The following is a 71,690-nucleotide window of genomic DNA, read 5'->3' on the forward strand; positions in this document are numbered from 1 at the left end:
TTCGGCGTGCTCTATTATTTATACAATTTTACGGTCCCTGCAAAGTCTGAATAATCGGTCGGCGACTGTAGTGACAAACTCTACATGGCATCTGTACAAAAAATGCACTAAATTAGTTCAATAATCAATGTTCTTGTATAGAGGTGAAGCATACATCTGGCCGTGCACAACAAATGCAACACACTTGTGACTTACGCACTGAATGTCTACGATTCGGTAATGGAACTCAGTATCCAGCATGTGCATGCGTGCAAACGTAGGGCTAAACTTGACTACTCTGGCTTTCACATTCCGCAGGAAAAAATACACGGTCCTTTCACAGTCGCAGCTTGACATACACACACCACACATGACTAGCACACATTCAATGATGCCAAATGAGCCATCATCAAGATAAACAACAGAGTTTATACGACTGCACTTATCCAAGGAGTGGGCAATGTACCTTGTTCCCTGAATCAGCACTTTCTTGTACTTCATAACTGTACATGTGGACATGCCCATGCTCCTGATGCAGTCCACCTCCACAGACACAAGCTTTCGCGACCCAGTACCAATGGTGACTGCACCGACATGATTTTGAACATTAAACAGTCTCTTGTAACCTCGAGTGAGGCTTTCGAAAACTTGAAAAATTTCTGGTTTGCCAACGAAAGCACTATGCGAGTTCGCTAAGGAAGGCAAGAACTGACAAAGCAGTAGCTTTCTGCAGATTTGCTGGGGCACATATTGGGTTCCATGGAAACTCTTTTTTATAATACCGTTCATGTTTTCAAATGGAAATGAAGAAAAGCCCCACAATGGACCCCACTGTCGCACGCTGTCACACAGATGTAAAATCAAGTGCATGTTGTATGTCATTTGAGCAATTCCATACAGGTTCTGGTACTCTTTAACGAACAGTAAAACCTCAGCTTCAATAGTGGCGAGTCTATCAAGTGCCACTACATCAGCCAGGAGTGCATGCATTATGCTACTAAGCCTACACCAGTTTCGAAAGTATTGTGCAGGCAGCAGGCCATTCAGAACAAATGGAGAGTAGTATAGAAGCCACGCCCTCCATTCTGTGGCTTTCCAGAACTTACGCTGGCACAGTGAACGTGGCAGGCGCGAGAACTCGTAGGGCGGGGTTACATTCTTTAGACGAGCATCGATCACCGACAGCTTTTTTCCCAGGTGAAAGCTCTTACGCGAGTGGGCACCTTTGAACCAAAGGTTCGTGGTGGCCCTAACCACACCCAGACAGACTGCATGCATGTAGTCGACCACGGTGTTGTTGGTAATGCTAAAATATAGCATTAGCGACAACACCGTGGTCCCAAGCACACCATGTGACAGTGACTTTGCATCTCTCTCAAAGTCCTCATCCGTTCTCTTTCTGACCTTCCTCACCTCATACGCACGAGCATGGCCTCTTCCTTGCGGAATGACATGGCCTGGGTGGAAGCACCAAGGACACCCATACTCCCCATTAAATTGGGTCTGGTTGTGTAACATACACCTTGCCACAGTATCAACAGTGCACGGACCGGGATAGGCCTTGGTCAAATGGCTAACACCATCGCTGTCGACCCAACTAAATCCATTGGTGCTAAGGTCATTCATTTCTTGAACAAATGGCACCAAGAAGCACTGCATGTTTGGCTTGTTTGGCCCAAACCACAAACCTGCCAGGAGAATGTTGTTCATTCTTTCTTTAAACGGGAGTTCATTTACCATCAACTCTAGTGGCCATACACTATAAGCTGAGGATTTAAAAATTGGCACCCCGTCAGTGTTCCATGTCAGCGTGACATCATCAGGGCCCAGCGGCAGCTGATTATAAGCAGGGCTCTGAGTGATGTCACTGACGTCAAACATCAGGCCGGGCTTCTCAGGCAAGGGGCCTTTGTTGGCAAGGAGGTTGCAGAGCTCAGCCTTCCAGTCTAAGCTCAGAAAGTATGAGCCTCCACGCAACAGGACCTTTGCTGAGTGCTCGGCACCACACACACAATCTAGCTTATCGGTTTCTCCGACTCCAATGTAGCTAGTACATGTAGGGCAATAGAAGTGAGTCGTGAGGGGCTGCTCTTGTTTTGTGAAGTATTTTTCAAAGAGATACTTTGTCGCAGGTAGTTGGCTGCCTTCTGGAAGATGGTACTGTAGCAGTTTCAAGAGGCTCTCCGTTGCCTCTTTGGAGCCATGGTGTCGCAAGACGTGAGCCATGAGCAAAAGGAGGCTCTCCTCGTGGGTCACCAGAGCCCCAGGAAACAAGGGCTGCATCTGGGGGAACAAAATGCCTTCTGCATTACACAGTGTTCTGAAATCAATCATGTTGCACTATGCAAAAAACAAACCTACATTTTTTACAAAATATTAGCCTCTAATATTCAAAAACCGATGTATTTTGTTTCATCTGTAGCCTCCCAAAATATGTATATAAGAAAACATGGAATAATATAAAATTAAAAGTTCCTCAGCATTAGGTTATGCATCGACTTAAAAGTCAAAGCTTAACAATAGTTACCAAGAAACTGCAATCCTAGGGTGTCTAAAGCAGCTCCGGGCAGTCCCTTTATTCTTTTAGCTCCCATTCTCGCCAAACCGATAAAACAATTGTTAGGAAATACACACCGAATCACTTCAATATTTATTCAAATTTTACAAGGGTTCATTCAGTTTTTCACTCAGTTTTACTTGGTTTTGAAGCAAGACCTACTCTGTTTTGAGCGGGTCTAGACTTCAAAATTTTGTCTTCACCATGTTCCACTATTAGTCAAAAGCTCACTACAATAAAATATCTTTTAATTAATGCAACAAAATTATGTTTGCTCTCGTGCAATGTCAGAAGTGTTGCTTCAAGCATCCACGATGCTCCATGAATGGACTTCATTGGTCATGTTGAGGAATGCTATGAATTCAAGCTTCGACTGTGCTCAACAAACACTCTGAGGCAACGCCTGTTGCACCATGGTAGCCCGAGCTCTAGCTGAGGCTACACAATTGCAAAGACAGATGTCGAAGCGCATGCACTTTCTATACACCAACTCATGTTTACAAACAAACCGGAGCACCCCTAGAGGACGCCACCGGCGCCGCGCATGGACGGTGGACGGTGGGCAAGAAGCCCGCCGTTGCCCATAAACAAACCGTTGAGTTGCGTTGTTTTCGGCGTAGGTGGGGAGTCCCTGTGCTTTTTTTCGCGTTAGAATTGTTGATTCTACGTCCTCCTAACAATGTCCGACTACTTGAGCGGCTTCAGCAAAATTAACGAGGCAAAACGTTGCGTGAATAATGTGACTTGCGGCGATTCATTTCACGCGGACGCCGCAGAATGGGCGCTAAAGCCTGACTCGCAGAATGAGATTCTGCTCGCCATTTTCAGTCGCGACGTCGCTCGGGCTGCAAAAGCCTGGACCGTAGCTGAGATGGTGGACGTCGATACTGAAAACCGCAAGTAGAATCGGGCATTACAAATTGGTGATGGCCACTGGTAACAATGATCAACATCTTCTTGTATCTACTGTTTATACTTTGCCTACTTACCCCAACCAACCTTTAAGAGTGTTTTGAGGCCTGCACTTAGTTGTTATTGCAATTACCAAGTCAACATTTGGTTTACGGGCCGCTGTCGTTTGAATGAGCAGACGACAAAAAGCAGACAAGCTTGAAAGAGCAGACGACAGTTCGAACGCTTGCGCAATGGAGTGCGGGCAAGAAGCACCGTGTCCCGCGTCAACAAACCATTGGAATGTCACGTTGTCGGCGTCTGTGCGAGTCTGCATACTCTGTTTCGCGTTGGAATTGTCTATTCTACGTCCTAATAGCAATGTCTTACCACTTTAATCGCCTGAGCGAAATTATCAAGGCTCATTACACCGCCAAACTTTGTGTAAATCATTTGTTTTGCGGCGATTCATTTGCATGAACGCCGCAGAATGAGCGCCAAAACCATGATGAGATTCTTCTAGATATTTTCGGTCGCGACGTCGCTCGTGCTGCAAAAGTGTAGAAGGTAGCGGCGATGATCGAAGTCGATACTGAAATTCGGAAGTGAGAACAGACCAAGCGTAACAAGTCGGTGATGGCCACTGGTACCAATGATCAACATCTTGTATCTACTCTTTACACCGGGCCTACTTAAGTCTTTTTGAGGCCTGCAATTACTTCTTATTGCAATCACCGGGTCAAAGTTTGGTCTACAGGCCGTTTTTGTTTGAACGAGCAGACGACAAAAAGCAAGCTCGAAAGAGCAGACAAAAGTTTGAACGATCACGCTGCCGTGTGAATTTAAAGACGCATTAAACCCGCGGGTGGCCCGGACAACTTGGCGGTTTTCTCTCATTCATGTTGGAACAAAACAAATACATCTGGCGACCACAAAGTGTGGCCCGCACAGGCAATCGTAGTTCGACAGCGTCTGGCTCACCCTTTTCACGGCTACTATCCACGTACTCGGACGAACGGAGCGGGCAGAAACACATGAAAACTCATTTTCAAACCATTCTAGACTTTTTTGGTACAGCCCCCGTCGCAGCATTTTGATGAGAACGCAGGTTTTTTTGTCTGGTTTGTGCGAAAAGAACACAAGAATGCATGTCTCGCACGGCGACTTCTGTCCACTGTAATAGACCGGAAGTGCAACCGACGCGCCACCACAGCGGCGTGACGTAGGAGAGTTGAGTTTGTGTATACAACAGCTGCGTTTGATTTACTTGCACCTTCTGCACCAGTGCAGAAAAGTGTAGGGCAGTGTAGGTTGTATCTCAATACACATACCGGAAGTGGACTGCCCCACACTTTTCTGGACCGGTGCAGGAGGTGCAAGTAAAACGAACGCAGCTACAGTTCACTCTCAAGGGGGCATGCTGATCTTTAACTTCCTTATTTTTCATGTATCATGCTGGCATATAATATAATGGTGTATTTCTCAGTGGTGACCTCAAATATGCAATTAGTTTTCAGATGACTTTACTAGATCCTGAGTTATCAATAAATTTGTAATTTTAATTAGGTCCTCCTGACGGGTTGTTAGCGTAAAATTCTTCAGAATATATCAGACATTTTTCAAGAATTGCATTCACCAAGACATGTTTTGTGCAGTGATGCTATTTTAAGCCTGATGTAATGAAAATTACATTGGTAAAAAAACATTTGCAATCAAGTTGCACAAAATGGGAGGCTATATGTTTTTGAGACTAATTAATTAAAATTATTGTATGACATATAAAGCAATGAAAATAGCATCACCGCACAAAGCATGTCTTGGTGAATGCAATTCTACAAAAAAATCTGATATATTCTGAAGAATTTTACGCTAACGACCCGTAAGAAGGACCTTGTTAAAATTAAAATTTATTGATAACTCAGGATCTAGTAAGGCTACCTGAAAACTAATTGCGTATTTGAAATCATCACTGAGATATACAACAGTATACTAAACTTCAACACAATAGAAAGAAAATAAAAAAAATGAAGTTAAAAACCAGCCATTAAAGGGGCGATGCAACGACATTAAATTCGAAAGAAGTTGCAGTTTTAAATATTTACATTGTTCATCTCACCGAAAGGAACGGAGAAACCGCATCATTCTTTGGAAATATCGCGATTCCGTTGCGTAATAGCAAAGAAAGGAATGGGAATATTTTGCGATTCGCAGCTGTGTGGTGGCGGCCACGGGAACTAAGGCACGACGCACAATGGGTATGATGCAACAGGTTGGCAAGATGTGCCATTTAGTGCCCAATCTAATGCCCTATTTGATAAATATTGTCTTTTCAACATGAGTAAACACGTCAAAAACCTCAAGTCATTGAGAAAGTTGTCCTATATTCAGCTTTAGTGGCGCCATGTTCTCTTTTGCAAAGCAGTTCGTGCTTTTAAAGCGGTGGCCTTACAGGTGAAACTTTGTAGGGACTTCGGTGTTAGTGCTTGTTGTTGTTGACGTCATCGTCTTTGTCGTCGCACTAGAGATGGGTAAAGCTGTCTTTTCTCTCGTCAATGCGGGCACGACCGAACACGCAGAAGGAAAAGATGAAGAGAGAGATCTGAGAATTAGCGTGAGGATAAGCCGGCCGAGGTTTTGTTGCTTTTTGAAACTTGTTCTCCAGTGTTTTAAAAGATTGTTCAATTTAGAATGAAAAGAAAGCTAATGCAATTGTCTGGCTGTACAAGCAGAGCATAACAGTCCTAACTTCACCTTTTACTGGGCACTTGTGGCAGTTGTAGATGGCATTCGCAATGCCAATAACTAAGCCCTTTTTTCCTAATCTCTTCTCGGCTGCGTCCTCAGGTACACGACGGCAACATTTGGCCCACGTTGCATGAACATGACACAGCTACCGCTTTCACTTCTTTGCAAATTGAGGGCGAAAAGGCGTGCATAGGGCTCTGCTTGCATAGTCGAAGTATTGCGTTCATTTTCATCTCACTTTAACAAAATCAATGCCTTAAAACGCTCCGAACCAGCCTTCACGCATCGACTATCACTGCAGTGGAACGGGCTTCTGGTGGGTGCTAGCATAGGTATATTGTTTAGGAGACATAACAGTACCCAGGATAAAGGAAATAAAAAAAATGAACATCTTACTAGTTTTGTGATGTGGAGTAACAGTTCATACATACAACACACTTTATGTTACAGACTAAATAGCAAAAAAGAAACATACCATTGGGTCTTGTTGGGGTGAATCCCCGCACGTTGGACCTGAAACAGCAGGTTGTGGAGGTTGTCTCGTAGGAGTGTTCTGCTCAAAGGTGACAGGACCAGCTTTTAATGCAGGATTTGCAGTGCCTCCCAAATCATCTCCTTGCCATCCTGCAAGGCTCGTGGAGGCTGGCAACAGGGCAGGCTCAGGACTTGCTGTTGGTTCAGGGGCTTCAGCAAGCATCTCGGCATTAGCTGACCTGTAAATAAATTGACCATTTTCACTATCAATGGTGAAGCTATCAGTAACTTGCATAGTGGCCGACGTAAACGAGAGCTGCAAGCACTTTTAGGGCATTGTAAAGGCACCTACTCATGTTTACACAAACTGAAGCACCCATAGCGCAGTCGCGCAGGTGCGACAGGTTGTTGACAGAAGTATGGCATCCTATTTCAGCAAACCATCATGATGTGCTATAGCTGACATCAAAATGAGCCGTGAAGTGAAGTGAAGTGGTCAAAGCGATATGAACAAGGCTCATTAAACAATAAAAATATGGGTGGTATGGCAAACGGAGGCTCGCACAGCATGGGTGGCACAGAGCAAGTGCTAGTGAGTCAGTAATGGCCATGAGATAGAGTGGGCAATGCCATGTCACCTTGCATCTGCTGTTTAAATTTTGCCGATTTATATCCACCCACAAGCTCACAAGTCTTTGAAGGCCTGCAGTTAATGTGTTTTGCAACCAGGGTTTGAATGTGAAGATGCTCAGAACATAGAGTGTTCCAAATCAGCTACTGGTGTTCGTATGCTCATGATAAAATATCCAAAATATTTTTCACTACAACCAGTAGGTCTGCATGAATTAAGTGAATTAAGTGAAGAGCTTTGGACAGAGGGGGTCCTAGTCTGACAATTACCACTTCATTTTTGTGGCCTTTCCTCACATTTTCCTAAAAAACAGGGATACAGGATACACTTTTGTAGGATGTAGTTTTGTCACCTCATAGTTCTTATGGTGCACCCCTAGTCTACTAAACTCTGTGGCATTTTGACTAGAATGCAAGTTTCTAATAGTCTTGTCAAAACAGAAAGCTAATGCCTAGCCTTCCCAATTTTTTTTACTTAACATAAATTGAAGGTGCCCAAAACACTACCACTGAGGCACAATGTAGAAGAGTATGTTGGTATATGTCGGATGGTAACTATGTGATAAGAAAACTGCCACAAAAAGTCAAATACACCAAATGCATCAGCAGCAAGTGGAGGCTACGACCACTTTGTTTCCTTGCTTCAATCCCAATATTATAATTCAGCTTGTAGGAAAAAAATTTTACGATGAAACAATCATGCTTAGGTTACATGATTGTGCCATTTGGAAGTCATAAAATGCAAAATGAAGTAATAAAAAAATATACTGTCAAGACCGGTTATAACTAAGTCAACAGGAATCAGAACTCGCTTCACTATATCGGCTTCTTCGTTATATCTGAACTCATACAAATAACATGAAAAACAAAAAGGGAACACGGGCTGTCACTGGCACATGTTTATCGAGCCTGCAGAAAGCGGTCGAGGCTTCCCTGCACGCATCCTCTGCTAGATAGGAGCTGCTTTTCGCCAACTACGAGAAGCTACGATTGAAAAAAGATCCTGCTACGTACGAACGGTGTTGACCGCTGCGACGGCCACCTCGGAGGACGCCGGCGGTGGACAGAATTTTTTTGTTTATGTGCACTCCGTCGAGGATGGCACGCTTTTGATTCACAGAGGTTGCCTTCGTTTTTACCGTCAAGGTGCCGGCAGTGCCGTGACTCTCCATCGTTGAGTCGCCATGGTTCACAAAATCGGTACTTGAGCGAAGTAGAGTTTCACGCAAGAGCAACCTCACCGACTAGACGCAGACACGGATCACGAAGCAAACAAAGAAGCGCACACGGCGCCGAGTTCGCACTCAAGCTTGTCTGTTGTCAGTATAGAGAGCCTAGATTTAAGAGATGAGGCAACTGCTCGATCGAGGTCACGTGGTTTGTGGGGCCCATTTGCAAAAAGAGCTGCAGCATACAAGCAGTCAAAACTCAAAAGCGTTCACCTTCTGCAAACGTGTCCGCCTCTGCTGCCACATGACAATCAAATGCAGGCGTACTTACTGCTCCCTCTCTTAAATCTAGGCTCTCTCCGTCATCTCTGCCGGTACGTTGTCGCTAGCGCTGCGCCTCTATCGGCATGTCACGACGGCTTCTCCGCGTGCGATGCAGTTAAGCAGCTTCCCAAGCAAGGAGCGGGGAGCAGACGACGTTGCAATGACTGCCGCCGGTGGCCTTTCCAGCATCTTCAGCAGCCTGTTCTGGGTGGCTTCTTGACCGTGGCAGTAAAGTGCAGCGGTCCGAGACTTAGTAAACTCAGAATTTTTTTTTTTTTTTTAAATTATCACAAAATTTTTTTTTGCTATATCCACGGGAGCCGCTCAACTTCCTTCGCTAAAAACAGACAAAAATGCATTGAAAAAGTGCAAACGGGAATGGGAAATCGTGATCACTTCGCTGTAGCCACTCTTTTGTTATTATTGACTTTGTTATAACCGGTCTCGATAATATACCCAAGGGCAGTTGAAGCTAGAACAAACCTACAAGGCAACTATCTCGTCTCAGAGAGTAGGTGCAACCATAAAATGCTCTGCGGCTATGGGGAAAGAGGGGGGAAGGGGTAGGTTAGCAGCAAAATGAAGTTCAAGTAATGTGAAAATGTTGTCTGACTGATGGTAATCTGGATCCCTCTCTCTGCTTCCGAGTGTTGACAAGAAACTACAGCCGTCATGGTTGGCCCTCACTTTCTAATAATGACATGTATACCGAATGGTTTTGTGACAAGCTGATTTGTAACTCGCACTTAGGCCGCCTGGCCCCCTTTTTCTTTTCTCCCTCTTCACGGAAATCTGTCACTTGGCACGTGGCGCTATAGTCCGTTGCAACTAAAGAAGGAAGGGTAAGGAAAAGGAAAGTAGGGGAGCGGGAAGCAGACAGAAGGCTAAAGAGAGAAAGGTTTCACCCTCTCTTCTCCAGCGCTCCATCTGCTTTCTCCTCTCTGGCTATCCTTACCCTCATCCTACCTTCTTGAGTTGAAACAGACTATAGACGATCCTGTACAGTTGTGTGGTATGGGCTACACAAGCTTGTACAATTGCTAGTACCCTAGCCTTATGTTAACACATAGCCTTACAAGGTCGCATAAGAGGTTTTTCTCATGCCGCAGGGAGCTGAGCGCAGGGGCCGAGTGAGCATCATTTATTCATAAGCCCTCACACGTTTCTAATGAACAAATAATTAACTGGTGAGGCACACAGCTGCACAAGATGTGCGGACAAGGACTCCACCAGTGCACCCAAACAGGCTCAGAAAGCGTTCGGTGGTGGCTTAGAGGGCTGTTGCACTGCCCCTTAAGCGGCTTGTCGCTCTCAGCTCTGTATGGCATGACACTTCCTGGGAAAACAATACCAACTCTGTTTCTCCTAAGCTTCAGGGAGTCACCACGAGGTGTGCTAAGTGGCACTGATGCATTTGTCGTCTTTGGAGGCAGTGAGTATATCTGCGCAAGTGTACCTGCCAGCCCGTAGGTACTTACAAAACGAGGCAGGTATACTTCCCGACACTGAGGTTGACAAAACAAGTGTCGATAAAATGTGGGCCGCTTAACCCTATATTGACCGCGCCATAGGCTATCGACTTCTGGTGATCGATGGCTGCCGAGCGCCGTCAAGAAATTAAACTTAGTGCGGAGAATTAATTATGTTACACAATCCTGTGGATGGCCGAAGAACTCAAGTTTCGGTTTCAACGTACACTTAAGCTTTATCACAAGCTGGTAGGCTGTCGAAGATAGTAATAGGAAAGGTGCTGTCACTTGTCTAACATGGCCAACTGCTTGCATCAGTCTTCGTAACAAAGATGGCATTATTTACAGTATTCAACTGTATTATGGCATATGTTTTAGGCCAAGACCTTTGGGGATACTTTGAATAATGTTATAAGTGTTGCTAACTGATGGTTGTTGGTAAGCATCCCTATAATTTCTAAGGCTGTCCGAGACGGCGTGGACGCTTTACGTTCCCAACAAGGTGCACAAAAAATCCAAATATGAGGGAACTGTAATCGAGGCCATGACAAACCAAGGTAGAACACAAGGAAAGCATTCTGCTAGAAATGTGAGGTTGAGGCGTACTACCTGTGTTCCACCAATGTAAGCATTCCTTCGTTGAAAAGCACACGATTTACAGAAGCTAACTGTCTGACGAACCGAAAATAGACAATGTCAGTTAGAGTGCATAGAGTACACTACCTTTCAGACGTAACAGTCGTGGGTGTGGGGCACATTTTCTATATTCTGAATTTTTCTTATTTGTTGTTTAATTTGACATAGCTGTAGAAATTTCGGCGTTTATATGCCTTCTGAACATAAAACTGTGCTTTCAAAATTTGCAAATCTTTTTTTTAAACATTATATTAACCTGTCTTTTTAAAAAAAATCTAATTGGCTACGTTTTCATGTGTCATATTGCTCCATACACAACTTAGTTAGCTAAATAAAAGCTTTTGCACGGATCCTTTAAATATTGCTACTTTTCCCATGATCAGGAAAGAGCTAAACGTGTGTCAGAGAAAAGCTGATGTTCCAATTAAATGTTTCTCAATAAAATGCTACGGCCCCATTTTTTAATGTGAAACATTTTTTGGCTCTACATTTGGTTTTCAGTGAAGTCGCGTCGTAACCTCGCAACAGCTGACTGGTTGACAAAAGCCATGTGGTTGTAGCCATGGAGCCATGGAAACGGCTCAAACTAGACCCTTCACTAAAGGGGGAGCAAGGCCAAAAAGTGATCTTCCTCCCAAGTACTGATTGTGCCCGATGCTGCTTGGCTTCGGTGATCAGACGAGAACTAGCGTTTTTAGCATGGTATGGCAAAGGATAATGAGAGCAGGACTGAAGGAAAATGCAATGATTAAAACTTAAGCTTGCTTCAGACGGGGCAATTTCTCCCAGCAACTCGACGTTGCAACACCAGCAACACGGGCCGCCCACGCTCACACGCAGCAACCAATTGCAATGATTTGCAATCATCATCACTAAATTTTACTTTTCGTTCACTAGTCAAACACACAGTTGCACCCTATAAACACGTTTCTATACCTTTAATGCCATTGAGAATAGTAGCTCATCTTTCTGAAATGGTTTATTCTCAAAAACGGTTGACTCCAAACACTAACGAAGTCTTTACTTGTCATCACCACCGGTATAGACTTTCACGCAAAAATACTGCATCCCTGATTGGCTGCTCTCGCTTCAAACTTCTCCAAGTTCTCCGAGTCGCTCGTCCATTTCAAGCCAGACGCAATCTGAGGAATTCGTGTTGCACCAGGGAAAGCTAGGGAACTCGCCAGCAACACCGAAATTGCTGGGAAAGTTGCCCAGTATGTGTCCTCTTTTTTGCTCTGTTTTTTTCTTGTGCACTTTTTACTTTATCATGAACCGGTACCAACTAGCTCAGCTTTCAATCCTGATGCTTAGAAATGACCCTATCCCAAAATTACACCCTCTTTAAGCAAATCTAGAAACCCTGCACAGTAATGTGTGTGAAAGACACCATCAAGGTGGCAAAGCTATTGTATAATGCTGCCTACACCCTCATGTGGGGAAGTACAAGCTCCGCCGCAGGGATGGGCAGCTACCAAAGAGGTGCGGCAAGGCTAATGTATCATTGAGTTGCCTTCTTTTGTACAATTTTGAACAAGAAAAAGTGAACTATATTTAAGCGATCGGCTTTCCATTTTTAGCGTCTTTTGCAGACAGAGCTGTGCAGCATTTCCAACTCTGCTTGAAGAGGGAGTAATTTCGGGATGTGTCTATAAGGACACCTGACTGGCAGTTGTGGCAATATGTTTCACATAACTGCCCAACAATTGCCTACAATTTTCCATACATTTTTCCCTGTGGCTGTGACACCATGTCTTTGCATATATGTACAGATAGAAAATAATTACCTGGCCGAGTCATTCAGCACCAGATGCTGCTGTTTGTAGCGATGTGCTGAACGCCTGGGGACACTACCAGTGTCAGATTGGAGGTACATCTTGTACGCCCCCGCCTGGTCCATCTAAAACAAAAATCAGGGTTATTTGCACATAATGAATGCACACAAGAATCATACATATGAAAGACCAGCCCACACGCTCAAAAACATTAGCTGCGTTCGATTTACTTACACCTCCTGCACAGGTGCAGAAAAGTGTAGGGCGGTGTACTTCCGGCCACATCTGAATACAGATGCCGGAAGTAGACTGAATACACATGCCGGAAGTAGACTGCCCTACACTTTTCTGCAGCGGTGCAGGAGGTATAGGTCAATCGAACGCAGCTAACGCTTCAAGAGCAATGCGATATGCACTATGTAGTGCAGCTCCACCAGAAGTTGCTATATGCACGACAGCACGGAGAGCTCATGCCATTTGGGTCACCCTTTTCGGATATCATGTGTCCTCTTGCCCGCATTCACACCGCTCCGCGGCGACAGCCTGCGGCTGCTCATTACAAAACTATAAACCCACTTGGCCCCCCTCGAACACGCCGCTTGGAGGCGTCCAGCTGACAACCGAAGTTCCGCTTTGGTGCCTGGAACGCGTCTCCGACTGGAGTGTTTACCCCGCCCAAAAAAACTGGTCCCTCCATTTTCGCCTAGTGACATCATAGAAGTGTCATGCTGCCGCCAGTCGCGATCCTGGTGGCGTCCCAATAGCTCTGGCGTATGTGGCAGACGCCTGTTCTGCAGGTCGCACTCCAGGGTGGCAATCCATGGAAGCGCCAGCAGCCAGAAGTTGGGACACCGCGACGACAGCGACACTCGCGTTCGCTCATGCTTTTTGCCAGCATTTCTTCAGCCAACCGCCAGGATCACGACCTCCGACAGCATGACACTCCGGGTCCTGTGACGTTATTTGTTGCCACTTTGGGACCACTTTTGATGTATGGGCAGCACAGGACGCTGAACACACCAGTCAGAGACGCGCTCCAGGCACCATAGTACCACTGTCCCCCACTGCACCTCCGGAAAGGGAGTCCCATACCATTTAGTTCAGCAAAGTTTCGTCGACAATGTTCTTTTTCCCTCTTTCAATGATAATTGCAATAAAGAAACGTCATCAATATCGCCAAATGCTCGACAAAAAAAAAAAAAAGTTAGAAAAGAAGGGAAAAAAAGTAAACCCACTCTGGCTCGAACGTGTATATAGAAGACTCCTTTCCACTACGCTACGCTACAGCTACAAAACACTTCTTCTGACAATTCGTTTAATACGAGACCCAACAAGTTTCGCGTCGTGCGTATAGCCATTTCCGGTCGAGATGCATGGCGTAGTGCGTATAGCATTAAGGCCGAACCGCATGTAAGCGATTTAGCAAGCGACAAGACAAGCGACGGCGACAGTGACGAGAGTCGTCAGCGACAAGCGACGGAGATTTCTCACTGTCACCCATCGCGTCGCTGTTTTTTTTTATTTCTAGAAAACGTCGCTCATCGCTCCCGTCGTTTTCATGCGGTTCATTGTCGGTCGGTCGGTCACTCGCGCGACGAGGCAAACCGTATGAAAGCGACGGGAGTAAGCGACCAGAGCGATGAGCGACGATTTCTAGAAATCCAAAAACCGAGGGACGCGACAAGCGACCGTGAGAACTCCGTCGCTCGTCGCTGTCACCTTCGCTCGTCTCGTCACTCGCTATATCGCTTACATGCAATTCATCCTTCAAGCGAGTCGTCGTCGCTTGCCTCGTCGCTCGCCAAATCGCTGCGTACAACACCCCCAGCGAAAAAAGAGCACTCACTTTTGTGCACGCCGACAACGGAAACGCCGACGACGTCGAGGATCCCAGCCGATCTATTCAAATTGAAGCTGCAGGTGCAATGCGTCCGCGCAACCTAACGTGGACATTATTTACTTTAAACGGTCTCAAAACATGCCTGCCGTGCCTGCTGTCAACACATCACTGTTATCACAACGTGCTGCGAGACGCTGCGCTGCGGAGCACGTGTTCTGGCTCGCAAAAGAGCTGGGTAGTAAACTAGACGCCTCTTTGGACAATCCGGACACCCGCTCCTGACGTCCCGCGTCTCTGACGGATGAAAGCGCCGCCTTTATTGCATGTAGCGGCAATTCTTTGAACTGCTTTGGTGGAGCAGCGCCCCTGCAGTTTTCACAAGTGGCGCTGCGAAATGTTGGTGGTAGAACTCGCACGGATTCAGGCCGACATTATGTTGAACGTTCACTATCTAAAATGAACACGGTAGAATCAAACAAAGCAATACTTTTTAAGCAGTGAGAGAGTGCAGGCGAGCTGGTAATCAATCGACGTCTTGTAAACCCTGAGATGGGGAACGATAAAAAAACGTCCGTTTTTTTATCGTTCCCCGTCTCAGGGTTTACAAGATGTCGAAAGCAATACATTTGCAGTGCTTTGGCTGGGTATGTTGATCTAGCCAGATCTGCAAGTGGTTCACGTTGTGAATTAAACATTTTACTGGTGCACGAGTTCACGTTGTGGATAAGGCACTTTCCCGGTGCTGAGTATGAACTCTTGCATGCGGTTGCTAATGTAAACCACGCAGTAGCGAGTTAACAAACCTTATGCGGGGGTTGACGGAACAAGATGCACACTTTTGCTTTCTTGTGCAGCCTTGACAACGTTGTTCATGAAAAATTGACGCCGAACTTAAAGGAAGTCTAGCCAACGCACGCTTCCGACAGGGGCCGGCCAGAAAATCGCATGCGAAACACAGTGATGAACGCTGGAGGCTGTTTCACGCACAGCGACTGCAGGAACTGTGCGAAAAAAATCGGGACAGCCGACACGGCGATTAGTTCGTTGTTTGGCGATTGTCGGTGAGAAAGACATCCCACGAGCGATTGCTTTGCAATTTTGTTGATCAAAAGTTTCTTGAACAAAGCCTGAGACATTTCAAGCGATCGTAACCAGTAGCAGGGCCGCTGCGACGGTGCAACTGTGCTTTTAGTCGCAGAGTGGCAAAAATCGCAACGATTTGGGGAAACAATTGCAGCACGTGAAACAGGCTTACTTCTAAGAAGCTTTCCTGTCTACGTGCTCTGATTGGGATTGAAACTACAAGCGCGAGCGCACGCTGTGGAGGAGGACGCCTGAAGTCCTAGCTGTACTGCATGCATTCATGTGCTCACGAGCTCGGCAGGTACGTTAAGGGGCACGGAGCTCAGAACTGGGCCACTGGTCCTCAGTGTCATTCCGTGAAACGGGGGCGTTCGCTAAAACGTTAATCGATCAAGTGAATGCCTCCCCATGTATGTACTGGCCACACCAATGAACCAAGAGTTAACTCTTGGTTCATTGGTGTGGCCAGTGTGTACTCGTACCAATGTGCGAGGTGTGTACAATTGCTTGTACACACCTCGCTAGGCCTACTCTCTAACGGCTCCAGCAATTCTACCTTGATTGTGTTTAACTCACGCGGTTCGTGACTTAATTTATTTTCCAAACAAGGACCGGAAAGCTGCAGAGCCATATGATGTACTGTGTACAGGTGTGTTACAAAGCCACCTGTGCATTTCCCGTGGCTGGCCGATTTGCCTTTCAGCTTTTTCCGTGTGAGGTTCAGATAGATCGATAGATATTTATTTATACGTTAAGGTACACGCTGTTGCAATCATCAGTTCGTCGAGAAATATTCGTTAGTCTTCGAGGCATTTCACGTGATGAAAGGTTGTCGGGGAAACGTGCTTCGATAAAACGTTTGTCGATGAAACGACACTCCGAAGCGTTTACGCTATAAAGTACAGAAACAGAAGGACGACCACTCCTCTGTCGTTCAGGTTCTGTTCCTACCTCCGAGGTGGAAACTACAGGGTGCAAACTACAGCAAACTACTCTTTTTTTTCTTCCTTTCTGCACACTGCAGAACGGCGGAGCAAAGGATCACTTCGAATAGTTTAAACGCGTACTGACAGACACCTGGCATTTCTAATCTATACATTTTAAGCGGCTACAACAGTTGACATTTTTAATATGCTCTAAGAGAGCGAAAAAAAGAAATTAGCAATATATTGCCATTTTTGTGTTAAAGGAGAGCGCACGATGCTCTAAAAAAAAGTTACCGTCTGCCAACACTGGTGTCAAACATTCTTGTCTAACCGTCCAACGATCCAATCCAATCCAGGAGTGTTTTTGTTTGCACGTGTGTACCTTGTCTTTTGTCAATTTATCATCTTTCATCTCGGTCATTCTTGGCGGCACTTGCTGTTTGCAAAAATGAGCCACCTTTTAGTTAGGTGGGTAAATACCGGAAGGACTCGCGTGTATGATGTAGTTAGCCTAAGGGACTTGGTAGATACTAAAATAGGCGCATTAATTTTGCAAAATTCGAGGGATTCGAATATATTCAACAAAGAAGTACAAGTCAGGTGGGAGGGAGAAAAACACCCAGCGAGGATCGTGGCTATCGGTAAGTTCGCTCCGTTTCTTTACTAAATTAAGTTGTAATCCTCATAATTTGTTAGCCTTCAATTTCATTTTTTTTTTCTCTTTGAACAGGTAGCCCCGCGCAGATGGAAAAGAAATGCAAGCTAATGATCAAAGGAGCTTGCAATGGAGCCGGTGACCAGGTAGTACGTATGCACGTCACTCATATCCGTCAGATATTTGCTTTGATGTTAACGGGTTCCGAGTCCCACCAGAAAGAGAGAGGGACGGAGGATATAAGCGCGGCTTCCTAATTTATTGTTGTCTAAAAAAAAAAAAAAAAGAATGAAATCAACAAGAATAGCGTTTCTTTTTTTCAAGATGCAACTATCATTTTGTAACTTAAGCACTGGTAATTTCAGTTTCAATTATCCCAGGTCGAGAACTATACTTCATTTCAGCTTAAGTCCAGATGCAGCCGATGCTACAAGCGCAAGCTCCTGGCTTTCAGCGTCGCTGCCAAGCATGCGCGCTTGTCCTGTACAAGCACTGTTCAGGGCCACATGCTCGTGATTGTAGCTTTGGCTGCTTCTGGGCTTAAGCTGAAACGAAGTATAGGGAAGGTCTGTGGCTGTAACGAACCATACAAAAATTCCCAGTGTGCACAGTGCTATTCTTGGGTACTATCAGGTTCGAATGAACTACAAACAGCAGAGTGTGTGGCCAATGATACATGCTGCACCTCCTGTAGGCTTCTGTAGACTGATAAGACAGGTAAAACTGCGTGTTGGAGGGTAGGGCGCTGCATTGGTGGGCTCCCCACTCCAATGGGTTTGACCCTTACTCAGCACAACCCAAGCTTCAATGCTGTGCCGGTGATGCGCTGGAACTTCCGTCATAGCTTAGAGGTCGCTGCAAGCGTAGAACTGCCTGCTTGAATCGTTCGTCAGGCCGAACAAGTGTCAGCCACCCTGAGCACTCGGGAAAACGAATGGGCCCGTGTTTCCTTGCGGTGGACTTCCTGGGTGGCGAGGTCTATGGCCGTCTTTCCAAGAAGCCATTCTGCACAGAACAAAGTGTTGAAACAACACGAAACGAACAAATACTCTGCCGCAGATTGTGGTAGTGGCCATAGCCTCCACTGCAAAATTGCTTGCCGACGGGTTCGTGTACCGTGCGGCTAACTCGGCGAGTCTGCATCCCGGAGCTCGCTCCTGGGTCGCCAGGAACGGGATTTCCTGTGTCCTGCCACAACCTCATGTTAATCATCTTCCCCATTGTGACGGTAGTATCCCTTCAAGTCAGCGATGCGAACCGGGCCAGACTCCTCGTTTGAATCTCGCCGAGTAAGTCTAGAAGTAAGACACGACGCTCGCGTCTTTACCGCATTCGGGCCCCCTCAACTCGTAACTAGCGATGCGGCAAAACCACTAGCTGCCTTGCTCAGAGGGTGAGTTTCCTTCAGGACTAGGTAATGATGGTGTAAACCAAGTCCATCTGTTGCACAAGCGAAGGAATCCAAAGCCCGAGGTGGGATTGCCATATACCCTACCTGCAGTGGCGTTACAAGGGGGGGGGGGGGGGGGGGGGCGGACCACCCCGGGTGCCGCGCTCGGGGGTGTCGCGGCGGGCCACGCGAGAGCGGAGGGGGGGGGGGGGGGGGGTCGCGGCGGGCTACCGCCCCGCGTGCTGCTGACCCTCGTGTCGCCACTGCCTACCTGCACTCCACAACGGCCGCGTATACCGCGTGCGACTCGATGTAAGCATCTGCGTCTGATATCTATCGCGGTCAAGTGAGACGAAGACGAGGCTCAAGAAGAGCACGTGCGCGCCCGTCTGGTCACACTCCGATTCCAAAACGCCATGAGCAATGGCTCGCTTCTTTCCGACTTGAACTGTACATAGTGTAAATAAACGCAGATTTAAAATACAAAACGCCATTGCTCATGGCGTTTTCGAATCGGAGTGTGACCGCTATCGCGGGTGCGCGAATGCTCTTTTCGAGCCTCTTCTTCGTCTTGCTTGACCGCGATATATGTCAGTGTCCCATTCCTTCTACGTGCAACGAGCTCTAGGAACTGATCGGTCCTTGGAGGGGGCGGCAGCTCAGCAAGCAAGCCCGCTTGAACCGTTTGCGCCTTAAGGCAAGCTGGACAGCTACAAGCCCACCTAAATGTCTACCGCCTCATCCCTGACAAGGTCATGGCGCGACATAACTAAGGAAAAGTCTTGCTGTCACTGCCACGACCGGCCAGAGTGAAGTCAGAAAAGTATTCTATAAATCTCCTTCTTAGCTTTTTAGGAACGACCCACCTGAAGGGAGAAGTGTTCCTCTGCCCATCGTTGATTGTTGGGATGACGCGAAGCAAAAAGCCGTCTTGGCCCAGCAAATACAAATTGTAGTACTCATTAATTCGCCTGCCAGCTTTTCCGGTGTCAACTGCTTCTGCTACGAGTTCTGGCTGTTTCCCCTCCTGCCAGTCGTTATCCTGTCTTCCAGCAAACATGCGGTGCCACTCCTCTGCCTCCGAAGACAACTTTCTTACATCTTACCAATGCTCCTCGCCACCACCCCGGTTGTATCACCTCCTCCCAACCACTATTTTGGGGTGCTGGAGAGAGTGCGTCCTCAACCTCGTTTTTCGTGTCCTTTCGGTTTTGACACGAGGAGACACCTGCTGAGCTCTCCTGTGTGACAAGTTGCCAAAATTCCAACAGACTTTGTCTAACGGGCATCGTCAGCGTTAGTGGACAACCCGCTCAACGAATCCGTGGGACTTCCTGAAGACGACTAGAAGCAGAGACATACCGACTGGGCCCCACATTGGATGCGCCAGTTGTAGTCTTCTTTTTGTGATCTCGCTCTATAAGAATCGCTCCCTATCGGTATTCACTTCGTTCATCTCCCAGGGAGTGACACGAGACAATGAGATGACAGCGAATGGGTTTACTGTACTTCCTTATTGCCCATCGTTCAGAGCCGGCAGTCCGGGTCCGTTGACCCTTGTTGTTGCCCTTAGTTCAGAGCTCGCAGTCGGAGTCCGTGTCCAGGCCTGCGAATCGTCTTTCCCACGCCAGGGCTGGATTGGCCAGCTGTTCTGGGCTATCATGGCCCGAGTCTCACCGCGCCGCTGTGAACACACCGGGATCGTCATGGCCCAGGTTGGTATGGCCAGGGCTCGCCGTTCCCACCGGTCCTAGTCGGAACCTCGCTTGTGGACCGCTCCGGGGTTGCCATGGGGCAGACCAGCCAGACCGGCCCCGTCATTCCTGCCCTGCCCTGCCCCAGCCTCGATCGGCACGCTCTGTCTGGCGCCAGCTCGTGTCTTCTCGGCCGACCGCCTGTCACGTGCCCTCCACTCCGTCTTCCACGCTAGTCTCCTACAACGTGTGTGTTTGTGGAGCATGACCGCAGCGTCCTGCTCTCTCGTAACTTGTGCAGTATATTGTTTTGCTGTAATGTGCGTTGTGATTTCCTTGTGAACAGTATAGCAAAAACTGTACAACACTTGAGGCAGGAGAACAAGAGGGAACCTAACATGGCTGTTGACATCTAAATGAAGTCAATTACTTGGCAAACTTTTATATATCGGCTCCCAGCGTGTGGCGCTGGTATTGGAAAAATTCAGGTACACCAGCTTCTGCATTCACAAAACGTTTTAGCAAAGTTCAGTAACGTTATCATTGACAAGTCACATTTTGCTGGCAGTTTGTTTGTGCAGCGAAGACCTGGGGAGCTTGATTAACAGCAGTTATCACAACCATGCAGATGTCCTTGTGAAGGACTGCGAGTGCATGGCTGCTGCAAAATAGTGAAACAGCGTGGATGGAAAATAGCATGTATATTGCCAGAGAGCCTCTGTACAAAAAAAAAATAATGAACAGATAGCGAACACAAATGCTGCAGTCGACAAAAGCAAATGCCTCAACCCCACTGTGTAAGAAAAAAAAAAAATTCTGCACAAGTTCGGAGGGAGCATAATGCCGCAATCATGTTCCGCTGACACTCGCGCGCAGCAAGCAGCTTGCTCCTGCTGCAAGCAGCAAGCTTCGTAGCGTGGCTCGTGCCGAGCCAAGGAGAGTGGCTGAGCAGCGTCGAAGCTTGGGTAGTGCTGGGCGAGGGTCAAACACACTGGATTACGACGCACCCCCTTGCACCGTGCTGCTCTCCACCCCACAGTTTTATCAGTTTCCAAAGGCCTCCAGGAGGTGCCGCATGTGTTGACGGCCATGCAACTCCGCTGTTTGCTTTTCATTCGAACCCGATAGTACCTGCATGTCATTCTGGACGTATGCTTGAATTCCCCAAAGTGAACATTCTATATATGTAAGCAAAATAATGTGCTTTTTAATTTGCTGTAGTTGCTCCACATCAAGATTTATGGTTAAAAAGACAGAAGGGCGGGCTAGCGAATCAGCGGGGCAAGTTAATTTTTGGAACAATTTATCTGTAGGGTGTATTCAGGTGCGGTTTAGGAGAGGTGTGTTCTGGGAACTGCACCATCTTTGTGTCTGCGATGGCAGACAGCTACGCCGCCGTGCAGCCCCACTGTTTGGCGATTCTTCCTGTGACACCCCGCACGAGCGATGGACGCTCTACGCAGCTGCGGTGCATATTCGCAACTCCAGTGCGCCGCTCGCTCTCCCGCGGACGAACGGAGAACCAGAGGAGCGGGGACGGCAGCGGTGGTGGCGGCGCGGAAATGGTGGCAGGGACTGTCGGCCTTGATGCGTGAAGCCCTTTTAACGAAAATAGTGAGCGCGTTGAAAAAGGTATTCTCGTGCTCCGCCTTGCAACAGCCTTGCACGAAGGACCGGGATGTCTAATTTCATTAGGGACCTTTCGTGTATCGCATACGCTGCGGATTTCTGGTCTTGTGCATGGCCGCCAGCTCAGTCTGTGTTCAGCGTGACGGAAAACGCTACCGCTAATAATGAAGAACTTTATAGTAAGGTATATGAATAGTCTATTCTTTGCCATAAGTAGGAGAAAACTCGTCGCGCAACGGTATATCGATCAATACACATCGGGAATGGGTTTGCGTTTTAAGACCGTTACAAGGAACATGACCATTTATTCCAAGCACTTTAAAAAGACAGAATACCTGTACTTGCTTTCAGGTAATTACAAAGCAAATAAAGAAATGCTCGAAGAATTTCAAGCGCGTCTGTGTTGGCCAGCCGTTTGTGAGGAGAGCTTAGAACGCGCAGTTTTGGGCAGAGGGCCCGCAATGTTGCCAATAACACGGTACGAAAAATGTATGGTATATTAAAATATTTATTTTTGATAGAGCAATAAATAAAACCCCTAAACACGCCGATTATGTTAATAGGCATTTTTTGCATAGCGTACAACACCCCTAAACTTCAGTTGGACGTACAGCGCACTGACGTTCAACCGGTGCTACCAACTTTCACAAGCGGCTTAATGGCGAGTTGTGCAACTTATTAAAATAGCTTAAGTAAGTGTAAATGACCATAAAAAAAAAATGTAATCAGGTTTTTTAGGCTTTACTGCAAAACCTCAATGTCTTTTTTTTTTTGGTATTCTTTGATGCATACTTTACCTGTTTAATATCATATTGCGCCACCATCAAGCCTCTCGTAAAAGTTGGGGCCATCAGTTTGACGTCGGAGGTCTGCACGGCGAACTGAAGTTTTGGAATGTGGTATATATAACAAGAAGTGTACGGACTACAACATTTTTTTTTTAGAGTGATGAGCACGGCAACGTTTTTGGCGTGCACTGAAAATTTAAAGACGCAGCGCGAGCTTACGGTTGTAATGCTACACCGCACGTAACAAGCTTTCTATCAATAACAATAGAGCAGTTTGATTACGTGTTGCAATACACAAAAACAGGGACGGTGAGTTGCGAGTTGTGAGGCTGTGATGCGAAGACACCAATGCTGTGAACGCTGCTCTTCCGAAGCTTGACGGTCACCGTGCACGGCTCTCTTTTTAGAGCACTAATTGCCAGGCAAAGCGCAAACATATCTTCATCACCCTCAAAAATATTCGGCCAGAAACAGTAACGTGGCCAGTGCTAAAATGCGCTTGCTCACCTCAAAGCTTCGCAATTTGAAGTTTCTGCAACTTCTAAATAACAGCATGCTCCTTTTCCTAACGTGCATCGGCATCTCCGTCACCCTGACCGCTTCCCTAACCGCTTTGCATTTGTGGACAAATGGGTAAATTTTAGCGCGCTGAACAGCGTCGGCGATCAGGCGCACGGGATATCCTGGAAAATCTATCCCCGTCTTTCCGCCATCTTGGAACTACCGCCTCGCCACCTATAGGGCGTTGGAGTTGCGAATAGTTGTATAGTTGCGGCAACATGACAATGTTGTTTTCGGTAAGAAGTCCTTCACCGCTGGGCCCTTAAGGTGGACAGCAGACTGGAATGCAGACACTACGAGTAGATGGATCTGCAGCATCAATCCGTCTGGTAAACCGCCGAAATATCTCGTCTAAGACAGCAAGCTGCGGCCGCAGGTGAAAATGACTGACACCCAAATTTACCTGATTGTAAGGACAGGTTTTGTCCCGTGCCTGCAATTCTTTTAAACGGTCGTAACCTCTAGTGGATGGGTTCAGGAGTTGTCAGTGAAAGCAGTGAGTGCGGAGAGCGCAATCGTCGTCTCGCAGGGGAGGTTGACATCTGATGATTTACTTCTAGAATGTGAATGCTTCTCTGATATGTCCAACTACAGAGTGTGCTCTGTTTTCTGTTTTTGGGCCTGCATCGGCGTAGTTTGCTTTTGGCAGACATTAATTGTATTTCACATGCTTCAACAGCGGGCTAGGCCTGTCTTGCTAGTCAAGTTCAGTCGTGATTAAGGATAACTAAGATACCTGTATGCAAGCTTTTTACCGGAGGAGCAGTAGCAAACCAGCATGGAGATGATCCCATTCATAAGCATGTTTTCTTTTGAGTCATAGCTATCTCCAAGCTCTCTTTGGCTGGCGGTGATAAAAACAGCTGCATGACATATTCCACGAGGAGTTGAGTGTATCATGCTACTCAGTGCTGCACGGTTCTTAGAGAGGCACTAAAGTGTGTTTTGAGATCCTCGTTTTAAGGTCATAACTCAATCTTCAAGCTCTGAGCATCCTAAAAAACCCGAAATTACATTCATGCGTGGCCAATTTGCATATTAAAAAGTAATAAAAGTTTGCAACACTTACCGTTGCTGCAGAATGACAGATGGCGCTACTGAACCTTCTTGTACATAGTCGACCGGCGCTCGTCAGCCACTTGCAAGCGACAAGTTGACGAGTGGCCGACCAGTCCCGCTCGTCCACGCGGGAACCCATCGCTTGCGAGTGACCGACGTGCGCCGTTTGTCGTTCGACCATATTTAGCAAGGTTTGGTAGCGCAATCTGTCATTCTGTGCCAACGGTAAGTGTCGGGACCTTTTACCGCTTTTTTAATATGCAAATTGACCGCGCATGAATGTAATTTCGAGTTTCTTAGGCTGCTTAGAGCTCATAGATTGAGTTATGACCATAAAAAGAGAATCTCAAAATGCACTTTAGTGCCCCATAAAGGGAACGATTAACCTTCTAAAAGTAAGTCGAGCAAAGATGTGCACATATTCCAGAGTCGGGGGGGCATCATAAGCCTGCCTCACCTGCGAGACTACAATCGCGCACCCTGCATTCACTGCTTTCATTGACTCCTGGACCCGTCCACTTGTGGTTACAGGCATTTAAAGGGCTTGTGCGAGCGACAAAATTTGTCCTTGGGGTGACGTAAACCTGGATGTCTGTCATTTTCACTCACGGCTGCGGCTTGCTGTCTAGGATGAGATCTTTTGGCGGTGGACCGAACGAATCCACACCACAGATTTCAACCTTTTCCTCGTAGCGTCCGTATTCCCATTCACTGTCCGCCATAAGAGCCCAACAGTAAAGAACCGCTTACCGAAAATAACACTGTTATAGTGCTGCAGCTATACACTGCACCGTAACACTGCAGCTGTGTAGAGCGTCCGTTCCTTGTGCGGGGTCTCACCGGATGAACTGCTGGGCGGTGTGGGCTATCGCATACACACAGATGGCGCTGCTCCCAGAATGCACTACTTCTAAGCCGCGCGTGAGACACCTTATGTGAAGATTATTTTTTATTTTTTCAGGTGGATTATTGTGAGAACTGTGCTGCACTAGAGCAAGAGAAGAAATCCCTCAAGAGTGACATCGATCACCTCCAGGAGGAAAATGCGAGACTAAAAGCCATTGTGGACTATGTGACTTCACAAAGAGATGTAGTTGATGGTAAGTAAGGCTCTGCTTGTGCAAGTTAACTCGAGCCGGACACCTGCTAACGTGGGATATTTTACATGTAGTGACTACAGGGCAATGTGAACAATAGCTATGTTTAATCTATGTTAATCGGAAAAGGGCGGGAATTAAAACCTGACAGAAGCTTTCCTCTGGTGCCACGAGTTCCTCAAGTCGGATACCATTCTAATTCTTTGTGGTGTTGCAGTAAACGACCAGGCATGCAGCAGACATTTGATGTACAGGGGCCAACCAATTGATACTTTACGCTCATGTTACAAGTGAAAAAGAAAAAAAAAACAAAAAAACTAACCATCGGAGCATAAAAATGTATGCTTTTTGTGTGAGGTGCACAAGATTATTAGGTGCCGTAGAACACCAGCCCCTTGCTCTAGATCCTTTTTGACCTCTTTTTGTTAACTTTTTGCCCTTTCAAAATGCATTGCAAGAGGACCTAACCATGCACCCAATCTTCGAACACTGTCGTGACCTTCTGCTATAGTCACCGTCACCATGGCAATGGATCGCTACTTGAATGGACGCATGCTGGCACTATTTTCCCAGCTGTTCTTTTGCTGAAATCACCGCTTGTCAACTTTGGTTGCTGGTTTGCCTTGCTTGGAGAATCTGGTGGCCATGGTTCATTCTATAGACCAACATGTGGCTCTGATGTCATGCCTCTGCGGTGGTGCTGTTGTCGCCACGGCACATGCACAGAAGCTTCAGCTCACGCGAATCTGGTTTCTGCGCTCGCACAGTGCCCACACCTGGTCTGGGCAAATGCGGGCTTGTATGTAAACAGTGTGTCGGTCTATAAGCATGGCTCTCTGACAGGCTGCGCTACGCTCGGTTGCCCCCTGCTTTGCTACGCTCTACTCGGGGAGTCTAATATGATCACAGCCTTGAGCTTGTGTCTAGCCTCGTCAAAACCGCCAAAGGTCCGGAGCTAGGCTACTGTATGAAGTGAAAACTAAGAGAGAACGCTGGCAGCCGATTTGATTGCTTCCATCCGAGGCAACCGCCGTCTGCTATAATCACCACTTCGTTTTCCTCAGACGGTGGTCGAACAAAGGGTGTTAAGGCGCTGTTATATTTTGACGTATGGCGCGCGCAAGCGAGCACTGTCTAAAGTCTGTTCCATCATGCTGGTTGCACCGTGCAAGCCAGAAACCTCTTCTGTCTACACTCCAACTTTTCCTATGGCGCGTTGCTACCAGGCGCATGCGCATGCTACCTCGAGCGTCCACATTTTTTGTTCCTACGAAGCGCCGGTGTCTGGCCTTTGGCGAGCGCGCACACAATGCATGCTGGGAGGTTGATCCTGTGGTTTTGGCGCGGCCGGCGCGAGATGGCTCCACTCGCATTCTGTGCTGGCGTCGCCCATGCACGCCGAATGCTGCCAGTCGTGTCGGCTGCGTCAAGGCTTTGGACTCTGGAGTGGCTGGCTTTCACCAACGCAACGTCCCCATGCCACATGCGCTCCCCCGTCTGTTTTGTTGGAGTATAACAGTGCCTTTAATGGTTGGAGGCTTTGGACGCTTGGCTCCTGCGTGCATACATTTGGCAAACTCCTTGTTGCCATGATGATGGTAGCCTAGCAGAATACTTTATAGTGAGGAAGATTACGGTGTTATTCTGGGATCCGGGGCACTCTCAGGCTGCTTCTTGGGCCGAGAACTAAATTTCTTTAATGCCTATTATTTTAATGGGCCTTACACGAAAAACCGGTTTTTAGTTGTGTTTAATATGGTGTTTTGAGAACTTGATAAAGTATCGGTGTGTTAAGGGACGGCGGTCTGAGTTTGTACAGGGGAGCGCTGACTAGAGCACTAAAAATCCCACATGCAGTGCTTGTGGCATCATAAGCTGTCTGGATCGAAGTTGCAACGAACCACTATTATTTCTTCAATTTTGGGGGTGGCTAGGTGTCAGGTGCCATCAGGACACCTGTGCAACAGGTCTAGGACGAGTTACCCTAAACAAAATAAACCAAAAAATGGTTTGGGGGCTTTGCTTTCCTGGAGAGGCAAGCACAAATACAAGTCAGTGCTAAGGTAGTGAAGGACGGTCAACCAGAGTAGGGCAGCAGTGCACCAACAAAATCTGTTAGCCCAAGATGCACTGTTAGTGTGCGGCTTATTGATGCTGCAAATCTTCCCTTGCATCTGCGTAAAATCATGGCCGGTAATCCTCATCTTGCTCCCAATGGCCTATCGTGCCAGGGATGGCCCACGTGGGATTGTTATCGCTTCGGCCAGCTTGTTTAAGGGGCCCTGCAAGGACGTTTTTACTGGTTTTTAATTTGCACCGAACCTGAGCGCACTGAACGGAGTAACTTAATGAAACTTTTTTTACTCGAATTTCGCTTTATTTGAAAAGATATAGGCAAAGTAAAATGACAAAAACAAGCAAAAAATAACCACCTTCATGACGTCCTTGGTTGCTTGAGTGGCTGTGAACTAGAGGATGGGCTGAGTGAGCTCAGCGAGCGCTCACGGCTGCCGCACTCTGTGTCGACGGCGCGAGAGGGCGCTACTAAAGCATGTTCTGGATAGACTGTACGCAGCAGTGGGCAGCCAGAGTAGCTTTCATTACATTTGCTGCGCAATTAAAAAATAATTCGGCATGACACTTCATTGGCCACAAACGATGGCAAACACGGGGTGAAGGTCAGTTCAGAATGGGAGACACTTCGCGCTGCCATACCGCGAAACGGCCAAACCGCAAGACAAAGCTGCTCGCCGAAGGCATTCGGAGCACTCAAAGCCGGTCGGATCCTCCAGTCCATACAACCGCAGCACCGCCGTGTACATCCGGGACTTTTCCGTGTCGGTGCCTGATCCCACTACTCCTTTCTAGTATGCGCCTCCTTTTCCACCGCTTGGTGGCGGGTATGTCGTCGGGTCATTTCTTGTTTCCGTACTTTATAAACTGCTCTTGTTTCTTTTCTGATCTAAAATACTGAACAAAAACTACTTTTATAAGTAAATCAAATAATTTGCGCCACTTATATTTTGTATTTCGACTAAAAAGAAGCTTTTAGCGGCTCTGACCAGTAGTAAGCCCAGCACCAAAGACGTCACATATCGCGTGCTTCCGGTACCGCGGGTCGCCCCCGTTGGTGGAGGAGGTGTTTCCGTGTCGTCCGGTTAAAACATGATGCACTGATATTTAGTTACTCTGTCCGTGCCCGCTGACTTGCCCAAACCCCAAGAGACGTGGAAACCGCAAAAAAGGTAGACGCTTAAATGTGATTGCAGGGCCCCTTTAAGCTGTACTAGCTCATTCTGTCCTCGCTACAAGTCCCCGCCCTTAAAAAGCCTCTGACACGGGAAAAAAAATGTTTTACATGCTAGGTGCTAAATTGTGTGTCAGAACATCCCCAAACATTTGTGTCACTCTAGAGTTGTGCAGTTCTTATTTTTATTATTATGAAAATATGAAGTCCAATTCAAAACGCCCGCCAGTTCAGTGTGACCTAACATTGCACCACAAAATGTCGGGGCGGTCAGAAGGAAGGAATCGACCGACGTCACTAAAAGTGGGTTCGCCGGAAGTCACGCGAGTTTCACTTCACATGTCCTCCGCGACCGCACCAAAGACTTTAGTTTTATTTTTGTTATTTTGGTCTTCTCCACGAGTGACTGTAGAAAAGAAAGATTCAGTTAAACTGGCGGGCACTTTGATTAGGACTTCATATTTCTGGTTTCTATGGAAAAACTGCACGACTCTAGAGAAACTATTTTTTGGTGATGTCTGATACACCATTCTAATGCCTAGCATGAAAAATGTTTTTTTTCTTTTACATGTCCGTTTTTTTGTAGGAGTCATAAAACTATTTTTTTTACTTGCACTAAACACCACATAGAATTGCTCTCTAACATAATTAACTCAATAAACATGCCTTAGTTTTTTATTCTAGCCAATAGCTATTTCCAAAAAGAAATTGAGAAATATGAGCATCTTTAATTCCCTTAACTTGAAGCCAGAAAAAGCGGCCACGGGGCCTGATGCCTATCTTATGCAGCCAACATTAATCATAGCCACGCGCTGCTGGCAAAGTAGAGGACGCGTGCTATGCTCCAGGCATTGTTAGAGTTCGGCTATTCTTGTCACCGCAGTCATTGGGCATAAACCACTACCCGATTGTTCGCAGAGGCATTGATTCTTGCAAGCCGAAGTCAAGTGCTCGCGCAGTGCTCGTTCCAATCTATAAGCCGCACTCGACTGTCGTCAGAATGGTGATTTTGCTCCTACAATTACATGTCAAGCTTTGCAAAGGCAAGACTGAAAGAAATAGTCTTCTTCTATCTTTGCAATTTCACCACAACAAAGAAGCTTTCGAATGAGTGGCAGTTTGTACGAGTATACTTGGGCCAGACTAGGACCAGTATGCCTCTGCAACGTCATGAACATTCCAACCCGATATTGTTCCATGATGCCTTTAAAGAACTCCGCAAATTTTTCATATTCACAGATGTGCTTCGAACTCGGCTCAGGACATCAATAGACACAGCTGAATTTGTAGACCGAATATAATGTTGAACACAGCTGAATTAGTAACCCAAATTTTATGTCAAAATGCCACTTTGTTGCAGTGTCATTGAATCTCCTAATGTGGTCGTCACCCATTTTTCAGACTGAAAATCTCTACTGACTACATTAAAAAAATGACGTTGGCTATGGAAACAGTGTCACAGTTTGGGCTGTGGAATTTGTTTCCAGCTGGGTACCAAGAAGTTTGGTGGTGTGAAATTAATGCCGAAGACGACGCTTTCTCCAGCATACAAAGATGACACTCTCTGCCTGTGACGTCATGCCATTGGAAAGTGCGGTAAAATTTAAAGTTGGTTTTGGCATTGCACTTTTCTTAATAACTAATATTGATTTTGAGATGATATATACTTCGCTTGAGATAATATATAATTTGCTGCAAAGAGTGAAGCACAAGTATTCAGAAAAAGCAGCTGTCTGGATAGCTAAAACATTGTCATAGTTCCCTTTTAAAAACCATTGCATCTTGTGCACCTTACAAAATTCGAATTCCAAACGTGCATACTTGAAATTGGGCATGCAATGTCATTTTACATCTGCTCACTTGTGCGGTCACTCATAGGTGGTGTGCTTATTGCAAAAATTCTGGAAACACGACAGAGCAGGCCACGGGGAGCAGTACTGCTGCCGCAAAGATGAGCTTTGATAGGAAATAAAAACAGATGTCCAAGCCAATTTGCACTTTGGAATGCCATTAAATGCAGCCCATGGCTTACATCTTTCTAAAATGGGACAGTCAGCCACTTATTGATTGAAACCACATCTTTAAGCATAATAATTAAAATTGCTATATATTAGTTAACAATTAACTTAGCTGGATATTATTAATTTTCCTAAATGGACCTTTTGGGAGTGACCAATGAGACACTAACATTTCTTTGTGTGCCACATAGTTTTCATAGGAATTATTTATCCAGCATTCCATGAAACGGCCATATACCGTAAAGTCCTGAGAGATGCCCCACCCTCGAAAGATAGCCCATCCCTATTTTTGGTTTGATTTGCTATTTTCTTTTTAAACACCGAAACATAGCCCACTCCTAGTAATAGTAGTGTTGGGATCAATGATGGCCGCAGCGTAAATGCGGCTAGTTAGCTATGGCGGGATATAAGCAAACATTGCTGACTGGGGAGTACAGTCACCTTTGCTTTGTTGCCCCTCGCCACCGTAACAAGCTTGGAAGGGACACGACCTAAAAATAGCAATTTTTTATACTTTTCTTCATTGCACACCAAAAGTTAGCCCACACCATGTTTTCACCCGATTTTCTCTTCATGTTAGGTAGGCTATCTCGGGATTTTACAGTAGTTTGATGGTGTCACTTTCGTTTCAATGTCTGTCGTGAAATTTCATACAGATAATACATAACTTGTATTAAAGCAAGGCACTTAAGTGCAAACAGCATTGTGTTGCAAGTACCAGCATTTCTGTAATATGCTGCTATTGCCTTTTATTTGTGTATGATTTATTTATTTTCTGATGTCCCAGAACTGACGATTGCGGTCCAGGACCTAAAGAACCTTCGTGAAGAGATGGAGGACGCTCGGGTGCAGAGAGCGCCTGAAAACCCTGGAGCCCAGGCAGAGGTATGTGAAAGTTCTTGAATATTTGGTGCAGAAATGTTATTGATAATGGACCCCTTGCAAAAACTGTAAAATGTGGTGCGTGAGGCACTGTGACACACCTGTTTGCCTCCTCCCTTGCTCCCGCTCCCCCTGGCACAGGAAAGAGCTACTGTTTCAAAATGGGTTTCGTTTTGAACGGCTTCTCTGAATATTTTCTCCAAATGTACTTCTGTTGTGCCATGTTAATTACTTGTTTTGAAGTGGTGGGAAAGCAATTTTTTTTGGCAGGTCAGTTTACGAAGTTCAGTGTAGACATTCTCAACGAAACTGATGGAAATGGTGAAGTGTCCATCAGTTTTGTTGGGAATGTACCCCCCCCCCCCCCCCAATTTTAATTTTAAAGGAAAAAGTATATTTGCTACATTTTACAGTCTCTTATCCAGGTTTGTATGAATGCCGAGCGAGCTCCGCATTTATACATGGTTGTTGTCGCAGCAAATGCCAGCTTGTGTGCAAGAAAGATCCCGAGCTTCGCAACGTCTATAGTCCGTTGCAACTTAAGAACAAAGGGCGAGGGTAAGACGGGCTGGGGAGGAGGAAGCAGACAGAGCGCAAAGGAGAGAAGGAGGTTTCCCTCTCTCTTCTCCAGCGTTCCGTCTGCTTCCTCCTCCCCGGCCCATCTTATCCTCGCCCTTTGTTCTTAGGTTGCAACTGACTATAGATTCTGAGCACCACCTGCTCAACCAAATACTTTCAAATGCTAACAAAAATGGTAAAGTAGAAAAAAAAAATTTTAAAATCCTTTGGTGGATTCTTAGAGAATGCATTAGCATGACCCTTGGGAGACGCTAAGGCTGTCCCCTTCACTTTTCTGTATTGGCTTTCACTTTTGCTTCCTTTATTTTTTGCTGCACCTTTTTGGCTTCATTATGGGGCCAGCATTAGCATTTCCCAAAAGGGGATGTGTGTGGCGTTTCCCAAGGGTCATGCTAACACCTAAGGATCCGGCAATGGATCTTCCTTTATTTTCTTTTGCTGTCCACTTGGACCAGCACTAGTACTTGGTTCACCCTCCATTTTGTAGCACAAAGCAAGGCATACGCGCTCCGCACACCTGCAACTTCAGACTCGCCCCAGCATCTTCCGCCTTGTGACGACGCCTCCCTCTCGCCTTTGTCCTTCACTACTCTTCTCCTCCCTATGCGGTGCTCTTTCCTTTCCTCTGTTTTGTCTACAGACGAACGCCATCAGCTTTTTCCTGTCATGTGGGTATTAATGCTAACGCAGTAATAAAGCATCTCCAGTGTATGGTGTAGGATTGCACTGGAGTGTGGAGATCTAGCCATTCATGCAATTTCAGAGGTAAAACATGGTCTGCCCAGGATGAAGGAACGTGAAATAATGCTTCGCTTAGTCCACGCTTTGCACACGATCTTGCAACATTTTTCTGGACGGGTCGATCAATGCCATGCCACTCGTTCTTTGGACAGCAAGTTTCCTGATTGCACTGTATGGATTGTTGCATGCCGGGATTTATGGAAGTGGTCGAAGGGACAATGATGTTGAAGTTAGAATTAGCTTTAATAGGTGCTTTTTATCAACATATCAGACCTTGAGCGATGGAATTCACTCTGATTACTTACAGGGCAACGAAGACGAAGAAGATTTGGGGGGCATCAAGGTCAGCAGGGCTTTGCTGCTCCTTCTAGACATGGGTCCCACAAAATCACCAACAGTTTATGCCCGGGAGCTTCTAAGGTTGGTCTTCAGCTCGGAAGAGCTTGTCGGAAAATCAATCACGGGCAAGCAGTCCAACGCACACAAGGACAAGCCGGCCAAGCCACAGCTTGACCCAGTCCGGGTAAATGCTGTGATAAGTGAGTATGAATATCTGCAAGTTCTGTTATAGAAAGTGAGAGAATGCATTCAGCAAAATAAGTTTGAAAATTTTGGCTTGAATAAATCTTGAGGTTGAATCGAGAACAGTATACTCAATTGAAATCTCCTGCATACATTGAACACTGCAAAGGTGATTTCTTGATTTTTGTCTTCTCATGACTGCTACTTCTGCTAAATGAAACAGCTTTGACTGTTTTCTTGAGGGTCCACTTGAGCACTACATGTATGGAAAACCTGCATTTACTTTTAGATATTGCCAGCTGTCTAAATCCTGGCTCTGTTAGTTTGTGCCAACCAGGTCCCACCTGACCTTGCAGCAACCAAGCATGCACCCCTATTGTCTAAGCATCCTCTTCCTATTATGATCTTGAACTATGGTTCTGCTTTTGATTGAGCCCCAGCCATATTTTCGTTTAATTTAGATTTTCTGTGGAGTAATTCTTTTTTTGGGTGGGAAAGTGGGGGGGGGGGGGGGGGTATAGGACATGATCTGTACTTTACGGTAGGCTGACTGGACATGTATTTAGGCGTAGCATTGCCTCATGTTTAGAAATTACTTTCAAGTGCATTGCATACTTCTGACCACACAGTTTCAAAAACCTTCACTACTGTATTATCCGAAGAGATGACCCATCCCCAAACAATAGCTCATCCTAATTTCTGGCATATTTTTTATGGCTAAAATTGAATTATCTTTTATACACTGGAAGTTAGCCTCACTCATTTTCATCTAGTATGCTCTGTTTTACTAGGTGAACTGTTTGATAATGCCATGATCATTTATTTAGAGATTATCAGCTCTTTCAAATTGAGCACTGCTCTATAGTCAGTGACTGGTTAAAAGTTCTCTGGCTGGGGAGGAGGAAGCAAACAGAAGAGAGGAGGAGGTTTCCTCCTCCCCCCAAGCATTTTGTTCGCTTCCTTTTCCCCTGCCCTCCTTTCCCTCTAAAACTTTTCTTAACCTGTAACTGACTATAGTATGACTGAGGTAAGTGTAGAATAGTTTTCTGTAAATATGGTACAAAATAACATGCATATTGTGGAGATTTTGTAAAGGTTTGACCTTTACAACAAACATTCACTGGCACTGGCTTGTGTGAGTTAAAAAAGTGCTGATGTCATGTTTATGTCAGATGTGCTGTGCAGTGGTTGGTCTTGAAATGCCATTTTAAGTAACCAAAATTCGGGGGGGGGGGGGGGAAGGAAGGAGTGTGCTCAGTCTTTGTGAAATGACATATGCTGCACGTGGCTTCACCTCCGTCACTTAGCAAATAAGATGCCAGTGATGATCTTTAAAACTGGCAGACAGCACACTTGCTTAACAAATTTGTGTGTCTATCTGAACAGCCATGTTCTAGTCTAGTAGTCTGCAACACCAATAAATAGTGCTTGAATACTTTTTTTTCTGGATAGTTTCAAATGCTTTCTTTTATTCTATTTCTATTTTTAGTAACTAGTAACATTTATTTTTAGACAGCACTTGAAAGATACTATCAAAATTCCTGGCCGTAAAACTATCATATGGTTAAACCACTTGTGGGACTGATTTTATGAGACGGAAAAGAGCCTCCATACGTCACTGACCGAGCCCATAACTAAATTGTCAACTGTTAAATAGAGCATTTTCCAATCTTTTAAAATCTATGCTCACAGGTAAATGTGTTTCTGAGATGCAAGTATTTTTGATATCTTCATGTCTGCGTTTGCAGGTTACACCTGCAAGAAGTTCAAGCTTCTCAAAGAAGGGCCAGTGAGGACGTCCTTGTCCTCGTTGCTAAACAAGGAGGCAAACAAGGAAAAACCTTGTGAATAAGTCTTTTTTTATCCTACAGTCCTTCGAATAAAGGTGACAAAAATATTACTTTTGTGTTTGTTTTTGTTACCTGGACGTTTCATATATAGCGTACCATAGAGAGGCGAACCAGCACAGGTTTTCAAAACGGGTTTGGAATACCAAAGCCTAAGGAAAAGGGGCAGCCAGCTAAGAGAACCTTAGGATGAGCCATACAAGACCATACACAAACTGTACATGGTTAAAGAAACCAAAGAAAAATCCACAGGCAGCTATAGCTTGGTGGCTAAAGAGAGCCGTACAGTGAGCCATAAAAGATTCTTTAGAAGACCATACAAAAAGCAATAGACGGCTAAAGCAACCAAAGGAAAATCTATAGTCTGCTGGCTAAAGAAACCAAAGGAAAATCTATAGACAGCTATAGCCTGCTGGCTAAAGAAGCCAAAGAAAAATCTATAGCCTGCTGGCTAAAGAAACCAAAGGAATCCCTATAGACGTCTATAGCGCACCGGCTAAAGAAAGCCATAGAAAAATTCTTTAGCTAGCCATAGAAAAAGCTAAAGACTTTTATAGCCAACCAGTGATAAAGCCATAGGAAAAGCTAAAGACGCCCATAGGCAAGACCATAGAAAAAGCTAAAGACAGCCATAGAAAAAGCTAAAGCCGATTGGGCCAATTTTCTATAGCCGACCATAGAAAGGATTTTCTATAGCCGACCATAGGATATTTTTGTATGGGCGGGGGCCACGGATAATGATTTTAATTCCACCGTGGCTAAGCTTGGGTGCTCCCGAGTAGGCTGCCTATCTAAAAACTCCATATGCCCCACCTCGGATTTACAGGCGCCAAGTTTACGAAGGTGGGGGCTCCATGGCACCGAGGCGTGGGCATGCCCAAGTTGGGCTGCCATTTAAAACCCTCGTGGGTCAAAACTCGGCTTTACGGGGGTAGTTAAGTATTTAGGAGTCATGCTTATTAATTAAGGTGTTTTCTTTTGGTTAGGAAAGTTTATCTTTCCAGAGTTGCGTCGGCATTGTGTTTTTTTAGCTTTCTACGTTTGGGTCGGCGGGGCCAGAGCGGCCGCGACGCGGGAGCGGTCCCCCGCCGGTCGTTAAGAAGCGTCTCGGGTTTCGGAAGTCTGCTCGGACCGGGACCGAAAGAGCCCGCGCTGGAAGATGCTTGTGGCTTATAACCGAATGTGCGTGTATGCAGAGGGTTTTGACGCTTAGTGTAAAATTGTCCTTTTTGCCCGATCCAATAATTTAGCGGTTGGCGCCAGTCAGGCTGGGAAAATTGCAGAAAACAACTCTACGAGGAATTTAAGTTTGACCGTTAGGGCGCCAGGATGACAGCTCGCCGACCATTGGAGAACAGTGTACCACGTGTGAGTGGCGGAATTTGAAGAGATTGGTCGGTTCCTGAGGGGAAAGGAGGCCCCTACGGACCTACAAAAAGAGCCCGGAGAGGATTTTGAGAGATTCGGACTTTGGATTTGATGGAGAGAAATTGGGGACGGGGGTCGAGACTTTAGACGAGGCAGGATGGTTTCCCAAGTTGGGACTTGTAACTAGAGTGTAAATAAATGCACATAGTACTCTACAAGCAGTGAGTCGACCCGTCACTCAGCGACTTTCGCGCCACCACGCTCCAGACCATCGGAGCGGAACCTGCCTCCCACACCCACCGGGAGGACTTTAACTGGGGCCAAAGATAATGATTTTAGCTCCACGTTGGCTAAGCTTGGGCGCTCCCGAGTGGGCTGCCTATCTATAAACTCCATTTGCCCCACCTCGGCTCTACAGAGGCCAAGTTTACGAAGGTGGGGGCTCCATGGCGCCAAAGCGTTGGCATGCCCAACTTGGGCTGCCATTTAAGACCCTCGTTTCACGCACCTTGGCTTTACGGGGGCCCAAGATAATGATGTGGGTTTCACTGCGGCTAAGCTTGGGCGATCCCGAGTGGGCTGCCTATCCAAAAACTCCATGTGCCCCACCTCGGCTCTACAGGGGCCAAGTTTACGAAGGTGGGGGCTCCATGTCGCCAAAGTGTTGGCATGCCCTACTGAAAAAACCTGTACAAATGTATACCGGTCTATACCGGTTCACACCGGAGTCCTGTATTCTCATATCGGTAACCGGTAGCTCTGTACCGGCGACCTGTAACCACGTACTGGCGAAGCGGATACGCCGTACCGGCTGCCCATACCATGTACAGTCGGCCGGTAAACACGTACGGCCACCGCCGGTAGGCCACACCGGTAGCCGGTAACCACGTACCGGCGAAGCCGATACGCCGTATCGGTTGCCCATATCATGTACAGGCGGCGAGTGAACACGGACAGGCGAAGCCGGTACGCCACAGTGGTGGGCCGTAATAACGTACTGGTGGCCAGTAATCGATGCGCGGTTAACAGCAACCACGAATCGTAGCGACCGGTAACGCATTACCGGCGCCGGCACTTTAAACGGCGGTCGGTAACCTTGTACGGGCTCTACCGGTATACAAAATAGACTGATCTCACTAAGCGCTGGGCGCATGCGTAAAGCCGCCATAACTTTAGTTCACAGGAGGCAGGCGGCCGTGCACGCGAGGGCTCGTGCCTTCTCGTGCTCTACACGCGAAGAGCTCCAGCGAGGTTGTCGCACGTGCCCAAAGACTAAAGTTCCCTCGCTGCATTGCGGCAGTGGTGGCGTAGTCAAACTGGCCGGTGAGATTGGTCTATTTAACGCGACCAGAAATTATCAGACCTCGACGGGAACGCGCGCACCGCGAAACCAAACTGTGATATTTTTTTTCAATAACGAATTTTAATCAGAAAAGCATACAGGCCATTTCAATTTAACAGTTTCAGCTATAAAACTCAACCATTATAAGACATGCATATCTAAAGTAAAAAAATGGGAAAACCAAATCCATGTGAAGCGAGGCGGGGATAAACAAAATTTTGCTTCATTGCTTTGAGCCCTGTACCGCGGTAGTCTCGGTTTCGGTTTATTGACATCGGATTGGATTGGATTTCGTAGCTGCAAGCCAGAGTGCAGAAACACCACCAACGACGGACAAGCAATGTTTTTCTTAACAAGAAATAAACTTAACATGGCAAGTTTTTACGCTTTTAAATGTTTTAAAACTTTTTTGAGTAATTATAGTACTAATATAAACTAAGGCAGATTATTTCTTCAATGCAATCCTTATGTACCCGCGCCGCTGGCCAGCTGGCCAATGTTCTGAACCAAAGCCGCATTGACGTTAGGACTATCTCGATCGGTGTGTATCGGTGTCGATATGTACAGGGTGTTACAAATGAAAATTTACACGGTCTTTTTTACCGCAAAAATAAACTAGGCAACCCCGAACGCTCATTTTCCGCCCAAAGGTAGAGCTAGAGGTCACAACCAGATGCCAAAGTTTCAGCCTGATCCGATAACTTAATCAAAAGTTATAAATGATTTTCTGAAAATTTCAATGGGAAAATGGAGCCCATTTTAGCCCGTTTTCGGTTTCTGGTGCCATAGAGCCCCAGACCTGGAACTCTACAGTCAAGGCTATCGGCGTGCAGGCGCAGTAATAGAGTTTTAGTAGATCGTGTTTTCAGGCGACGCTAATCGTAGCGGAAGCTCGCGCTGCCACTTCGATGCATGCTCTGAAGCGCGCGCTCCTAGCGGTAGCGGGCCTTCGAAAACGATCTACTAAAACTCCCTAGTAACTTCTTCGTTGCGGAAAGATTAGCGGAGGGGGAAACGCGGTCTAGGAAAACTCCCTAACGTTCGCGAGCCCCTAATTTTTCGCAAATTCTACACGTCCAAATATTAGCGAAATCGAAGGACACGTGGAAAGCGAAAATTTGTTGGGCACCCGTTCCGGCGCCCCCGTTCCGGCGTCTAGAATTCGCGAAATGTGGTGAGCACGAATATGTCCTTGCGCCGGATTTGTAAAGAACTGGGCGGCAAAAGCAAAGGGTTTTACGTTGTTGAACTACAGGGCGTTCCAGATGGCAGCCACGACATTTAAAATAAATCACAACAAATCGGCTCTGTAAGCTACGACAACTTCACCACATAAGTTCGACTAGGTGGTGCATTTAATTTGTAAAAATATGGAAGAAAAGACTTTGTTGAAACAAGGGTTATAGCGCAGGCAAGCTGGTGAATGGTCATATTTATAAACTTCGATACAAGTGGCGGGGGGGGGGGGGGGGGCGGGAGAGGGACAAACACGACTTTGAGATGTAGATCAATGTGCATGTTTTGTCTTACAGAGACACGAGGTGAGCTGGTTGCTGCTTTGAAGAAAGAAGCACGTGGTCATCCCTTTGATATTGGACTCAAGGTTCAAGGTATATGTGCGCCTTTAAACTGTTTTTCTTACCTCATTCTTAGACTTTGTTCAGAACCGGTGGCCTTAAGTTCGTCTTTTGTGTCCCTTTTTCAAATCGGCATCATACTTCACTTTTTACCAGTTGGCAGTAATTGTGGGTAAAATTGCACGGTTAGGCTAAGGAATATCTTGCATTTTGCTCGCCTCATGAGTAATTGTGTCCATTCATCATGGCTGGCCAGGACTATTTGTATAGACATTTTTTTTTAAACTGCTTGCTATTCTGTTACACAGATCCGGTGGGTAGATACGCTCTATGAAAGTGGACCACAAGCCGCACTTTAACACACAAAGAGCCGCAGCATGGCCACTCCTGGTCTCTATTGTGCTGTAGCCGAAGTTGTCCGTCTTCAATTTTAAGAGATACTCTCCTGCTTGTTTCTCGACTGCATTCTATCTGATTTTGACCCTGTTCAGTCTTACGAGGCGTCCTCACCTGCTCTAAGTCTCAATCTCGTTGTACTCGAAGGTGCATCTCTTCTCCACTATCGCAAGACGTCCTCGTTTGTTTGGCGTCCTGCTTGCGTTGCAGCCAAAGTTTCCTCTTTTGAATCTTTTCATCCGCTTCGATGGCCCTCTTGTTGCTACTTTCCTCTCTAGCTTTCAACAAACATGTCTCATGTTGTTCCGAAGTGCCCTAGGCCCTTTGCTGTCGCTGTGCCTCAACATGCTTGCGGGTATGTTCCTGTGGTAGGACTTCCTTTCGCATACCGACAACGATAGATGATGCTCAAGTCTGGTTCACAGAGCTCTCCTTAGATGTTGCTATGCGCCACTGCGACCAGATGTGACACTCATTGCTATGGCAACAACGACGTTGAGTCACTGGCACGTGCATCAACGCAGCTCTTGCCTGCACCCAGTAACTCTTTCGAAATGCTTGCCCATGTGTGCTCGTAGTGAAGCGGAAAGGATGCCCGGCTTAGGCCCCAACAGTTGTGGGTTTGAGGCACAGTGCCGGCGGCATGTTTTTCTTTTCTGAATTATAATGTGCCGGCAAATGCTGTTTTCAAAAGCAGTTACAAATCCTCGGACCAATGGAGGCCTAAAGTGCATAGGGTTTGCTTATAAATGCTATCGTATTTAAAAGTACTGGATTGCAAGTACAAAGTAACTGAGAGTTTACGTACGATCGGCCGCAAAATTTTGCGGGACATGGGAGCGCCAGCCAAACTGCATTGCCGCGCCGTCTCGTGGCCTGCTGCCTGGTGTCAAGACCAGTGCATTGCGCATGCGCGGCCTTTCATACTAGGAGGATTGTCCTGTTCACTGGCTTTCGTCCGACACGCTCCCGATTACTGCGACCGGCGCAAGATGCCGCTTCGCAACCGCTGTGCAGCGAGTCTGCTTCAGCCGGCGCGACGGGCAGCCAAGCTCGCTTGAACCCTCTTCTCGTCGCGGTGCACTTTCTAAGGGCCCTAAACTCGTCAAACACAAAGCATCAGCCGAAAGTTCGCGGAGCGCGCCCATTGAACGTCGGCGCAAAAAGCGCGAAGTCATCGTCGTGATGAGCCCATCGGTGCGCTCCGTCAACTTCGGCCCCAACTTTGTGCATGACGAGTTTAGAAGCCTAGGGACCCTAAACTCGTCAAACACAAAGTTGGGGCCGAAGTGAACGGAGCGCACCGATTGGCCTCTCACGACGATGACTTCGCGCTTTTTTCGCCGACGTCCAATCGGCTTGCTGCGCGAACTTTCGGTTCCAACGTTTGTGTTCGACGAGTTTAGGGCCCCAGAAAACATTTCGCTGGAATCTCGGCTACGGGTTGAACAGCGAATAATCTTTATTTTGTTCTTATTCATGATCTTGCGGGTCGTGCCCTGAAATTAGCAATGACGCACTTTCTTCAGTGTTTGACAGTGATCGTGATATTGTTTTAGAGCGCAGCTCTTAGGGGCCCGTTTCCGGCTTAAGCGGCGTCGCCGTCAACGTCGGCGTAACCGCGAAGTTACGTGACCCCCCGAGGTCACGTGACCCACCCAGGTCACGTGACCCCCAAGGCCACGTGACCCCCAGAAGTCACGTGACCCCCAGAAGTCACGTGACCCCCTTAGGTCACTTGACCCCCTTAGGTCACGTGACCCGCTGAGGTCTCTTGACCCCCAGAAGTCACGTGACCCCCTGAGGTCTCTTGATCCCCTGAAGTCACGTGACCCCCTGAGGTCACGTGACCCCATAAGGTCACGTGACTTCTGGGGGTCACGTGACCTTGGGGGGTCACGTGACCCACCCAGGTCACGTGACACCCCTAGGTCACGTGACCCCCCGAGGTCACATGACCTCCTGAGGTCATGTGACCCCCTAAGGTCACGTGACCCCTTCAGGTCACGTGACCCCCAAAGGTCACGTGACCCCCTTGAGGTCACGTGACCTCAAGGAGTCACCTATCCCTCAATACGCTTCCATCTTCCTCCTCAAAAGTTGCGCTCTAACCGGCGTTACAGGGAATTGTAAACGGCTTTCATTTTTTTTTCTCTTTTTTTTCGTAAACCTGGGCGGTTTTATTGGATACACTTTCTTTTTTTTTTCTTGTAAACCCGGGCCGTGTTATTGGATACCAACATGGAATAAAGCGTATATAAACCAACTCGCTTTGCTTATGCTCTCAGCTCTGAGAAAATGCCGCCCAGAGTTCCAATCAAGGAAAGGAGGTTGATTGCAAGACTTTTCACGGGAGGGGTTCCACAGCGGGAGATCTGTCGCCGTATGGGACGGTCGAAAACAGCGGTAACTAGAATTATTAAAGCTTTTCGCAATGATGAGGGAAGACTCTCTGACGCAAAGCATTCTGGCCGCCGAAGATGCACAGAGCAAGAAGACGACATGATAATAGTAGCTGCAGCAGTAGCCGATCCTTTCCTAAACGGGCGAGAAATTCGTGAAGAGCTGGGTCTTGATATTTCGTGCGACACGATACGTCGACGACTCAAGGAAGCAGGGTTGGAGAGCCGTGTTGCGGCACAAAAACCGCATGTCACCGAGAGACAGCGTCAGTAAAGACTGGACTTCGCACGGGAATTCCAGCAGTGGACCGTGGACGATTGGTCCCAAGTGATCTTCACGGATGAGTCCACGTTTTGCACCAGGTGGGACCAAAAGCGGCGTGTTTGGCGGCCGTGGAATTGCAGGTATGGCTGACTAGTGACCTCTTTAACCTACAGAAATTCGAAGAAAATCAGATGTTATAAAATAATGATGCTAAAAACAGCAGCCGAGAGACGTTTGTGGCAAGTCACTCAACAACTTTACCTCAGCTACCGGAATTATTACTTCTATCATCGTCGCTGCCTTTGATATTATTCCTCTATTGTTTATGCCAGCAGCTTCAATACTAAAATTAGGTGATTTCAGCACGTTTTAAAACCCAAACGCGCACGTTATGTTAACTGTTCCACAACTGTAAGTTGTCTTGATTTTCTTTCTTCCCTCCTCGTCCCCATTTTTTATTGCTTCATGGCGAACGGAAAAAAAAATTAAATCTTCCTCACGGCACATCATAAAACAAATGCGCACTTCAGAAACACAATGCATTGTTCACAAGTACCCTTGAAACTCAAGCGGACATGCTGTACCGCACCACTCGCGTATACCACGCATGAATAGAAGCCGATTGGAAGACAGAAATCTTGCGAAACTCGTGTAGATTTGCGGAATGCTCGTGGAATGCCAAACCAACTAGGATTTGTAAACAAGCCGTAGTGCCCCAGGTGGCTCGGTGGCTTGGCTTCGTCGGAAAAACGGAGGGAACGTCCCTAATACCAGTTGATAACCGATAAATATGTTTGGGCTTTCTAATCTAAATAGAGGTATCAAACAACGATCGTGTAGAGTGCACATTTTTACGCCACTTTTTTTACTCTCTGCATAGATACCTGCCAAGCTACGTTCAAACTGTGCTTTCAAGTGGCCGGTGCGCGGTCTCCGTCTGGGGTGTCATCGCCAAGGATGGCCTCGGTCCCCTCGTACGAATCGAAGGGCGGTTCAACGCATCGTCGTACTGCAACATCATCGACGAGGAGTTAATTCCGTATGCCCTGGACGGGCCTTTTCCGGACGGTGCCTACCTGCTGCAGCACGACCGCAGCCCCGTGCATACTGCACGAAGGGTGGACGCGCTCCTCGAAGATCGCGGCGTGTGCCAGCTTCCATAGCTGCTCAACGGGGCAGACATGAACACCATTGAAAACGTGTGGGGCCTCATGAAAACACGCCTCGCATCACAGAATCTGGGCAGCGCCACGGCCGACGCGCTTTGGAGCGAAATAAGTCAAGAAAGGGAAGCGCTGCGTGAACACACTGAGAACGTGGCTTCGCTCTATGATTCAATGCCACGACGTCTAGGGGAGGTGATTTCCGTGGACGGTAATTTCACTGGCCGTTAGCCGTGCTCTGCAGTCAAAGCGATATGTCTGGGCGACTCATTTCACCTTTTTTATTTCATGCAAGTAAATGATTTCCAATTTATTTTAATTTGCTGATTTCGCGTTTTGTGTAACTCCCTTCACTACCTTCTTAGCACAAACCTCGGTACTACACAATTTTCCAAAAGCCGACCCAGAAAATTCTGCTTCTATACTCCCTTTCACCTTCAGTCTAAGCGCAGTGGACGCTGTGAGTAATCCGAGCCAATCCAGGTCGCTCCGCCAAAGTAGAAGATCACGTGCTACTCTCGTGGCGCTGTATTGGCTCATAGCTTCCTGAACCGTAGAGGGGAACGGAGGCTTTCTCCTTTTTCATCTACCGTTCCGTGTGTTTTCTCCTCCCCATCCTTCTTTTCCGTCGCCCTTTGCCCTTAGCCTGTCATTGACGGGACGCCTCGCTTCATTTTTGGTGCGCGGAACACTGATTTTCGATTTCAGGGCACGACCGGCAAGGTCGTGGATAAGACCAGAATAAAGATTAATCGCTGCTAAACCCGTATAGCAGAGATTCCAGTGAATTGTTATCTGGAGAGTGTACCGCGCCGCGAAGACGGTTCAAGCGAGCCCAGCTGCCTGTCGCGCCGGCTGAAGCAGAATCGCTGCATAGCGGTTGCGAAGCGGCACCTTGCGCCCGTCGCAGTAATCGGGAGCGCGTCGGACGGAAGCCAGGGAACAGGGCAAGCCTCCTAGTCTGAAAGACCGCGCATGCGCATTGCGCGGGTATTGACAACAGGCAGCGGGCCACAAGATGGCGCGGCAATGCAGTTTGGCTGGCGCTCCCATGTCCCGCAAAATTTTGCGGCCGACTGTACCTCATAGAACGTACACTGGGCGCAAAGTAGTATAATCATAATATACTTTCTAACTAACTGAGAAGTACCTTTTAACACAATATTTTATCATACTATTTCGTTTACCTATACAGTGTTTTCTGCCAACAGGTACATGTAGCGCAAACAGATACACATATCGTCCTTTACACACTAGACTGTTTAAAAGACGATGTAGCAATTATTTCCTGAAATGACAGTGAATACCGGATACATGGTCATGGGCATCTGGAATAATTCTTTCAGGGGGAGGGTGCAATCACAGCTATAGGGCTGAAACATACACCTAGAAAATAAAGGGGGGGGGGGCAGTTTAATATGAACTATGTGTGTCCGATTCCTGTGTTGGAAGTTTATATTAAATGAATATTGAAATGCGTGGACCTTTTTTCTTTTCCAGATTGAGATGTCGCCATCCCCTGCAGTGGGTGGCAAGTACAAGGAAAAAGAACGCGGAGGACAACACGTCCACTGTGTCGCTTGTGGAGCATGCCTGACTGGTTGAAAAGCTGCGGTCGGCAAAGCAGAGGGTGGTGAACCTAGAGCAGGAGCTCCAGATAGAGAGGACGCTATCAAGAAGACTGCAGTAGCAGCTGCTGGCACTACTGGGTAAGCGTGGAGGCAATTTCACTTGCCCACCTCGCACACAACACATGTGCTCACACTTTATCCGAGGGATCAAAAGTAACTTGATTTTTTTTTTGGTCGCAAACAGAAGTAAGCATATACTACAGGGTAGCCTCAATGTATCAATGAGTTGGTGTCTATAATTCTCTTTTCTTCTCTTAGGGTGCAAATGGAGCTTTGAGAGTTTGTTTCGTGTTCCTGATGGCGATGACCCCGTTTTGCTTGGCAGCAGTGTTGTTTTGACCGAAGAAATATTTTTTTGCAGTTCGTCAAACAATCATGTCCATACCAAGACACTATGGTCTGTGCGCATAGATGAGGCTTGAAGTGAAAGTTTGTTCTGTCGGTCACAACATTGTAAATATGCACTTTCCGATGAGCCCGGCCATCGCACGTCCTTTCGTCATTGGGGAGAAAGGAGTTCTTTTTGTTGAGGAGGAGGGAGTGAGGAAGCTGGTAGTAGGCATGACCACCGCACCAACAAGGCTGAGCTTTAATCGGGCGCAGATTGTGCCTAGCAACGCAACTGTGCAACTGGTTAAAAGGTGGCCAGACGATCTGCTACAGCATTGGATTTCGTCAGAAAGATTGAGCTTATATCTCGCAAACTGTCGGAAGTGCTAGCTATGAATATTCATTAGCTATTCACCGGTATTTTTTGAAAACATGCTCTCTGCCGCCCACTGCCGGCGAATTTGAGCCCATTTCCTTTTTTTTTCATTTTATTTTTTGGTTTTGTGTCTCGTCCTTTTTTGTGCGTTCTCCTCGCACCACTTTTCCAGCCCCGGTGTGTTACGGAAAAACAAATAGGCACACTGCCGACAGTCTTCTGTGGCATGAATTACTATGAAGCCCTCATGCCATCAACGGACCAGAAAAGTGCTGAAGTCCGATTAACCAAGCATGTCTGAATTTTTGGCGTCCGAAAAATCTGTTGACTCCTGTACCGTATCTTGTTTCTAAACAGTGTTTTATTATGTTGCAGTGGACAAAGTCCCGTCGGGCGGTGTTGGGTCAGCTCCTCCAGCTTGCCCAGCAGCAGTTCCTGCAGCTGGCGCTCCTGCTCCAGTTCAGGTTGTGCGAGCTGGTGTGGATCACACTCGACCCGTACCGGCCGCTGATGCTGCTGTTCCAGCAGCGGTTCTTGTAGCAGGCCCACCGGAGGCACTTCCCGAGTGTATGCCAGTGCTTGCAGAAGTCGATGATGAGGTAAGTAACTACATTTTATGTCTTCCACAGCTCCTTGAATGAGGTTACTTGTATGCTTCCTTAAATTGAACCATCGTCCGGCTTCAAAATGCTGATGAATGTAAAGAGTAGAACCGGGCATTGATAAGATATTTCTTCCCAATTAATTGGCGCTTTTCTGAAACGTTTTCTATCTAGTGTCCTCATTTTATTTCAATATTTTTCATAAATCGTGTACCACGAGCCCAGATTAAAATTCTGTTATAATTGGTACCCTTTTTTCGCTCTTCCTCTTTACTCGGAACTCACTTAAACAAACTTACCCCCCCCCCCCCCAAAAAAAAAAAAAAGAAAAAAGTTTCATTTTTTGCCAGGCGATTTCTTATGGTGTCGAAAAACTACATAATTAATATTTTGCAACAGAGTCACATATATCTTTATTAAAGCCAGAAAGCTCAACTGCCCAGAACCGAAACTGAAACCCGTGCACGGAGGTCGGAGAAGTGGAGAGGAGAGAGTGAGTGGGAGAGGTCACGTGGCTACACCCGACTGAGCTTTTTGTTTTCCCTTCCGTGTCCTTTTTTTTTTTGTGTGTGTATAGCAGACGACATGCATGGCTGGAACTGTTTGCTATGCGATACCTTTGCAGTTATGTTTGTTCCGCTCTCTGTTCTGCACTTCAAGATGAGTTGTTCTGTACATTGAGAAGTTGGAGATGAGTAGTGAGTGCCCGTGGTGAATTTCTGTGATAAGCTCCGAAAAGAATACCACCAAGATGTTGCTTGAAGAGCTGCCTCGCATGTCCTGTGTCCGAAAAAAGTGTCATTGTGCGGCAGACGTCTGCACAAGTTTCCGAAAGATCGAGATTGGGACCAATGGCTGGCTGCATTTATTGTAGAGCATTTCTATCTATTTCTAGGTTCACCTTGGCCACGGTGTCTTGGTGCACAAGTACAAACTGTCCTACGTCAGGGGAGCCCGGGGAGACTCCATCTTCGTTAAAGAGGCCACGAAGCTGATCTTCGGCAGGGAGGACCTGCATGGGCCGAGTGTGAGGGATGCCATGACGGCGCTTCAAGGGCGCCGTGGCCAAGGGGGCCCTGACTCCAGTCAAGTTGGCAGCAGTCAGCAGTAAGTGCCCACTTCTCACAGATGTCTCATACTTGGTGAGACATTCAAACCTTATGGCTTCCAAAGTTGCAATCTGCTACGGCAAAATGAATGGGATAAAATATTCCAAGGCTTTCAGAACTTTCAGTGTTATAGGCTGTTGAAGGGTCACAGTTCGACTAGCTCGAGCTTTAGGAACGTGAAGCTCCGAGCGCAAAACCGAAGTAAAGAAGCCCTATCTCCTTCTTTGTTTTTAATATATGAAGAAAAATAAAGTGACCTTGTCACGGTCATCTAGGCCGCTTGGCGCTTTCTGATGCATTCACACTATGGAGGTTTTACAGCAACATGCTCCGCGTCGCAAATATCTGCTAATCCCTGCAAGTTTTGGGGTAGGTCCATGATATCAGTGGCCTGCTCGCAGGGCCTTCTGCTGGCTCCCCGGCGGAGCAGTGAGGCACTTATTTTTTCTTTTGAACGAAAAGCTGACACTAGCAAAGTTGTGAAATGAGTCTGCTTGTCCACTAGAGCTGCTGCAACCGAACTATGTTTGGCACTGTCCTTTGAGTACTGCCCATTTTTTCTGAACTACCTTCTCATCACTGGTATTCCTCCTATCACGTATGAATGAACCATTGAAGGGTCGTGACACGGATATTAAATTTGTTAAATGATTCTTGATGTCAAATATGTGTTGTTCATTTATATACATGCCCAGAGCAACAATTGCGGCTCAAAATCTTTCTTTCCCACAAACAGCACCGACCGAGAATTGTGTGTTCAATGTTCCTTTCACTTGTTTCCATGGTGACATTGTTGGGCATGAAATGTGTTCCGAGGCTCTAGGCAATCGAACGCCCATGTCCATAATTGAAAATACATATTTGGATTCATAGAACATACTTTCATTTTAGTTAACAGGCAGGCAAGCTGGTTAAGGATAGACGTAGTAACCCAAGAGCGTGGGGACAAAAAGACATAAAGCTCCGGAGCTTCGTCGCTTTCCGTTCCTTTTTGTTCCCCTGCTCCAGGGTCTATAATTTTCATAGACACTGAAATGCAAGGAACACACTGTTGCAAACAAACTTTAAATGCATAGTTGTGGGAAGTCACACTACGTCTTTTCGATTTGCTTGAACCAGCCCATATAGTTCAAATAGTGTCAGAACTGATGCATTAGATTCAATCGGAAGTTGCTTGGACGCTGAATGGGCCTGCTCGATTTACCCAGTGCTGCACGAGCTCAGCCTCAGTTTCACAGAATCTTGCGCTGGCTGAAGTCAGTTCAGCATTCATGCAGTAACTGGTGGCAACTCCTCGGTCTTTCGGAAACCAATTACAGGGGCGTTTGTAACGCTGCAGCTTAGCTTCCGGCAGCCGCAGCCCGACTTGCGCACTGCTTCTGCACTCCTCCGAACTCGGTCTGAACTGGTTCAAAACTTTCTGGCCGAATCATGCATACCTGCTGTTTTCAGCAGACTGCGTAATCGTAAGAAGTTGCTCTTGGAGTCTACATGGTATCACAAGATATCAACAAAGCATAAATTGTAGTGGAAATTGCTTGCTTAAAATTGCAGGAAGTAAAATATTAAATTTTTCGAGAAACTGTAGATATACATGACTTATTGTTGTATTATTTTCCCCTGCAGATGCCTTCAACGAGTACATATGGAGGCATCCTCGAGAGGCCTCTCCAGGAAAGAGGAGAGCTCGGGTCAACCTACTGCAGTATGCCAGTTTGCTAATATTATACTGCAGGATATTAAGAAGAAGCTTGACTTCTAAGCTTGCTTAGAGGTTAAGCTTCTTGTTGATGTTCTGCAGTATGCCGACTCGCCATCACTAAATACACATATAACCTGAAATGGCCTGGCTCATGCTCATTCTTTGCATGACAAATGCATGCGAATTGTTAAACCTGCAAAGATCTGTACGTCCGTATGCAACTGTTCAACACCATTTTGGTTCCTATTACTGCGTCAGAACGGGTAAACCTGTAAAAATGTAGGTTTCTCTATCCGAACAGGTGAATCTGTATAAATATTGGTTCATTTATCTGAATGGGTCAACCTGTAAGGTACAGGTTCCTATATCTAAACGGGTCAACCCGTACAGGCACGGTTTCCCTTACCTAAACGGGTCACCCCGTACAGGTGCGGGTCCCGTATCTGAACGGGTCAACCCATACAAGTACGAGTTCTTCTATCTGAATGGGTCAACCTGTACAGGTACGGGTTCCCAGTAGCATACGGGAGACCCGTATCCCATAACACAGTATGAGATATACGGGTCAACCAGTATGAATTTTTATACGGGTTTTTTTCAGTAGGGTGCCTAACTTGGGCTGCCATTTAAAATCCTCGTTTCACGCACTTTCGCTTTAGGGGGCCCAAGATAATGATGTGGGTTTCACCGCGGCTAAGCTTGGGCGCTCCCGAGTGGGCTGCCTATCTAGAAACTCCATGTGCCCCACCTCGGCTCTACAGGGGCCACGTTTACGAAGGTGGGGGCTCCATGGCGCAAAAGTGTTGGCATGCCCAACTTGGGCTGCCATTTAAACCCCTCGGTTCACGCACCTTGGCTTTACGGGGGCCCAAGATAATGATGTCGGTTCACCGCGGCTAAGCTTGGCGCGCCCGAGTGGGCTGCCTATCTAAAAAACTCCATGTGCCCCACCTCGGCTCTACAGGGGCCAAGTTTACGAAGGTGGGCGCCAAGGTGTTGGCACGCCCAACTTCATGGCGCCAAGGTGTTGGCACGCCCAACTTGGGCTGCCATTAAAAAACCCTTGTTTCACGCACCTTGGCTTTACGAGTGCCCAAGATTATGATGTGGGTTTCACCGCGGCTAAGCCTGGGTGCTCCCGAGTGGGCTGCCTATCTAAAATCTTCATGTGCCCCACCTCGGCTCTACAGGGGTCAAGTTTACGAAGGTGGGGCTCCATGGTGCCAAAGTGTTGGCATGCTCAACTTGGGCTGCCATTTAAAACCCTCGTTTCACGCACCTTGGCTTTACGGGGGCCCAAGTTAATGATGTGGGTTCACCACGGCCAAGCTTCGGCGCTCTCGAGTGGGTTACCTATCTAAAAACTTCATATGCCCCACCTCGGCTCTACACGGGCCAAGTTTACGAAGGTGGGGGCTCCATGGCACCAAAATGTTGGCATGCCCAACTTGTGCTGCCATTTAAAACCCTCGTTTCACGTACCTTGGCTTTACGGGGGCCCAAGGTAATGATGTGGGTTCACCGCGGCTAAGCTTGGGCGCGCCCGAGTGGGCTGCCTATCTAAAAACTCCAAGTGCCCCACCTCGGCTCTACAGGGGCCAAGTCTACGAAGGTGGGGGCTTCATGGCGCCAAGGTGTTGGCATGGGCTGCCATTAAAAAACCCTTATTTCACGCATCTTGGCTTTACGAGGGCCCAAGATTATGATGTGGGTTTCACCGCGGCTAAGCCTGGGTTCTCCCGAGTTGGCTGCCTATCTGAAATATTCATGTGCCTCAGCTCGGCTCTACAGGGATCACGTTTACGAAGGTGGGGCTCCATGGTGCCAAAGTGTTGGCATGGTCAACTTGGACTGCCATTTAAAACCCTCGTTTCACGCACCTTCGCTTTACGGGGGCCCAAGATAATGATGTGGGTTCACCACGGCTAAGCTTCGGCGCTCCCGAGTGGGTTGCCTATCTAAAAACTTCATGTGCCCCACCTTGGCTCTTCACGGGCCAAGTTTACGAAGGTGGGGGCTCCATGTCGCCAAAGTGTTGGCATGCCCAACTTGTGCTGCCATTTAAAACCCTCGTTTCACGCACCTCGGCTTTATGGGGGCCCAAGATTTTTATGTGGGTTAACCGCGGTTAAGCTTGGGCGCGTCCGAGATGGCTGCCTATCTAAAAACTAAATGTGCCCCACCTCGGCTCTACAGGGGCCAAGTTTACGAAGGTGGGGCTTCATGGCGCCAAAGTGGGGCCATGTCCAACTTGGGCTGCCATTTAGAACCCTCGTTTCACGCACCTTGGCTTCACGGGGGCCCACGATAATGATGTGGGTTTCACTGCGGCAAAGCTTGGGTGCTCCTGAGTGGGCTGCCTATCTAAAAACTTTCTGCGCCCCACCTCGGCTCTAGAGGGGCCAAGTTTACGAAGGTGGGGGCTCGATGGCGTTAATGTGTTGGCATGCCCAACTTGTGTTGCCATTTAAAACCCTCGTTTCACGCACCTTGGCTTTACCGGGGCCCAAGATAATGATGTGGGTTCACCGCAGCTAAGCTTGAGCGCGCCCGAGTGGGCTGCCTATCTGAAAACTCCATGTGCCCCACCTCGGCTCTACAGGGGCCAAGTTTACAAAGGTGGGGGCTTCATGGTGCGAAAGTGTTGGAATGCCCAACTTGGGCTGCCATTTAAAATCCTTGTTTCACGCACCTTGGCTTTACCGGGGTCCAAGATAATGATGTGGGGTCACCGCGGCTAAGCTTGGGCGTGCCCGAGTGGGCTGCCTATCTAAAAACTTCATGTGTCCCACCTCGCCTCTATACGTGACACGTTTACGAAGGAGGGGGGGGGGCTTCATGGGGTCAAGATATTGGCCTGCCTGGCTTGGGCTCCCATTTAAAACTCTCGTTTTATTCTTTATTCTTTATTTATGAAAAACTCGCAGTGCCTATACACGCATAATTGCAGGGGGGGCACAATGCATTAAAAAAGGGATCCACAGTCTCGGGGCACACCACTTCCGCCGGTAATTATTTCCATTCTGTAATGGTCTGTGCAAAAAAAGTGTTTTATAATGTTTGTCCTAGAGAAATACGGCTGAACCTTGTAACAATGGTCTGTGCGAGCAGAACAGTAAGATGGGGAACGCAGAAACTTTGCAGCATAAATTTCTGTTTGGTTGTTATAAATCGTGTAAAACAATTTGAGGCGCAGCCTTTTACGACGTTCATTTAAATGCACCCAACTCAGTTCCTTTTTGATTTCAGTTGTGCTACTGAAACGATTGTATCTTCCCAGGACGAACCGAGCAGCAACAGGTTGAATACGTTCTATAGCACTTATACGAACCTGGTAAGACGGATCCCACACATGACAAGCATACTCTAATATCGGTCTAACATACGCCTTATACGCTGCCTCCTCAAGCTCTTTGCTTACATGCTTAAGGTTGCGCTGTAGAAAACTTGAAGCCTTGCCTGCCCTGGAAGCGACACTGTTTACTTGAGCTGTCCACGTTCCGTCTTCAGAAAATATAACACCTAAATATTTATAAGATGGCTCAATTCTAATATTTTTATTGTTAATGGAGTACTGATAAGTCAATTTATTATGTTTTCTAGTGAAACACACATGACCACATTTGCTAACGATCAATGAGATTTTATTTTTACTACACCAAGGTTAAATTCGTTTACATCTCTCATAAGCTGTGTGAAATGTGTTTCACCAGACACTGCGTTGTACAATGCACAATCATCGTCAAATAGACGTATTTTTGATTCATTTCCTCGGGAAATATCATTAATACAGATGAGTAAGAGAAGCGGTCCCAACACAGACCCCTGTGGCACGCCAGGGCCCGTTAGCTCGAAGCCGGTTAACTTTAACCACGGTTAAAAGTTAACCGCCCTTCCCTACTAGGTACCTACAAGTACGTAGCCAAGTTTCACGAGGGCTGGATGAGCGGTAGCTCCGTGTTTTATTATGGGGTGGTAGCTGGTGTCGCCTACTGGCTGTAGCGAATATAAGTGGGTTGCGTGGAAATGTTCTGTAAAGGGGGGACCCAAAAAATGCGCCCTGCCTGGTTTTCGCGATGCAGCGCGGCTTACATTTGAGCTTAAGAAACAATTTTTACTGCTCGTGGTACAAATAATCGGCAAGGTAAAACTAAATTAACCCTTGTTTTGAAATTTTCTGAATATTTGGCTGTATGAAGTGAAGAAAAGCCACGTTGAAATTTCCTTTCGAGTTCGAAAGAGGATGACGAAGTTGAGTCCCAAAAACGATGTGAAAGAAGTGAGCAGTGAAAGGCGGGCGGTACACCGGCAGCATGGTTAGCCAGCATGTAAGAACTCTATATAACACCGTCAAAATATTAAAAACCTGTAATTCGGCTCCAGTGAAAATTGGCCTATTAGTAAATTACCCGAAAATCGAGAAGAACGCTAAAAGTGTAATTCTACGATCCGCGCACGCTGGTCTTCCACTTATAAAAGATTTGAAGTAAATAATCGTAATAAATCTTTGACGAACGCTCGTGCACGGAAAAATTTGTTTTAGGTTTTTTGCTTCAGAACAGTTATTACTGCAGACGCCAGCAGGTGCAGCGCGTGTAACTACACTCGTAGCATGCACCTCGGTGCTTTTGAAAGTTAACAAAAGGTCTATGGGAACGCTCTCTGCTTTTGTGTGCTATCAATACCCGGCCGATTGAGTCAAGGCAATCCACTTTCCAAAGACGTTGCCATGCAGACAACTATCGCGTTCATTTAGGCTTAGGAATGACCAGAGCCGAAAGCCTATCTAAGAGATGCGGCGAGGTCATTGCTCATGTTTTGCGTTTTAAGTAAGGTAAGGCAACGCGAAAACCTCCTGCACCATTCATTGCTGACTAACGCGCCCGCTACTGCAGCTACTACGACGTATTAGTTCCAAAGCGAGCGGTACTCACTCACCGGGGCACCGCCATGTTTGCCCGCCTTCCTTACTTTGCCGGTCACGTGACTCTAAATTCCCCATTGTAGGGACATCCGGTTAACCGCGGTTAGTTAACCAGCTTCGAGCAAACGGGCCCAGATGTTACAAAAGCACAACCCGAACATGTCCCATTTACCACAGTGTGTCGCTGCCTTGAAGCTAGGTAATTTCTTAACCAATGCATCACATTATTATCAATATTTACAACTTCAAGTTCCTGCAGTAATACCGAATGCGATACAGAATCAAATGCTTTCTTGATATCTAAAAATATGCAATCAACTTGACCTCTGTTATCAAGTACTGTGGCAATATCATTATAAAACTCGATTAACTGCGTCGTACATGAACAACCTTTTCGAAACCCATGCTGTTGATCATTCAGAAAGCCGATCAAAACAAGGTGCTTCATAAACGCCGAGTACAAAACATGTTCGACAATTTTACAGCACAGTGGGGTAAGCGAGATCGGTCTGTAGTTCGAAACAGTACCTTTAGACCCGCCCTTTGAAACTAGCATGACATTGGCTATTTTCCAATCATCAGGTAGTTTTCCCTCCCGTATCGACTTAGAAAAAATTACAAAAAGATATTTCGCTACTGCACTCGAACAATACTTTAACACCCTAGAGGAGATACCATCAGGAGCAGTAGCTTTGGATTCATCAATATTAACAAGCAATTTATTGATTCCATTAATGGAGAACTCAATCTGCGGCATGCCAACATACTGGTCGCTGACCATCTGAAGGGGAACATTTTCATCGGGAAGAAATACTGACTTAAAGAAATCATTAAATAATGTCGCTTTATCATAATCATTTGTTACTACAAACCCTTCATGCTACATTTGACTGGGGGGCCCAAGCTTATCTTAACCGCACCGTTTCATAAATTTCCAAAACTTCTTGTTGTGTCTTTGCAGGTCTAAAGTTAAACCTTGAAAAAAGGTCCTCTGGAATTCTCTCAATTTTTTCTTATATTGTGACGTTAGGTCCCACAGTTAACAAAAGTTATTCTCAGATTTATTTTAGTAGTACCTTGTAAAGGTTCTTTGTCGTCTACGTATCATGCAAATTAGCTCACCAGTAATCAGTGGCGTAGTAACGGGGGGGGTCCCGGGTACCAGGAGTCTCAGTCACGATGGGGGCTGCCACTTATGGCGGCAATCCCCCCCCCCCCCCCCCCCCCGGCTTGACTGGTTCGTAAGTGGCAAAGAATGTGTAGACGCATGAGGTCACCACTCTTCCATCACGAACGTGTCTGGTTCAGAGTCGCAAAACTGGCTTGGCTCGCGCAGTCATCGCGCACCGGCGGAAAAAACCAGCGCGGAAAGTGTGGGAGCACTCGAGAAAGAGCTGTGCCCGGGCACGCCGAGCCAACGCCACCTAGTCTACGCCAAATACGTCATTGAGCTTGCTTCTATAGTACTTGAGACCGAGGAAACGCTTCGGACATTGACACCAAGCCTCACTGAAGTTTATGACGAGTTCACCGGTCATGATGACGAAATCGTTATGGAGATCATCCGACTGCGAAGGCACCTGAAAGCCGCTGGGAAGCATTCTAATGAGACAAAAACTTGGAATGCAAAGCAGTTTCTAGAATTTATTGCCAAGTGGAGCTTTTTCGATACCCTTCCAAACCTGACTGTTACACTTCGCTTGTTCCTCACCATTTGCGTTTCAGTTGCCCCCATGCGAAAGGGACTTTTCCAAGCTAAAGCTAATCAAAACGTCTCTATGCTTCACCATGAGCGATGAAAGGCTCTCAAACCTGTCGATACTGTCCATAGAAAAAGAACGTGTCAAAAACATAAATTTTACAACAGTAATCAATAACTTTGCAGAAGCCAAATGTCGGCGAACGAACTTACGAAGAAATTGAATGTTCAGCTTTCGTGACACAAATGCTCAATATAAAAAAGAAACTTCATGTGTCCTCATTATATGTACATAGTTAAATAAAAAAAAAAAACATTGTTTGCTGGCTAACCTTGTATTTATTATTTCATTATCGCTGCGTGACCTCGCGTCGCGGTTATGGCTTTTAGCTTTGCGGTCTCGGGGAGCGGGGGGGGGGGTGACCAAAGACCTAAGGGCCCCGGGTGCCAGATGGTCTAGCTACGCCACTGCCAGTAATCCATGGTTTCTCCCTCTTTTTCAGTGTACTGCTTAATGTACTCGGTACATGAGCGTCCATGAGAGTAAGAATTCTTTCCTTACACGTTAGCCACAAATTATTAACGCTTATGTCGTCTGCAATACATTCAAAAGACAAGAAACTGTTCTCAAGATTAATTGAGATCTTCGCATAATCCCCTTTGTCAAAAAAGAAAACTTTCCTAGACTCGTTAATTTTACTTATTACTAGTTGTGGCCAAATTGGCAACGACGGCATGATGATCACTGATACCAGGTATGACGTATACATTCGACACAACATCGGGAGTGTTGCATAACAATAAATCAAGAGGGTTAGAGCCGCGTGTCGGCTGGATGACATATTGAGAAAAGCCAAGTGTATCCGACATAGTTTTCATCTCACAGTATAAACCGCTATTCGAGCCTAAAACACATCTATCATAACTCCATGTGGCATCCAGTAAATTCAAATCACCTCCAAGAAGAATACACTCGGCAGAAAAAGAACAAAGAATCTTGCGCAGCTGCCGCACAACACTCAAATCGGAAGCTGGTGGACGATAAAAGGAGCCAACCACAAATCTGGAAACATCATACTGTATGACACGGCACCAAACAGATTCAGTTGAGTTGCTATCAGCACGAAGTTCACAGCTATTTAATGAATCCATCGCTAAGATAAAAACTCCGCCACCGTGCGTCATTCTATCATGACGGTACACATTGAAAGAACGAGGAAATACTTCATTGTCCATTATCGCTGCGTCGAGCCGAGACTCCGTTCCGATGACGACATCAGCACATATTGAACTGATTAGGCCAGCCAACTCGCCCATTTTATTCTTAACACTCCGGCAATTTACAACAAGTACAACAGTTTCACAAACTGTCCTTGATTTGGGGGTACATTATGATCGTTTAACTTGTACCCCTTCCTGAACTTCTGAGTCCCATGTATATGATTTGCAATCTATGTATAGTTTATTGTGTACAAGTTTAACCGAGTGGTCGCCTTGCTCCCTTTCTGCTTTCCCATGGTTTCATAAGTGCTTACGCTTAATGCGTACATCCTGCGAATGGTCGTCACATAGTGACAAGCCAGTATCTTTAAGTTTACGAGCGTTCCTAAAGAGCTCAGTTTTCTCATTTTGGTCAGAACGACGCAATATTACTGGCTGGGTTGAATTGCCGCCTCTTCCCAAGCGATGAATCCTTTAAGGAGTCGTAATTTTTACACCCAGTTTCGCTTCGAACACTTTATTGACGACATGCTGTCGCAATGAGGCTGTCGTCTCATTGCTGTCTTCTTTCAGTCCATAGATAATGACGTTGTTCTGCCTGCTGCTATTTTGAACGTCATCTATCTTAGCACGCAATGCCACCATACCAACCGATATCGTTTCAACTGTTCTTTCACATTGGTCAAGCTGTGCACTACACCCGGCAAGAGATTTGAGATCAGTTTCGATTGCATTCACTTTTAAGTCAGTTCGAGCCATTGAATGGTCAAGCTTTTGGTTGACCATCCCAATCTTTTCAAGTATTTCTTTTTTTCCATTAAGAAGCGCCTTCTTAATGGAAAAAACCGGGATTTAATTAAACATCGCCGCTTAAAAGCAGCACCAGTATACACAAACCATCAAAGCAGTCGACAATAACACAAAACGCTTTCGGGCAGGGCAACACCGCTAGGCACCAATAACTTTTTACAAATCGGCCAAAGGAAGGTTTTTTACCAACCTGCAGTGCGAAGAGCAGCGAATTAGATGGTGTCCGCAGGCCAGCGGTGTCGGCTCGCCCAATGCCACGGGAAGCGAAAGGGGCGTGCTCGATGACTTCGATATCCCCGATGATGATGACGGTATCGTTGAGTAGTTGCCAACAGCCGGAATGAGGACCAAGTGTTCAAAGGGCCGCGCTAAACCCCAAAAAAACACCGCTCATAAAGGGATGTCTCAAATGGATGGGCGATTGTTTCAACGGGGTGCGATGAGTGAGAGTCGCGACGTCGCGTTTCCTGCAGAATAATTGAGGGGAAGGGGAAACGGCCTTGCTTCCTTCTCTCTTTGCATCCTCGCGGACTCAAAGCGAGTAGAGGAGGAAACGAGAATCGCGACGTCATGTACCTTTTCGGCCTTGTTCAAGCGGGCTCTTCTTTCACAAAAAAACGACCGTCTTTTGGAGATATCGCTTTATGGGTGATGCTTTCGGTTCTGCGTTGTTTTCTGAAATCAAAATTTTGCTTCAGCATCCTTTTAAAAGGGAAGGCAACAATTTTAGAATTAAAATAATTTGCATGCTGTCATTTTTACGTTGTTTTTTGTCCTCCAGAGGATAGCGCAAACATCTTAATTAAAAAATGTCGCGATTCCGCTCCATCATCGCAAAGCAAAAGTTGAGCTTCCCCTCCCACCCCCCCCCCCCCCCCCTTTGCAGCCGCGAGTGCCAGCAGAAGGAACTACGGCGAGAAATTTACGTGTCTTCGCTCTGCTTTAAGCTGCAGCATAACGCCCGCTAATGTCAGCGGAGGGGGTCCTCCGAGAGTGCACACTGGAACGTAGATTGACAGACGTGCTGCGCTGCGAAGTTCTACAGAACAAACGCGTGACCGAAAATTGAAAGGAAAAGGATGAGTTTACATTGAGGTGAGGAGAAACACAACGAACACCAATGGGCGCAGACTAACAATTGTTTATTCTTTTCTTTTTTCTCCTTTTCAACGCATGAGTTTCCCAATGCGTGAGTTTGGAAAGGAGCGAAAGCTATGAAACTCACGCATTGGGAAACTCATGCATTGAAAATCAATATTTCATAGCTTTCGCTCCTTTCCAAACTCACGCATTGGGAAACTCATGCATTGAAAAGAAGAACAAAGAAAAGAATAAACAGTTGTTAGTCTGCGCCCATTCGTGTTCGATGTGTTTCTCCTCATCTCATTGTAAACTCATTCTTTTCCTTTCAATTTTCGGTCACACGTTTGTTCTGTAGATCTTCGCAGCGCAGCACGTCTATCAATGTACAACCAACTAGGCCAAACCCAAGTCCAAGCTCTATTAATGGAACCTTGAAGGCACCGCGAATCACGTCGCTAGGAGTGCGACCAGGTTTGACTCTGAAGACTGGGAGTAAGTTGAGGGGTTCCAGAAAAGCCAATTTTTTTCTTTTTTTTACACAACAACTAGCTCACGCAAGTGAAATCGGTTTTCTGTTCTTTACTTCAAAAGTATCAGAGGGCAACTTCCACAAAGTTTTGACCTATCTCTGGAAATCGTTGCACTCCCCCCTCCACCTATAATTTTATATTTAAACTTTCGGTTCGGTACGGCTAAGAGTGGGCGTGCCGAGTTGGGCTGCTTATCTAAAACACCCTTGGGTCGGACATCGTCTCTTAGGAGGGCCAACTTGGCAGCGGTGTGGGTTTCAAAGGGGCCAAGCGTAGGTATGCTGAAACAACACTTTCGGCGAATATTGGGATTATTTACAGCGCCTTCTGGAAATTCAACGGGAGAGAGCCACTTAATTTGATACCTAATCATCGAAGTATTAATTTGAATCGCGAGTAATACAATTTAGGCTTGATAAACTTTATTACTAACTATTACTACCCAGAGTGTATCTTCAGAAGGCCGTTTAAAGCTGGGTGGCATTTTTTACGGAGAGTATTGAATATTAGAGTGAATTCGAAACCCGTTCCTCAAATCAGAGGCCGGTGAGTTTTTTTTTTTTTTTTCATGTGTTCACGTGCATGTTGGGACTGCGTTTATTGCGCGGTTCTCGGGGCTTCTTCTTGCAAGTCATGACGACGCCTTTTGTGATTTTTTCTTCAACGTCCCAAGCGATACTGCAGTCAATGCGATAATGAACGCGTTCCAAGTAGCCGCCGGCTCCGGTGACTTAAAGTACCCTTAGCACCACAGTGGAGTGAGTTTATGGCGGCCGTCAGAAGGCATGGCTGTTGCCGATCGTTTAGTAGATCAAGGACACTTTTTGCTTGGCAAAGTGGTGGTTCCTCTGGAGCGCATTAGGGCCCGACTCCTCCACGTGTCCGTCTACCGTCTGCCCCCTTATATAACCGAGGAAGCCGTCGACCAAGCCCTCAGCACGTTTGGAGACGTGAATGAAGGGCATTCCCTATGTGACCTTTCGGGATCCCCCAGACATCATGACAGGTACCAGTCTGATGAACGTGAAGATTGCCAGACCCATCCGCAACTTCATCAACAACCAGGGCCACCGCGTCATGGTGGACTACATAGGACTACGGCGAGTGTGCAGCAAGTGTGGGCAGGAGGGTTACATCGGGCCTGGCTGCGAGACCCCACGGAGTGAGCGGTGTGCGGTCTTTGTCCACGCAACAGCCGGCTGCACCGAACCATGCCAACGGTGTAGGCATACCCACGCGACGGTGGGCTGCACAGAACGCACGACCTACGCTGCCGTAACCCAGTCGACATCCACCCCGTCACCTCGCAAGGCACCCCAGGGGGCTGTAACTGCCCCGCTGTCTCCCTTGCGTCAGAGCAACCTAAGGATGACCCGAGTCCGTCCTTCCGCCCACAAGACTTGCCACCACCTCAAGGTAACCCGGGGTCTGCCCTCGACACCCAGTCGAGTGAAGCGGAACTTTTCGTGGTCGAGGACGACGAAGTGAGGCCCGGCCAAGGACATCTATCGCCCCCGCCACCTCCCCTAGTGTTTCGGCGACTTCCGGCAGGCTGGTGCCGCTAGCCGCCAAAGCCGCGTCTACCGGTGCACTTGCTGGAACGCCGTCCACCGTCGACACGACGATGTAGTGCGACCGCCATGAGGCCAAGAGCGGATTCCCGAGTAGCAGCAGCGGCTCAGAAGCACCGAGCTCAGCGGCAGTCTAGAAGAAGCGGTTGGTGCCCAAAGACGGCTTGGAGGACACCAGACATGTTGAAAAAGTAATTAAGTTACCTCACTGAGTATTGTCCTCAAACTTTATTTGGGTAGAGTAGAAATTACTCAAATAGAAAGTAATTGAGGAATCATCAAAGCTCTATGTTGGGCTAGTTGGTATTGGTCTTGGGTTGCCAAAGGCATGGTAGCGCTTTTTTGGACGAGGACAAAAGAAAGAAAGACAAGACAGACACGAGCGCTGACTGCAACTATTTAATCAACATGGAAATGAGGGATATATACACGCTTCGATCCTATCAATCAACCAACCCCAGGCCTAGCCGCCACCTGCATGAACTGCACCTCCTTATCGAAAAGGTCGATAGATGCAACGCTGACACACCCCAGCCCTGCCCTTTTTATTTTGTCTGCTTCGATAATCTCCCTAACAGTTCTATTTTTATGTTTAGCGAGTACGGAGCATGAGTCAAACAAAGGTTTGCATCCGCAGTCATGGCAATGCATTGAAAGGTGGCCATCCCGATAGTTTTTTATGTTTAGACTATGTTCTCGGAGCCTATCGTTCAGGCATCTCCCAGTCTGACCTACATACTTCTTACCGCATGTTAAGGGAATCTGATATACCACACCCTCAACACAAACGACAAACGGATTTCTGTGCCTAATCACACAACCCAGCGAGGCTTTCCGGAAAGGGTTCGTCAAATGACTCAGCCTGGCTAGCTTCTCTGGCGCAGAAAAGACCACCTTAGTGTTTATGCGGCTTGCTATTTTCTTTAGGTTATGCGCCGTCTTGTGCATATAAGGCACGACTGCAATCCTTTGTTTACTCCTGGCCTCTTCTGGACGGGTGTTGCCCTTAGCTCGAAGCCCCTTAAGGATCACCTCGGCTACCGACACCAGTACAGCCTCCGGGTAACCAGCCGCCAACAGACGTTCAGACTGCTCCTGGACACTCTCAAATGTGTCACATGGTGACATGACTTATGAAGGGCGTTCTTGAAGCACAAATTAACAATCCCTCTCTTAACCAGTTTTGAGTGGGACGAATCAAAAGGCAGCAGGGGCTTGTTGGCTCTATGTTGATACATCCAACATACATGATTCTCGACGAAAGTAAGCCTGATGTCGAGGAAACGGATGACACCATCCACGGGCACTTCATGTGTAAGTTTCAGGGGATGAAGGGCATCACTAAACATAGTTAAAAGACTATCCACCACCGAATGGAAATGTGTCGAGTCGCAGTTAAGAAATACTAAAAAATCATCAACAAATCTAAAACACTTCCTTACGTTAAAATCGCTCAGGCAGTCCGAAAGGACTCTGTCATGATACGCTAAAAAAATGTCACTTAAAATGGGCGCTAAACATGAGCCGATGCAAATACCTTCCTTTTGAAGGTACAGTCGGGGACAAAAGTCTCCAGGACACGCGAGCTGCGACTGAAACGAATTGCTCTGCCATCTGCCGGCGGGTCGCCTGGTTTCGAGATCACAGAAAAGCGCATGCGCGTCCTACTGTGCATGCCAACATGTGCGCTTTCTTGCTCTTCTACGGCGCGGCGCCTAATTCGGAATCGAGCGCGCGGTACCGCCTCGGAGATAGCGCTTACTGACATGGCACCTATAAAGCAAGAAGTCAGGGCAGCTCCATTGAGCGATAAGCTCAACTGGTTACAAAGCAAGGTGCGCTGACACGGCGAATTGCGGCGCAATGCCCCAGGCGGTATCTCGAGTTTCGGAATGTGTAGCAGACGCTCGTCAACCGCCAGCGCTATCTCCGAGGCGGTACCATGTGCCAGATTCCTAGTTAGGTGCTGTGCCGCAGAAGAGCAGGAAACGCACATGTTTGCCGGCAGAGTAGGACGCGCATGCGCTTTTCTGTGATCTCGAAACCAGGCGACCCGCCGGCAGATGGCAGAGCAATGCGTTTCAGCCGCAGCTCGCACGTCCTGGGGACTTTTGTCCCCGACTGTACGTGTCTTTGTTCCATTCTGCGAAAGTAGACTTAAGATAAAACGAGAGTAGATCTAAAAAGTCGTCCACCGTCACGCCCACAGCGTTTTGAAAAGCCACAACCCCATACCCCTGAATACAATCCTCAACGCAACTTCGTAGTTTGTCATGAGGTAAGGAGTAATAAAGATCTTTAATGTCCAATGAACATACTAAAAAACCTACGTCAGCGTTCATCTTCAAAAAATCCACCACTTCGTCAGAGCTCCTGACTAAAAACGGGTCGTCAATGGTAAGGATCTTTAGTTTATCTTGCAACCACAAGGCAATCGACTTTTGCCAAGTGCCATGCTCAGAGACTATGACCCTCAAAGGCCAGTTTTCCTTATGTGTTTTCACACTGAACATAATCTGTAAACAACCACTTCTGCTATTTTCAACGCTTTTAGCCAAGCGGGTCAGGTTTAACCTATTACAAAGACGCTTCCCCTCTCCCTTCAGTTTTTTCAGAGGCACATCCTGCCGTAGATTGAACACGGACAATACCAACTAGCCCAACATACAGCTTTGATAAGTCTCATTTCTAGTACATCGGGCCCTTTTAAAGGGACCATGAAATGACTTTTTTACTTTTTCCACATAACTTTTACAATAAACCGTCAATGTTCACTGAATGCCGAACAGGCATCCGTTTTCGTCTCGGTTTATTAACTTCTACACAAAAAATTAATGAAATATCGACTTTTTCTTGACCGCAAAACAAGCCGTGACGTACAATGTTTCCGGAACCGGAAGTTCTCTCTGCAGTAGGAGATGGGAGCGTTAGCGAGTTGGGGTGCGCCGGTGGGTTTTACTGCGCCGATGTCACCGACGTATTTTCTGAATCGGCGCCTTTCTTCGCCGCATCGCCGCTGAACGAAATTCAATGAGATACGTTGCGCTACAGCGACAGCATGGGACTAGTCCCATACGCCGGTATGCCTGTTGGGAAGTGCAGATGGGAACAATTTGCCGCGGCGTTTTTCGCGGTCTCGGAGATGCAGGAGCGAGCCGACGTTAAAAAAGATACGTTTGAACTGTCAGGAAGAGCCACGTAAATACCTGTTCACACTCGGAGCGGACGCGCGCGTTTGATGAAGTGCTGTATTCGCGCTGTTGGTAAGCGCTTCGGGACCGATCTTTTACAATTGCAACTCGATACTGACGCGACACTCGGCAAAGAAAGGTTGGACCGGTATTGCACGTATACCTCCCACGAACTGTTACAGCTCGACAGTGACGTGCAGTCTGTCAGAATAAAATGGCATACCAATAACAAAGTGTACATACCGTGCTACGAAGGTAATCCATACAGCGTTTATTTCAGCTCTATATCACACAAAACAAGGAGAGGATCAACGAGGGTCCCTTTTCGACGAGTGTTCGTCAACACTGCCTCGGAAAACAAGGGGAAGAGATTGACCTCACCTCTTAACCTAAAATTGAGGTCAGCGATCAAACTATAATACGGAAGGGTCCACAAGGGTAGCGCGGGCATATTCCATTCAGTACGCCAGCCGGTCGTAGGCAGACGGTCTTGCGACGAAGCAGCGCTGCGCCGAGTCGGAGTGCCTGCTAGGCCTATATTCTGAGAGTTTCGTCGGAGCGGGATTCGCGGCTGTTGTCGCTCTTCGCGGGTGTTTGTGGATCCAGCGTTCTTGTTCGTCGTGGTTTGTTTTAAGTACATTTCTTTCTTGCTGCTTGAAGTCGGCACGCGCGAGATGAACACGTAGAAAAATAAACGTTCAGTCAGTCAGAGTTTTGAGAGGAAGGAAACCAAAGGAAATAACCGTTCTCAACGTGGCCCTGCCCTACTGCGCACGCGCAGTAGTTGCTTCGTTTACCACACGATAGATGGCGCTTGGCTCTCAGCATTATCAAATTTGGCAATTTTCGCCACACATCTCTAATTATGCTACAAAATGTGGATCTGAATATTATTTAACAAAACTTTTAGGAAACATTCGCCGGCTATTTATTGTTTACGATCGCGGTGCTGGTGAGGTAGGCTCTTACCCAATAGGCGATGTGGATTCGGCTGACGTGCACCGATTCTGCGTATGCATCGTAGTGAAAAGGCAGAGCTTTCGAAGGAAAGAAGTCGCAAAAGAGTCCAGTTTTCTTTTAAAAGTTCTATAGCAAATAATTTTTTTTGGCTCCCTAGTCTTGTGTTTTTGTGTTCCTTTTCACACCTTTTACGACGTGCGGTGGATGAAATTCGATTTTAAAATCATTTCATGGTCCCTTTAAATGTTCTTCGTTGGATCCATGTTTCATCGCTTCACTCCTTGCCAACGCCGCCTGTGTGGCTCGCACGCTTACTTTTTGCATACGCTGTAAGCACTTGCCCGAAGAAATTATACGGCTGTTTGGCGGGTTCCTTCCGTCGGCCGGTCATGGAACAAGAATTCTGAAGGTCCTGAGATCTGAATGGCGACGACAAGTGCGTCTCTACAAGGATCTGCTGTGCTCCATTCTTCGGGACCCTGGCAAGCCGGATTCGGACAGCCGACGACTGCGGGAGTTCTTCGGCATCGTGGACCGGTGCACGGAATTCATCTGGCAGCAGTCGCTGACACGTCTTAGAGGCAGCATACCCAAGAAACGTCCAGTGGTTACTTGCAACGTCAGGACTGTAAGTGATGTGCAGCTCCCTGAGGAAGCGAGACGGGTACTTGCTTTAGGGCCTAAGTTTGCCGTTGAACCGGTTATGAGTGCTCCGGAACTTCTAGGGCTTGTCCGGGATGTCTCTAGGTGCGCTCCAGAGGACGAAATTAAGAGATGCATATCTGAGGGTGTGGATGCGCTACCCCGTAAAAAACCGGCACCGTCGCGTCCCGTCTGCCAGTTAGACGTGTCGTCTCTTTGTTAAGGGAACGGCACTTGTCGGTCCTTCCCGCTGATAAAGAAGGGGGTTTTGTTGTTTTAACGGAGGGGGAATTCGGAGGGAAAGCCCTCGAGGCTATCACCTCCGTGTTCAATCTACGGCAGGATGTGCCTCTGAAAAAACTGAAGGGAGAGGGGAAGCGTCTTTGTAATAGGTTAAACCTGACCCGCTTGGCTAAAAGCGTTGAAAATAGCAGAAGTGGTTGTTTACAGATTCTGTTCAGTGTGAAAACACATAAGGAAGACTGGCCTTTGAGGGTCATAGTCTCTGAGCATGGCACTTGCCAAAAGTCGATTGCCTTGTGGTTGCAAGATAAACTAAAGACCCTTACCATTGACGACCCGTTTTTAGTCAGGAGCTCTGACGAAGTGGTGGATTTTTTGAAGATGAACGGTGACGTAGGTTTTTTAGCATGTTCATTGGACATTAAAGAACTTTATTACTCCTTACCTCATGACAAACTACGAAGTTGCGTTGAGGATTCTATTCAGGGGTATGGGGTTGTGGCTTTTCAAAACGCTGTGGGCGTGACGGTGGATGACTTTTTAGATCTACTCTCGTTTTATCTTAAGTCTACTTTCGCAGAATGGAACAAAGACACGTACCTTCAAAAGGAAGGTATTTGCATCGGCTCACGTTTAGCGCCCATTTTAAGTGACATTTTTTTAGCGTATCATGACAGAGTCCTTTCGGACTGCCTGAGCGATTTTAACGTAAGGAAGTGTTTTAGATTTGTTGATGATTTTTTAGTATTTCTTAACTGCGACTCGACACATTTCCATTCGGTGGTGGATAGTCTTTTAACTATGTTTAGTGATGCCCTTCATCCCCTGAAACTTACACATGAAGTGCCCGTAGATGGTGTCATCCGTTTCCTCGACATCAGGCTTACTTTCGTCGAGAATCATGTATGTTGGATGTATCAACCTAGAGCCAACAAGCCCCTGCTGCCTTTTAATTCGTCCCACTCAAAACTGGTTAAGAGAGGGATTGTTAATTTGTGCTTCAAGAACGCCCTTCATAAGTCATGTCACCATGTGACACATTTGAGTGTCCAGGAGCAGTCTGAACGTCTGTTGGCGGCTGGTTACCCGGAGGCTGTACTGGTGTCGGTAGCCGAGGTGATCCTTAAGGGGCTTCGAGCTAAGGGCAACACCCGTCCAGAAGAGGCCAGGAGTAAACAAAGGATTGCAGTCGTGCCTTATATGCACAAGACGGCGCATAACCTAAAGAAAATAGCAAGCCGCATAAACACTAAGGTGGTCTTTTCTGCGCCAGAGAAGCTAGCCAGGCTGAGTCATTTGACGGACCCTTTCCGGAAAGCCTCGCTGGGTTGTGTGATTAGGCACAGAAATCCATTTGTCGTTTGTGTTGAGGGTGTGGTATATCAGATTCCCTTAACATGCGGTAAGAAGTATGTAGGTCAGACTGGGAGATGCCTGAACGATAGGCTCCGAGAACATAGTCTAAACATAAGAAACTATCGGGATGGCCACCTTTCAATGCAGTGCCATGACTGCGGATGCAAACCTTTGTTTGACTCATGCTCCGTACTCGCTAAACATAAAAATAGAACTGTTAGGGAGATTATCGAAGCAGACGAAATAAAAAGGGCAGGGCTGGGGTGTGTCAGCGTTGCATCTCTCGACCTTTTCGATAAGGAGGTGCAGTTCATGCAGGTGGCGGCTAGGCCTGGGGTTGGTTGATTGATAGGATCGAAGCGTGTATATATGCCTCATTTCCATGTTGATTAAATAGTTGCAGTCAGCGCTCGTGTCTGTCTTGTCTTTCTTTCTTTTGTCCTCGTCCAAAAAAGCGCTACCATGCCTTTGGCAACCCAAGATAATTGAGGAAATTACTAATTACCGTGAAAAAGGAGCGAATTACTTTTAAAGTCACTTTTATATTTTTATGGTAAGAAGAAAATACCTAGGATTTGATTCGTCAGCGAAATTCTGCTAGCCAAATATGTATCGGCTTATTGTTTCACTAATGAGCTTTAATAGCTGGTTCCTCTTCTGCGTGCCTAATCGTTTGGTACTTTTTTGTGTTTTGGGTAATGATGTACTGCGAATGTATCATTTCTACATTGAGGATTAGCACTGGCTGTGCTTAATCTTTTAGACAGTGGTTGATTTTTTGCAGTGTTGCGTAAAGTGCATTTAAAAGTACTTGAAGTACAAAGTAAATGAGAAGTCATGTTCTTCATATAAATTAATAACTACACCGGGTACAATGTACTTGAGGTAGCGTACTATAAATACAATATATTTCAAGGTAAAGTATGTTTAACACAACCTTTCATGATGCCCTTTTATTTCCCATACTATGTTTTTTTAACTGGTATGCATTGCTTCAGGGGTAATCGGAAGTGCATTAATTTTTTGCGGAAATGGCAGGAAATATTGGTTAAAGCGAAGTCGCCACAAAGTAGTTGCTTTACTCTCGCTGACGAGCTCTTTGGCACAATAATGTTATAAGGAACCTTATTTTGCAGGCATGGACTATGCATGTTTAAAAATTGAAAATTTAGGCTGTGCGGACCATACAGGAATTTTGTACGGGTAGCGCAACAACACCATATATGACTCAAACGTTTGAGACCACCACGAAAAGAAAGCTGAACCCTGATCACGAACCCCCCAACCAAAGATGTCGAATATGCAGAGGAGACGGCACACTCCAAAATCTTTACTACCTGATTTGGAAATGTGAGAATCTCACCACACACAGGAGCGATTCTTGGGCCCAGCTGGGCCAAGACACTCCTAGCTTCTACGAGGAGTAGATCAGACCTGCTGGCAGATCTGAAAAACCAGTCCTAATCTTACGAACCCTGCTCGATTACACGACGTCGGGCTACCTCCGTCATAACATTTAGAGAGGAGGCTTTTTTAAGAGAAAAGGCCCGTGAACGATGTCACGCGCGAGTGCGACCACTTCCTTTTTCTTTTCTTTTTTCTCATTAAAGGGGCAATGCAACGATTTTTGTATTTTGCGCAAATACTGCTTAGAACGAATCCCTGACGTTAATGACCTGTGAAATACCCGTTCGTTTTTCACTACACGCAATCGAAGTCGCAGAAAAAAATAAAGAAAAAATGAGCAGACTTCATCCCCTCAACTCGCAGCCAGAACAAGCGGCCACGTGATCTGGAGCCGATTATATGCCGCCAATGTTGATCATAGCCATGCGCTGGGGTTGGCAAGGCACAGGACACGCGCTGAGTTCCAGGCATTGTTATGGTTCGGCTGTTGTCGTCATTGCAGCGATTGGACACACGACACTACCCGAATGCTTCTCGAGCTATAGATTATCACGAGCCCAAATCCAGTGCCCACGCAATGCTCGGGTCCAATCTATGAGCCGCATTCAAATATCGTCACTGGGCGGTACTGCTACCGCCGGGCTGCGTCATCAGGTTTTGCGAAGGAGAGATTGAATGAAAACGCTCGGTTTTGTCCTCAAAAGTTACAGCGCAAAAAAAAGTTTCTTGGTCAGTGGCTTTGCGTGCGAGTATCCTTGAGTCCCATTGGTGCCAGTAAGCTCGTGTAAAGTGAAAAACATTCCAATTGAATATTGTTGCACCGCCCCTTTAAACGTTTTGCACTAAGAGGCACATTCTTCGATATCGTTGATTATGACGAGACGAGACGGATTTTGTGAAGTAAAGAGTATATATGTTAATGGTGATTTATGTATATTAAAGGCCAAGAAAACCAACATCTGTCAAGCTGTGCCGCGTATAAGAAGAGTTTTGTGTCGACTAAGCACCAGGTGTGCACTCTGCACGGCAGGCGGACTATGCACCGGGCGCGGACTATCTAAGCAGAATCTTTTATTTTTGACCCCAACTTTGCTTCTCTGGACTATGCACCGGGTGGGGACTACAGTCCGGAAAACACGGTACTTATTTGTGCCGCTCTTATAGCCGCCATTACTTCACTCAGAGAAATTACCAGATGACACCACGAAAGAGCACGTTTTCACACGACGATACGGCATTTTTTTATTTTCGAATTCGGGGAATGTGTCCTGAAGTCGATAGTTTTACTTTCCTCGGGAAGTACCAGAAAAAATACGGTGGTAAAGTGCAAGTACATACTCGGAAAATGTATTTCATGTAAAGTGCAAGTTTCCTAACCAATAGTAATTTAATTAACATGTACTTAAAGTGCTTCCCAGCACTGTTTCTTTATTATTTTTTATAAAAGTTGGGGACTTCACTAAGGTTTCTCGAAGGATCGTCGAATCTTTGAAGATCTGCATATTCTATGTTTCGGGAGGAAAGGCAACACAAAAATGTCACCTTTGCGTTGCCCTTTAGCATGAGATTCTTCGAGTACAACACAGACTATAGCAGCCCCAGATGGGCTTCAACCCGTGAGCTGCATTTTGTTGCCTCCTTTGAGTGAGGATGCCTTGCGTACACCTCCTGTAGTAAGCAAAAGTTCTTACGTTTGGGAAACGCGGGGAGCAGCGCTTTCTTCAAATGGGTCAAGTGTCCTTGAGCTTCGGGACACAAAGAAACGCGTCTTCGGCGCTAATCTCACAGTTTCTCGGCCTCTCTTGCGCCGTGTCTGTTCGCTCCCCACGTCTCGTAGCAATGTTGTTTCAGTGGGAGGCTTGTGAATATTTTGGGGGGTTTCGGAATCTCCAAACCACCTTCTCCCCCCCCCCCTTTCCTACGCCACATGTTTCTCCCTCTTTGCAAATATCAGCTAATCGTCCAAAACAGCATCTCTTTTTGTGCAGGAATGTTTGTTGATAGGAAAAACAACCACTAGAATTTGAAAGTAATTTGTAATTTGAGTAGAATTTACTCAAAAAAAGTAAATAAAGTAAACAAATATTTACCAAATTGCAAATCTAATTGAAAGTTGCCATACTCAGGAAAGTAGTTAAACTACCGCAACTTGAGTAGAGCAGTTGAACTACGTACAAGTCAGACGGAAATACACGTGTTCTGCTGAAGATGTTAGCAGAAAGTACTTGATTTGGGCGCGTGCGGCTAATAATGTGCCCTACGGAAAAAAAAGACAGGACTCATTTACGTGCGTGCTGTCTTTTTGTTGTTGTTGTGTGGTTCAGTTGCGTGCTGTTTTGGCACGTACTCTTCTGTCGGTTTGCTTTTTTTACGTTGTGCTGTTTTGTCGCGCGCTGTTCAGACGAGTACTGTTTTGATGCGGTGCTTTTTTGAGGCGTGCTGTTTTGACCGTTCTGTTTTCTCATCTGCTGTTCTGTCGTGGTGCCATGTGGGTTCTGCGCGTGCGCAGGAATCAGGCTCGCGTGATTCTTGCGTTCTTGTCATGTGACACCACCGAGTTCCTGCTCCCACCTGCGGCCCGTT

At 46.7% G+C, this 71,690-nt stretch overlaps 2 protein-coding genes across 2 annotated transcripts; one reads left to right on the forward strand and one right to left on the reverse strand.

The window, feature by feature from the left end:
- Nucleotides 1–1,601: 1,601 nt before the first annotated feature.
- Nucleotides 1,602–12,750, reverse strand: LOC120846539. Its single transcript, XM_040218345.2, has 4 exons — nucleotides 12,662–12,750; nucleotides 6,648–6,885; nucleotides 1,717–2,262; nucleotides 1,602–1,667 (listed from the first exon to the last, which is right to left on the reverse strand). The coding sequence occupies exons 1-4, from the start codon at nucleotides 12,748–12,750 to the stop codon at nucleotides 1,602–1,604; spliced, it is 939 nt and encodes a 312-aa protein (XP_040074279.2).
- A 4,120-nt stretch (nucleotides 12,751–16,870) lies between these two features.
- On the forward strand, nucleotides 16,871–35,260 carry LOC115318342. Its single transcript, XM_040218344.3, has 6 exons — nucleotides 16,871–17,139; nucleotides 17,229–17,299; nucleotides 25,236–25,374; nucleotides 31,424–31,521; nucleotides 33,146–33,377; nucleotides 35,109–35,260. Exons 1-6 carry the CDS (start codon nucleotides 16,947–16,949, stop codon nucleotides 35,210–35,212), a joined length of 837 nt encoding a protein of 278 aa, XP_040074278.1. The 5' UTR covers nucleotides 16,871–16,946; the 3' UTR covers nucleotides 35,213–35,260.
- The last annotated feature ends 36,430 nt before the right edge of the window (nucleotides 35,261–71,690 follow it).

The sequence above is a fragment of the Ixodes scapularis genome, unplaced genomic scaffold (assembly GCF_016920785.2).
Source record: "Ixodes scapularis isolate PalLabHiFi unplaced genomic scaffold, ASM1692078v2 PGA_scaffold1__304_contigs__length_218370807, whole genome shotgun sequence".
Lineage (NCBI taxonomy): Eukaryota > Metazoa > Arthropoda > Arachnida > Ixodida > Ixodidae > Ixodes > Ixodes scapularis.

What these genes read in the sequence shown, in the direction of transcription:
- LOC115318342 (XM_040218344.3), top strand. Translation starts at nt 16,947, where the DNA reads ATGAGCCACCTTTTAGTTAGGTGGGTAAATACCGGAAGGACTCGCGTG. An exon ending in ACAAAGAGATGTAGTTGATG is followed by an intron (nt 25,375 to 31,423) that starts GTAAGTAAGGCT and finishes CTGATGTCCCAG; the next exon opens with AACTGACGATTGCGGTCCAG. An exon ending in ACCCTGGAGCCCAGGCAGAG is followed by an intron (nt 31,522 to 33,145) that starts GTATGTGAAAGT and finishes GATTACTTACAG; the next exon opens with GGCAACGAAGACGAAGAAGA.
- LOC120846539 (XM_040218345.2), bottom strand. Translation starts at nt 12,750, where the DNA reads ATGTACCTCCAATCTGACACTGGTAGTGTCCCCAGGCGTTCAGCACAT. An exon ending in GTGCTGAATGACTCGGCCAG is followed by an intron (nt 6,886 to 12,661) that starts GTAATTATTTTC and finishes ATTTATTTACAG; the next exon opens with GTCAGCTAATGCCGAGATGC. An exon ending in TATGGCCACTAGAGTTGATG is followed by an intron (nt 1,668 to 1,716) that starts GTAAATGAACTC and finishes TTCTCCTGGCAG; the next exon opens with GTTTGTGGTTTGGGCCAAAC.